Source organism: Pterocles gutturalis, unplaced genomic scaffold (genome assembly GCF_000699245.1).
Source record: "Pterocles gutturalis isolate BGI_N339 unplaced genomic scaffold, ASM69924v1 scaffold37971, whole genome shotgun sequence".
NCBI lineage: Eukaryota > Metazoa > Chordata > Aves > Pterocliformes > Pteroclidae > Pterocles > Pterocles gutturalis.
Genome location: NW_010101913.1, coordinates 214 through 72,302, shown reverse-complemented (window position 1 = coordinate 72,302; position 72,089 = coordinate 214). Strand labels below are relative to the sequence as shown.

General features: G+C 38.2%; 2 protein-coding genes across 2 annotated transcripts in view; both read right to left on the bottom strand.

Annotated features, from left to right (window-relative positions):
- FBLN5 (fibulin 5) overlaps nt 1–23,671 on the bottom strand; it is a gene marked incomplete at its 3' end in the record, with an annotated part of 40,528 nt that extends 16,857 nt beyond the window's left edge. The window contains exons 1-4 of the mRNA XM_010084864.1: nt 23,225–23,671; nt 21,024–21,078; nt 18,514–18,565; nt 17,116–17,358 (exon numbers count right to left, since the gene is read on the bottom strand). Coding sequence (XP_010083166.1) covers nt 17,116–17,358; nt 18,514–18,565; nt 21,024–21,078; nt 23,225–23,241 — 367 coding nt within the window. The remainder of the gene's footprint in view (nt 1–17,115; nt 17,359–18,513; nt 18,566–21,023; nt 21,079–23,224) is intronic.
- A 16,662-nt stretch (nt 23,672–40,333) lies between these two features.
- On the bottom strand, nt 40,334–69,956 carry TRIP11 (thyroid hormone receptor interactor 11; the record flags this gene model as incomplete). The annotated part of the gene is made up of 19 exons (XM_010084853.1): nt 40,334–40,542; nt 42,648–42,795; nt 43,890–44,012; nt 44,613–44,727; nt 45,555–45,636; nt 51,518–51,617; nt 51,958–52,061; nt 52,391–52,554; nt 53,937–54,130; nt 54,354–54,494; nt 57,382–60,411; nt 61,475–61,681; nt 62,689–62,729; nt 63,391–63,738; nt 65,419–65,584; nt 66,299–66,367; nt 67,217–67,492; nt 68,647–68,757; nt 69,880–69,956. Coding segments are annotated over 19 exons (5,705 nt in total), but the record flags the coding sequence as incomplete, so codon positions are not given.
- Nucleotides 69,957–72,089: the final 2,133 nt, after the last annotated feature.

The window sequence follows — 72,089 nt, the reverse complement described above, 5'->3', positions numbered from 1 at the left end:
GTTGATTGCTAAACAAGGATAAAGTGTTTTTTCACATAGATGGTCAGCCTGGAAGTGGATAATAAGAAGTGCGAGGCATGAATCTGTAATGCTGCTCCTTCTGCCTGGTATGAAAATTGCTCAACATGTGTCACAGGTTTTAGTTCTCGTGCCAGCTATCTGAGTCTTTCCTTAGCTAGCACACTTTTAACATGGCTCAAAGATGATAAACAACAGCTAAGCTGTGAAAGGACTTTGCTCTCTGAGCACAGTTCTAGTTCTGTTTTTGTGATGGAGATTTATAGGACAGCTGTGCAGGTAAGTCTATAGCAAGGGGACAAAAGGGGCACCAGCCTTTTCACCTTCTGCTCAGAACAGATCTGTACATGGTTCATACACTTGGCATCACCTGCACGACCACAGCTCCTCACTCCCACAAATTCCCAGGGCTTCCTGTTCATACAAGATTACACACGGTTGTATGGACTATTCCCAGTGTCCCATGAGCGCTTATGCACAAATGCGTGTTAATTCTGGGATCAGAAATGAGACAAAGTACTGATTTCAACTGAGGGCTTCACTTAAACATGGAAACTTCATGGACTGGATCATATGATGATCCTTGATGTATTTTCCAACCTTAAGATTCTATGACTCTATGATAACTGTACTCTCTGGATTCATGATTTCCTGTTGCAGATGTACACAACTTATGAAATCCGTGGTCAGTGCATGTGATTTGGGAATCTCAGGTATTTCTCTGGTGCGCTTACGCTATTCCAGTAGGTGTGGTACAGCAGAACAAGAGTGACCCAAGTGCCCTGCTGGAGTGGGGTAGAGATGTGTTAGCACCCCACTGATGACACTGAACCTGCTGAATTAGGAAGTACCAAGTGTTTGCTGCTCAGCGCAGGAAACATGGCTTTCATCTGGATAAATGGAGTGTTACTGTTGTACTACCCATTTCTCAAAATTACCTATTTTGTATGATCATATGCTACATGGAGATCTGCTGGTAGGGTGGTGAGAGGAGCCAGCGAGCAATAACTGAGAACACTCCCAGCTGCTGGGTGGTTGTATAAGTAACACTGTCTGTTGCAATGGAAATTAAAAAGATGTGCAATCAGAGGCAGGAAATGCACACTAAGAAATTAAAACATACTTCTAGCAAAAAGTCCTTCCAGTCTTCCCTTTGCTGCATGGTATGAAATAGTCTCATGTAAGAACTTCTAGAGAAGGCTTGTAAAATTTCACAGAAGAGGAGTAGAACCATTAACATTGAAAAAGTGAATTTTCTATGGCTGAATCATATGTTTCCTCTGCAATTCTATGGGATAGTTTAAAAAGACCCTTTAAGAAGGAATATATTAAAAATATAGGAATTTAAAGCACTATCTATAAAGCTTTTAAACATGTCCATGAAATCCTTTTGGCTTCTCCTCCAACAAGCTCTTTCAAAGACTTTTCTGTTAGGGTACAGACCACGAGAGAACTAAAGGAAGAGAACTGCTATTCCCACTTTTTCTCCCCAGGGAGCTTTGAGAAATCACTAGCACAAATAGTCCAGCCAGCTGGTTTAGCCAACTGGTGGTCAGTTTACATTTCCTCTAATAAGTGAACTTCTTGACTGTACATTTTAACTGAGTCATTAAGAGCTCCTTTTCCAAGTGTTTTGGCAGGCTAAGGAGGTCTGAGACTGTGAATAGACCACAATAACTAGTAAAAAAGAGAACAGCCCTACTTCTAATATGGCAGAAGAAATTGATCCAAATGGATCCAGAAATTAAAGCCACAATGAAAACAAAGGAATTAAAATATCCACCTGCAGGATATAGCAAAATCTTTTATTGGAAGGGTTGCTTCTTCTATTAAAATTCAGCCACTTCAGACATGCAACATGACAAAAGCTTTAACCGTTGCTCTAGAATGTTGTGCAAACAACGGTGGGAGTGAGGTACTGGAGACCCGAAACTACAAGAGAGATTCGAAGTGTGCAATATGTACATACCCCTAAAGAGAATTCTGTATGGATGCTCTAGTTGGTCTCACAGGATACCTTGAAATATTTAATGTACATTAAAAAAGAGGACCCCATGCATGTATATAAACAAGAACTCTTCATTATGGGGAACTGGATAGTAATTTGAAATTCATCACTAACTAATGTCTCACAAAGCCTCAGCAATCATCACCAAAATCTCATTCAGGAATGGGCTGGATTCAAAGCTGCTTGGCTTGAACATATAAGGAGGCTCCAGCTGGAGGTGGCATGGCTATAGTTTGCCTCGCGTCACTTGAACTGACTGAGTCAAATATACATGCAATGGAAACTACAGCACTTTGTCTTCCTCCAGGAATCCAACATTTTATACCATGAACCTAGCTGATAAAACCAGGGAAAAGAGCCTGGCTGCACCATCAGTGCTTGCAGAACGTGTGTCTGGATAGTGTGACAATTCTATATTTTCTTTAGAGGCTCTGTGGAGCAGTTATATGTGACTCACACTCACATCACTTGTCTGCCTAGGGGCAGCCACAAGCTCTGCATGCAGTGGGAGTTAGAAGTCCTTCTTAGGAAGGGAGAGCTTCAGATCTCTGCCCGTGGCAGCAACCCTTGCCAGCTGCTCTAGGAGCTGTTGTGATTGACTACGAAGGGAGTGTTATGCTTGGCACTAAGGGCATTGGGGAGCTTATCAGGATAGAAAATTGTTTTTCATATTTCATCTGAGTTCCAATTCTGTCCATGGGTCTGCATGCTTTATAACAATTTCAAAAGCGCCACAAAGCCAATGTAATTCTTGTATACATGTTAGGGCCTTTTGGGCTCTTTTGTAAGCAAAGAACGGGTAGTGGACAAAAGCCAGGGGAGAAGAAAAATCTTTGAGAATTATCCTCTGCAAATACTGGCTTCCAGGCTCAGACAGCTGTGTCCTCATTACTGTTAATAGCAAAGAGCTATGCATGTTGGGCAGCATTCCCCTTTGAGTGTATACATAGCAAGCCATCTATTTATTTATTTCTGTGGTGGTGATCATTGGAAAATGCCTATAATCCCTGCTCAAATAACTGGCTTTAACTCAGATTTGGCATTCGTTCTTTTATAATGATTGAGCCACATTTGCTTGCAATGTTCCAAAAATTGCTGCCAGCCAACTGGGTTGCAAACCTTCCTGGATAAATGAAAACTGTGTGGATACGGGAGGTTTACTTTTTTCCAATTAGTATGTGATGTGGATGTCTACTGGCAATTCTCCTGCTCTCCTTACTCTCAGTTCATGGCTCAAATGGATTTTTACCTTTCTTCCGCTCTCTCTCTCTGTTTTAAAACCCATGCAGTTACCTTTAATGCATAAATTAAGACAGAAACTTCCAAGATCTGTGAAATCCTGAGATAACAAGCCCTCAAAGCAGATGTGCTGAGACTTTAGAGGCAGAAAGTTGACTGTTGTTTAGCCCCAAGAACTGCCAGTTTTGAGCAGGACCATGACAGGTTCTAGATGGTTGTGAAACTCCCAGGCAGGACAAGATGCGAGGCTGAAACTGCAGAAAAGAAAATTTCTGATGAAAGTTACCTAACACTTTTAGGAGTCCTGGCCCCTGCCTGTAAATCAATAAATCAATTGAGATAAGGGCAGATCTTCCCTTGTACTCATTCTGGTGTAAACCAAGATGTGTTGATCTGGATGGCCTTGACTGAATTTGCACTCTATGAAACTCAAGATTCACTTCACTGAAAAGCTGAGAATAAAATCTTTCACTTCTGATTATTGCTTCTACTTCACTGTATCAGCTTCCATCCAAAGATCTTACAGCACTTTAAAATCAATGCTAAAACTCGAAGTCTATGTGACAAAGAGAATATCACTTTCATTTTATGAGAGTCTTAGATAAATTAAAGGCTAGGACCAGTATCAGACACAGGCTCCTGCACTTCAAGCACTGCAGTCTCAGAACCATTGCACAAGACTTGTTGGAGCTGACCTCTGGAAATCCTCAAGTCCAAGCTTGCACTTAAAGCAGGGGCAATTCAGTCAGGTTGCTCAAGGCCTTCTCCAGCTGAGGTCTGAATTTCTCTAAGGATACAACTTTTAGCCACAGACTTTACGACTTTCTGTTCCAATGTTTGACCACCTTTGCAATGATAATATTCCTCCTTACATCTAACAAGAATTTCCCATGTTGCAACTTTTGCCTGTTCCTGTCCACGTGCCCCTCTGAGATGAACCTGGCTTCGTCGTCCCTACACACTCACATTAGACAGTTGAAGACAGCAAGTAATACAATTCTTTCCCCAGCCTCATCTTCTTAAGGCAGAGTAAACCCACTTCTCCCAACCCCTCCTTGTATGTTATGTGCTCCCACCCTCTAACCACCATGGTGGTCCTTTGCTGGATACCCCTCAGTATGCCCATGTCTTTCTTGTACCAGGGAACCAGTATGACTGGGAGAACTGGGTGCTTGTGAAGGCAACGGGAATCCGCTGCACACTGAACTCTCTCCTGGAGGTAGTTAAGAGAAAATATTTAGGATACTGGTATATACAGATTAGTTGTAAACCTTGTTAGCAGTGCGATTCATCACAGCAGCAATATTTTGTGAATCTCTGCTTAATTTACCAGGGACTGTTGATGTGGGAGAACTGTTTAATTGGATGCTGTACAAACACAGTTAGAACCAAGACTGCCTTGCTCACATGTTCAGATCTGCACATTTTTGTCCCCAAAGCTTCAAGATGAGTCTACCTTCTTTGCACCAGAATTCAGAAATTGCTGACTAGCGCTAAGGGCTGAACACATGTCCAGTCATATTACCAATGTCACAGGCAGTCCCACCAGCTCTCACAGTACCCATGAAAGCTCAGAAAGACACATGTTCACTTTGAGCATTCCCAAGCCAAATGGTTCAGTTCCAAGTAGCCTGGCCTGAAAAAACATGTTCTGTTTAGGTAATTAAAAAAAAAGAAGTAAATAAATAAACAAAAAAGGCAATGTTCCCAACCAGCAGGAACATTTAATGTCTGTGGTTATTCCTGGAGCAAATTCCCAGTCTTACTGTCCAGAAGGCACATCTCAGTGAAATTTCCATCATATGGGCCTGCTCGACTGAAAGCTAAATTACATTTTTTCCTTTGTCATAGTACTTTCCTTTCTTAGCCCCTTATTACCACAAGGTCTCTGGTCATACTCAGTCATGCAAGAGAGCAGGCACATTTTAGAAGGAACCATTTTCAGCACAGACGCATGCCCAGCAAATCTTTAGCATGATTAGCTTTTTACCATTTGCAGTCTTTCTAATCATCTCCAGTCAAATAGTGCAGACAGTGCTTAATTCAGCATTTCACATCCCTCTCCAGGTCAGAGGGAATGAACCAGGGATGGATCATGTATTTCTGAAATGGTTTAATGTCCCAAGCTTCTAGATGTTGGCTTGAAATTTTGGTGGGGCAGAGTGTGATGGTATTTTGTATCTTGTTCTGATATACATCCCTTATCAGCTTCAGAATGCACATGACCTGCTGGGCCATTAATGGCTATACTGCAAATTGTCAGCTGATGATTACATTTAGAGGTGTTCTTTAGTCCATGTAGGACACATCTATGCCACAGTTCTTTGGGGTCAAATCTACACTCAGGTTTTCAAAGTTGCCTGTGGAACTTTGAGATAAAACTTCAATTTTAAAAAATTAAAATCATAGGCAGTGTTGGAAGTCTTATGTGTAACCCTGTAAAAAAAGTCTAATTTATAAAAAACCTCTTATGCCACTTTTCATCTATGATGAGTTAAACCTCTTGAAAATGTCAATGAGCCGAATTGACATGTTGCAAGCCACCAAAAAAAAAAAAAAAATCACTGATTTCACTGAGACTTTTGCCCCAAAATGCAAAATACTACCTGAATAACATCATACAGGTTTTACAAAGCCATTATCTTCAGATAGCACTGTTTTAGTGGCAATGAACACCTCCTTCCTAAAGCTGGCATGCTACAGTCTTCTGGGATGACTGCATGAAACCAACCGATAGCTGTCAATGCACAGTTCTGGGCTATGCCTTCACAAAGTCAGGCCTGGTTTTAATGAAAATAATTTCAATCTGCTTCTGAATTAAAGCTCCAGATGCAGTGGTTAGTGATTTGCTGGCAACAAGTGTTGTATATATTGTTGCAATCTGCCTTTGAAACACCCGCGCATGATCCAAGACTGCTCTGGCCTATGCCTGGTTTGGGATTCCCCGCAGGAGTTAGGATAGCAGGAAATTAGCAGCGTGCTATAGCTTTCAGACCACATCTCCTCTCCCTGGCCTGGTTCCTGCTCCCGGAGTAAGGAATGGCAGTCTGGCAAACTGACTCCAAGATTCCTCCTTCGGAAAGGGAAGCTACCTCAGCTTTGCATTGCTCCACCATAGTGACAACAACTGTTACTGAATGGGTGGAAGCTCTTACCCATGCTATGAGCTTTACCCTACAGAGTTAGATAAAGCAAACAGTTTTCTTTTATGCCTCTGTGCACACTGGAAGCTGGAGATATATCAAAGGATTCAAAGGTACAGCAACTTTAAGATACCTAATAACATCTAACCCACCCCCAACTTGTGCAAGACTCTTTTCTGCTAATAATTGTTCCAGGCAGTTTTTAAATGCTTCTGCTGATACATTTTGTACTATTCCTCCACTACAATATACTTAGTGTATTCTTGTATAACCCGATACACTGCAGTGTCATAAAGAGCTTTACTATATTCAGTCTAAAAGTAATTTTCCTTAATTTCAGCAAATTATACCCTATTCAGGAATAATAATTCTTTTGTACCACCCACCATACACAACTTCTGCTTCTCTGACATTTACAGTTGCAATTTCTGTCATCTTACCCTAAGGTTTACAATATACTTAACTCTTTTAATCAAAGTCAGCCTCAATAATGGCCCCAATTTACTGTTGCTCTATACTGAGATTTCCATGAACTTATCTGAACTTATCTGGTAGCAAAGTACTTACACTTAATGTCAGTAGGTTGGATCCATTCTCAGCAGAACATATTGAAGGACTATTCCTTCTCTGCTCTGAGATGAGAAGTCTTAGTAACACTGCCAGAAACTGTGCCATGCTGCACTGCTCTTGACATCACTGCCTTCTGCTGCTCATCTTCCATTAGATGGCCATGTGTTAGGTTATCTTTTCATCTATTGCTGGGTTTCCAGTCAGTTAGTTTCCTGACCAGAACTGTAGCTTTTCTAGGCATCTGCATATTCCTGTTCGTAAAATCTTTCCATTCAGTATCACCTATAGATATGCTGGGGTTGTACCACAAGACCAGTTAATGCCTTTGATCCAACCAGCAATTTACTTGCTCACCAGCTAATGCTTCATTTACTCAGGGGGCTGGCTGGAAAACAAGAATTTTACTTGACCAAAAAAAAGAAAATGGAAACAAGCTCAAAATATTAGAACAAAGCAGACATTAAAATTATTTATTTTTGTGGAAAAACAAAACAAAACAAAACCCAAACCAAACAACAAAGTTTTAGTGCCAGACCAAGCAGTAGATCACAGATTCATTCAGACCCTGCAAGTTTATGATGCACTCCTCTCCCCTTCCTCCTGGGCTCTGCCTCTTTAGCTGAAGCACTTATTGTATTATCAGTATCTGAATGCCTCGTGAACGCAGATTTACTCTCACTGTAGAGGCATGTCATTGATGTAGAGCTGAGCCATAGAAAAGCTAAGGAAATTTTCCGGAAGGACTTGTGAGTTTGTATATACAACCTTGCATGTTCCCAAATGAAGACACCATACACACCCTGACTTTCAGAAAGTGCTGATTGCCTCTGCCTGAAACCCTCAAGGATTTCCAGCTGGTTGCTCATATATTGAGATTCCTCAGATAAGTAGTCAATTCTGAAACAAAACTGAGCAAAGAGGTCTGAGGTCATACTGGCAGCCTGTGGCAAAGACTGCAGGCCAGATCAACAGGCATTTACATGCTAAACTTCCACTGAGGATGAAGGGCAGTGAGAGCAAGGGACTTAACCAAGCTTTGGGGGCCTCGTCCTTTATCTCAGATGTCCTGTCACCTGTGCTACTGCCCTATCATCTGCACCACCCTTCACACACTGCAGTGTAGCCTTACACCACAGTGCACCCGCAAGCATGAGTTATGGTTGAAAAGAACTAAAAGCAGAGACGATTTTGCTGGTCTTAAAACTGAGGATGGACTTCAGCACATCTTGTCATCCCCAACGGGCAGCATGTCCCAGCCAAGAGGCAGAACACTGCAACTACTCCCCTGGACTGGGCTGGTGATGTGTAACTCCCATTCATCTTCTGGTAGCTTTATTTTCTTTGAAAAATTATCTCATCTCATTGAAGTACTAGAAGGGGAAGCCAGTCAATTGGCAGATGAAGAGCATGTTAAACTTCACACAATGTCAGGCAGCTCTTCTCTTTCTGTATGGCAGCTCTGTCATGGGTCTGGTGTCTTAGGGACAAGACAAAGGAACAATGCCAGCACATTACCTCTGCCTACGGAGTCTGGCAAAGCATATGGTCCATCTGGCTGATTTATATTGGCAAAGGAGCCAATTCATATTTTCTATATATTTTGGCTTAACATCTTGATTGTGACATATAACCATGGCCAATTTCAGGCTGGAACCAAGCAAAAAGAAACAGAGTTGACCCAAAATATATAAGGGAGAGGCCAAGAAAAACGGTGACTTTTAAGTCATTGAGAACACTGCCATCTCTAGGCACTGTGCGTGCTGCAGATATGTGCAAAAATTAACACAGGCCTGAGCAGAGTGCTGGTAATATGAAGGGCGCTGAACATAAATAAACCTTCCAGGTAAGGAGGGACACTCTATCACATACTGAACTCTGCACATTATGCCACAGGGAGGTAGGGAAGGCATCACTCATCCAACCAAAGTCCCTGAGGGTCCCAGCAGAAAGCTGGGCATGGACTGTTATCCACAGCCAAAACAGACACCCACAGGAAGATGAGAGAACAAGCTACAGAGCTGGTGGACTGAGGAAGGGTACTCATGAAGTCTGTCAATCTTCCAGCACCATTAAGTGACTTAATTTTCTTTTAAGCCCTCTAATTGTCTGGTTGGCAGGACTGCCTTGCATGACAGCAATCCCACACAGGAAAGCTCACAAAATCTGCTCCATAGCAGGCAGAGCTAATCGGTACATAGTGGCTTTAACTGATCTGGCACCGCTGAAATCCCTGGAAGTAAGACATAATAAAGGCAGGGTGGCCACAAAGACGCTGTTAGCAGTGAGTTTAAGGAATCATTCGGAGATTAACAGCAGGGGTGAGAGCCCTGCCCTGGCCAGCACATGCCTGAGGATATGGCAGGCTGGGCATGATTACTGCTCCTCTGAAGTGAGTCAGATGTAACCTCCTGCCAACTAGCTCTTGGTGACAACTGAAGTCTATGTATTATCTGGCTCAGAGCCCAGTGACCAATAACTCTGAATTCAGAGACCAGGCTTAACGAAGGCCATTAAACCAACCAAAACCTAGACATATCAGTTAAACCTCCTTCCCTTGCATACCCTTTCCCTCTGCAGTCTACGAAGCGCAAGGGAGTTGGGATTCCTGGGTTCTTGCCACCTTGTATACCAAAGTATCACACAATTCCAAGAAAGAGGGAAAACTGAAACACATAATGGAATAGAGAGGTCACAGTCTAGAGAGATTTTAACCTTCCTGTGTCTGAACTGTGGCCGGCACATCTAACAAGCCATGGACATAGTCTTTTCTGTGCTTATGCCCCTTCTCTGCATACAAACCAGTTGTATTTTGTAACGTGACACATTGGCATTCAGATGTCCCTCTACATATGCCACTGTGCTTCTTTCCTGGCTCCCAGCCTCAGAACAGAAGAAACCAGAAATTTTTTAGTCACCCTTGATAAGCAGATGAAGATGCTTCCACAGACAGAATCACTTTAGCTCAAGCTAAAGGTGAAAGCAAATTCAAACACTCCTGGTTGCCACAGTGTTTAAACATAAGGTGATCTTCTGACCAGCTATCTATTCGTCTCTCACAACATCTAGGAAATCCTTATCATGGTATCAGGAGTCTGTCAGGGGGAAAACATGGTACCAAATTCCCTGACCATAAGCTGCTTATGGTCAGTGGCTTGGGCTCAAGACAAATTAACTTAAACCTAATAAATTCACTGCAAGAATTTCTGCTCCAACATCCTAAAATAAGAGGTCTAAGAGTTTTCAGTCTTCAGTTGACTATCCAGCTATCTATCCAGTATGCTGTAGTTCAGTCAAGTTCAGTTGTGGCTATACTGTAGTTGTGTTTATTTTATTTTCCCTTCTCACATCATCACACATCAATACAGTCAGTCAGTGATGCTGGAAAGGCACTGACATGCAGAATGAGGGGTGTGCACTAACTGTTACACTTTGCCATACCTAGGAGTCTGCTATTTTTCATTTCAGTACAGAGAGATGCCAGATTTCTTAATAACATGCCAGCCTTCTTGGCTGGCATGTTATATTTCTTGGTTCAATTTTACTCATTTCTTTGTGAGTAGTAGAAGCTTCACAAATAAATGAAGCACTTGCCTGTGCTTTAACCACCAGACCATATTCCTCCCACGCTGCACTTAGCAGGGAGTGAAAGGAATAACCCAAGCCACAGAAGGCTGAATTTACCCTGCTACACACAAATATGTACAGCAACCTTTACTATCGAGCCAACTCCTCCACCACAAATGGATTCACTTTGGTAAAAAGCATCCTCGTTCTCCTTGGTAAATTCTGCTGGGGGAGGATATGTTTATTGATGGTCAAACTTCTGTAGGAATGACCCTACTGATGGACCCTACCATAGCTAAAGCTTGCCTTTCCTCAGCCCTGGTCCATCTTCTGTGCTGGTGCAGTTGTTTCCTGAGGGAGGAAAGAGCTTTGAATGTTTTCAGATGTACCTTTTTACCCATCAATTTTTTTTATGGTCAGCTCATGATTACCTTTATGAAGATTGCTGGGGTTGTGAATAGATTGGTCCATCAGATCAGAAGCACTGAGGCTGGACCCAGAAGAATTATAGTTATATTTGTCTGGACCTGTACAATGTGGGTTGATCCAGTGGGACAGGTCTTCCTTAGGTATGTCTGTAGTCTATGATATTAATGATCCTTCTTTCATTAGTCCCCTGGCATATGGTCTTCTGTCTTAAGGTACATAGTTTATATTTTCCACATTTTTATTTCACCTGGCTTGTCTAGTTTAATTTCATTACGTAATCAAGGGTCAATCACTATGAATTGTGCTAAAACATGAAATGAGCACAGCATAAGTAGATGGTGACTGAAAAATTCCAGGATAAAATAACCACTGAAAGTTTTCATAGAACAGGTATTCCTGAAGTAAATGGGAGATCCTGATAAAGTTCTAGGGCTTCACCTCTTCTCTGATCTATGCAGAAACATAGACAAAAGTGCCCAGTGGTTTCCAACCAGTTTAGGGCACTACGGAATTAAATTCCACATGTCTCACTTCGAGCTTCACTGTTGGAGGATTATTAAACTGGGCCTTTTTTCTCCTGTTTACATATTTTTACAAGATACTTGTCAGGGAGTTATCTCAGCAGCTATCATCTACTTGTGAAATTATCCTTGGTACAGTCCTGAAAATGAATTATTATTTCAGTTTACATAGAATGACCTGAAGCCCCAAAATACCCAGCATGTTTATGTATGGCAAAGTCAGAAACTGAAGGCAAAATCTTCCAACCCAAGCCTTAGCCACCTACTATAGCTTCTTACTGAGATACTTGAGAAGCAACCTTTCTGTTGCTACAGCAGCATGAGGTCCAAATTTATATTTCCCCATACAAAACACATCAGGAAAACCTTACCAATAAATGCTACACATCTTGGCCCTTAATTTAATCAGGAGTTGTCATCAATTACATGTCCTTTCAGGAGGCTCCCCTCAACCTCTTGCAAATCCTATTCTCATACAATCTTTATTTTTTTCCTAGTTAATTTGGACATGATGGCAGTGCTGCCCTAACAAGGACCATGCATAGCCTTCAGGAACTGGCCCTCTGGAATAGCAAAAGAGATTGTCTCACAGACCAAAAGGAAAAAGGAAAAACACAGAGCCGAACCACGGGCATAATCTCCTTGATGCATTTCCTTCCTGTTCTTCTTCCTGTGTCCATATGCCCAGAGAGGTCACCAGAAAAGTCACTATTAGGAGGCAGCCTGCCTTAGTGGTCAAGCCATCGGATAGGAATTCTGGGTTCTATCCCCAGCACAGCCATGGGTCTGCTTCAAGACCTGTGTACCTCCTTTCAGTATGCTGTATCTTCATTTCCCTCCCCTCTCCCCAGGCACTCACATCTGGTTCCTTAATTTTGCTTCAAAACCCATCTAGGCATAGGCTGTTCTTAATGAGTTCGCGCACAGGGCAGGTCAGTACAATTGCAGGCTTGGATGTGGGCTTTAGGTATGCTTGCAGTATAAATGGTAATTATCTAAAACCCATCTGTGCAAGGGTAATGTTTTGAAGGAAGGAGCTTCACTCCATGAATGTAGGACTGGAGACCTGTAGGTGGGGAATGTAGGAGGTCCTGGCAGTCTTTGAGAAATTAGGAAAGCTGAAGCAATGACTGCTCCACAGATGAGATCTTGAAGAACAATTCTTTCTTATGCTTGGAAAGAGCATCTTTCCATTTACCTCTGTTTTTGTGCTTCTTCCTTTTAGCTTTAGTTTTAAAAATAAAAATTATGCTTTTTTTTCCCCCTTTTATTAACTCCTCTCGCCTCCTCCCTTCTTTCTGTCTCTAGGTCGTACTCATCTTGCCTTGTGCTTACCTTTCCTAGCATCTACTTCTCTGTCTTTGCAGTCTGCTTTCTCCAATACCTCCAATTCAACCCTCTTAGATGCCTCCCCAGCCTCATCATCTCCTCACGTTGCTCATGTGCATTAGTAGGAGAGAAAGCAAAAATAAGAGCCCACCGATTACAGTTCTTTCTACAATGCCCAGAAGGATCTGTGTTTGAGGCATGTTTTAAAGATCATTGTAAATCAGGAAACAGCAAGGTGGAGTGAAGGGAAATGGGAAAGTGCTCTCAGCTTATGAATGTGTAATGCAAGAACACGGGCCCTTGCTCCAGTTTAATCTTGCCAACAGTTACTAGACCAAGTTCCTTGAACAAAAAGTCATTATTATGACTAACCATTCTGTATTTATAGAGAAGTAGCATTAGAAGACAAACAGTTCAAGCAGCGCTTTTGCACTAGATATTCTTTGCTTTTTCCTGGATGTGGTCTTTTATTCCAGCATTAATTGTGGTTATAAATCATTCCCAACCTGCTTTGGAATGAATTTACACAGACTTCGTGCTGTTGAAAACACACTACATTTACACGAACAAGATAAAAAGCATTCAGCAGCTCCAGGGATAAAAATACCATGTATCAGGAATCAAACCCACAGAAGATTTAAAAAGTAATTATCATTTAAATATTTCTCTGCCTGTTGCTGCTAATGGCTACAGCTACAGCTACTTCTACATCATGCAGAGGACACTGGAGTGGGCAAAATGGTCACCGACAGGTGTCTTTGAGAGGCGCTGGTGCCAGGAAAGGTTTTGTTTTCACAAAGGACGAGATCAAACATGGGCACCTAACCCCTGTCTGTGACCATCCAGGCCAGAAAGGATGAGGGCAAAAAAGGTTGAAAGGGAGAAGAACAGCTTGTAGTGCTTCTTTTTGTGTGCTGGAATATATCAGCCCCGTGAGGGGAATGTTATGTGAACGACCCAGGGTGTGCACTCCTCCGAGAGCCGGGGAATGTGGAGCCTGGGCAGGCAGGCCAGGTGCCAGGCCCGGGCAGAGCGACCCTCTCACAGCCTTCCTGCCTCTGTCAGCTCTAGCCAAGGGGGGAATAATAATTAAAGAAAAAAAGAGCTTGTTAAATCTCATACATCTTTCAGATCAAATTTTTATCCTGTTTCACTGTTTTTTTCCTGTTTCACTAAGTCTCTTGAACAAGCTCAGCGCTTCACAGTTGAGGCTGCAAATCTCCCAGGGAAGGTTCCTGTGTTTAATAAGCTGTTTTGACTGGAATTCAAAGTGAAAGTAAAGATTTCTGTTGGCTTAGCAATAGAAAATGTGGCCCAGACCTGTAACCCCATATCTGACTAGACAAAAATGTGTACTCTGTTAGGAACTGGAGATTTCTCTGAAACATTAGCATAAGAATTGCTCTGGTTCCCCCAAAGTTAACAGCAAAAAGTCTCATCATCTCTAATGGAAATACCTGCGACTAATTTTATTTGGAAAGAAGGTGCTGGAAGGTGGTGCCAGATCACCAACATAACAAACCTGTAAGTTATATAGTGGCTCAGCTACTGGGCAAGATACTCCCAATTTACTCTTTTTAACCATTCCACCACAAAGTTAACTCTTGAAGTGCTTTGTATCTGAAGAGCTTGCTGAAAGCTGACAAGCAGGGAAACACAGAGCAACTGAAATACCATTAACATGAGCAATGCTTATAATTAGCTTATAATAGGATGGAGCCATGATTCGTGTGATTCAGACTTTCTTGAATGACCTGAGTAAAATTTTGATCACTCCTGAGGACCCTGTCAAGGTTCCCTGGTGTCTTGTCTCCCAGGCCTTCAAGCATGAAACTGCCCATCACCTTGTTAACTGCACCAGGGGTCCTGGAAACAGCGGATCAGGCCTTTCTACCAGCACTGCAGTGAGACATGTACTCATACCACTTCCCTTGGTGTCCACACTTTCCATCCTAGGGCACACAGATACAAAAGCAAATACTGCATCAAGACAATGAATGTCTCCAGAGGATATCACTAAATGAAAAATGAAATCTAAACCCAGCAGAGACACCTGTGCTCTGACAGGTCTTGTTCTCTTTAAGTTTTGTTTTTCTTCCTTTAACACAAATATAATCCATCATCTGCCCAAATTCAAACCTGATGTAGACTTTCAAAAACTGCTCCCAGCTAACTGTGGTACTCAAATGGCAGTCTGTCTTTTCCTGTCTATTTGTGTTAATGTCTCTATTCACCAAACTTTACCTCACAAATAAATTCCCATATTTGAAAGTTAGAGTGATAGAAGCAAACAGCCCTGACTGAAGAAAGCATTAGGCCTCACATTTCTGCCAGCATAGATAGGAACATATACACGTTTTGGGGGCTGGAAAGTCCACTGTAAAAGTTTCCAAAATCTTCCTGGCTTGGTTAGTATGGTTTGCACGCAGCAGGCCAGACACAGTAAAATAGAGAGGTTTCATCTCCCCTTTGATTTCAGCACTTATTTTCCACTAACTGCCCTGTTTCCTGATTCATCTACATAAAAGTCAGCAAAATTAAAACACTCCTGGGAATTTACAAATTAGTAGATAAAATAACTGAGGTTGATCAGGTTGCTAAGATGAGAAGGACCAGTTGCAATTTTCAAAGGACTGGATTGTGTACGTGCTTATTTCTAATGCAAACTCATCAGTTATCCTGGGATTTCAAAACTAAACATTGAAAAAACCTTTTTTTTTTTTTTCTTTTCATTTTCCTGTAAATATTACTGCTGGCACCGGTCAGAAAATATGTTTTTCCCACTTTGGAACATAATGACGGCAATGATTCAAATACAGAAAAATGTGCCCCAAAGTAGCTGAATTTAAATCTAGACTCTCACAGCTCCTGTGAAGCACCATGGTCTCCTCACTAGGGAAGCAAACAAAGCACATCATCTGAAACCAAGTCCTGCCAGAAATTTCAGACAATAGAGCAGAATCAGCCCAAAAGACAAGTCAGTTTTATCTTTTGTGTTGTTCTGCAGCAGCATTCAGAGAAGAAATGTTCTGAGTTAAATGCAGTTCCTTAGTTTAAAGACAGGGAAAATTTTCTATTTAAAGATCATATCTTCTATGGTTTGAGCTTTTTTTCTTGGCAAAGACCAGTCCTATTTCACAAGAGATTTTGATAAAAGCCTTCAGACAATTAGATACATGTAATAACAGATAAAAACCTCACTTTCTCATTAGGACAATTGAGACACAGAAGTAAGCAGTGGTTATAGACCAACTTTCTGGTAGATCTGTGGGCTACATCTCCAGCACCTCAGCTGCACCCTCAGCAGCCAACATTGATCGGTTTGATTCTGATCTCTTAATTACAAGTTTGCCATCAAAATAAATATTTTGGCCAGTGGAATTTACTTTTGTTTAGTTCAGAAATTTTCCTGACATTCCTTCATAACATGACATTATCAAAAGCAAGCAAACCAAAGGCATATAATTTAAATCTCACATAATCTGAGCAACACAGGAGCAGCTTATATCTAAGTTAAACACAGTATAAAATGGAATAAGTAGAATTGTAATCTAGCAAAATATGCAAAAGTAGAAAAACTACGAACACAAGAAATTTTTCATAGAGTTATTTGGTTTTTGTATTGGAGATTGGGGAATATCAAGGTGCTAAGCAATGTCAATGCTCTTCTGGAGCAGCAATTCTTTCCCCGTCTGTTTGGGCAGTGCTTCAAAGGGAGTTCCAGTCTCAGATGAAGTCTGTAGTCCTTAAAGCAACAGTAGTGCTAACGGTTGTGTACTGCCCTCTGGATAAGAAGCGTATGTGCTCCACAGGGCTCATAGCTTAAGTGAAGAATGCAAAGAATGGAAGGAAACAACTCTTACTTATACCATTTACAGGAGGAACACGAAGGTCCAGAAACCTGAACAAGGACACATAAGGCCAAGAACTGAAGCAAGGCTTCCTCGGTCCCCATCTAACCCTTCAAACGGAGGGCCAACCTTTCTCTCGAGGACAGAATCATAAGCATAGAAGGCATGCCTTTGATGCACTGACAAATCACCTGCCATCAGATGGTCGTTTATCTCATAAAAACGTTCCTTCCCTCATACAAGTGGATTTCCTGGTTAAATCATAGGACTAGATCATATCTTAGCTTGCATTGAATATGTATGCATGAAACATACAGTTTACGTCCTTTAAAAAATGAACATTAAAATACTGGGCTTGAGTGATTCAATAACTAAAGGACAATTGCAGGACAATTGTTTCTGCAATGTCAGAAAAATACAGAATAAAGATTTTTACTACTTACCAGCACACTGATTATTTTCATCCAACTGGTAACCAAATCGACACATCAGAGGTCTTGTAACAGTAGGGTAGTTGGGAACAGGGCCTGGTGCTGGGGGCGGTGGATAAATATTTGAATAAGGATTCAGGTATGGTGATCTATACACTGGGTTTGTTCGGGGTACGCATAAATAGCCACCATTCTGGTTGACACAGACCATATCTCCTCTGCAGGCCTCAGGAATAGTCCGACATTCATCAATATCTGGAAGGAAATTGCAAAAGTTAAATGAGTGATTGCTTCTTAAAGGGACCTATCCAAAAAATAGTTAACATACTTTTCTCAAGAATTTGCTAAAAAATTTTATACTCTCTTTGAACAGAAAAGCTAATCCTTCCTTGTGGAGCCTCCCTTTGAAGTTAGATCATACTAAAACACGAAACATCCCATATATTCAACATATCCTGTGTTCTACTTGTTTTACTTCACTATTAGAGGGTAGAGGGGGAGGGGAAAGCCTACTTTGTTATTCCATAAATGTTCAGTTTAAACACTGATTTACACATGGCTACAGCATGCTACTGCCTGTTCCTGCTAGTAGGTCTGTCCAAACCACAACATGCAGATCAGGATTTCAAACACTGGTGGTTTGGTTTGCCCAGCTGTGAAACTTGGATCCCAATTTGGAACTCCTGAGCTCCCTCCCACAGAAAAGGTTAGAGGTGTTCAGACCTGGGGATGTGGTTCAGGCCTCTTTCTTGCTCTGATTGAGATTATTGCTGAACTAAATTTAGAAAGATAGAAATGGTTTAGCCAAACTGAGCATTTGCTTGGGTCTCAGGGCACAGAAGTAGTAGGCTGCTATGACAGGGTAAGCAATCTGTTGCTTGTTTTTCCTTTACTGTTTGGGTGACTTTAACGCATGCATGCTGTCCTGGAGACGGAATGCCATTGATAAAAAGATGTTACAGGGCAAAGTGCATGTTTCTCTATATTGCCTCAACAATTTACTTGGTGTTTCAACCCTGAGCAGTGGTAGACTTTATCCGAGCCTCCAGTTAGAGGCTGCCAACAAAGATAGTAAATACTGAGTCTGGAGGAGAAACAGGAGGGTAAACAACCCTTCTCATTTGGCAACTAGACTGAGCTACCAAACTCATCTCAATACATCACAGATGTTTGAGAAGCACTGACAGCCAACTAGTACCTCAACAATGTTCGGTATATACTTGTGCTATGTAAATACACACAGGTATTTATATATATATACACATATATATTTTTGTATATACATATACACAAACATATTTGTCACACAGCAAGAACTTTTCAACTAAAACATACTAACAGCAGCACAATGATAACTCAATAAAGTCAGGATTTCTGAACCCCAATATATTGATTTAATTAAAGTCCTACCTAAGCATTGCCCAGAGGCACGGTCCAGGTCAAACCCATTAGTGCATTGTTGCTAAAATGAGAAAACAAAGGACACTCAGTGACTGTGAAATGAGAGGGCTGCAGAGTCAAATGCTCATCTGGATTATTATGCTTAGTACAATTGTTCAGCACTATACGCTACACCAACATAAAGTCCCTTCCCCAAAGGACAGTCAGCGAGGCATGAACTGAGGCCTCGGCACATGTGCCAGCCCCTTAACTCAGAAAGTAGTTCCCTGCAGGTGGTGACCATGTTGGGCTGCTCCTCTCCCTAAGGAAACCAACATATCCTGTGCAATGGGCTCCAAATCAGTCGTTAACACAGAAGCTACATTCTTATTTTTTGGGGTCTTGTTTTTCCCAGAACAGGGGTGGTCAGTTGAAAGGTATGAGCTAACTTCTCTAACAGGTTTAAAAAAATCAAATATAGACCATTCATTACATGCATCTCAACATGTTCCTCAGCTGACTGAACTGAAGCCACAGTTAAAACACAACAAGCTTAATAAAAGGCTTTTTGTTTACACCAAACCTTTTGATTTTTAGAGGATGAGTCTTTACATGACACATGTTCTAGGCATGCGAGGTTACCTGAAGCCTTGCTCCTTCCTGTCCTGTGATGCTGGCCTTTATCAGAGCTGCAACCTTGTGTCTTCAACACCTCACCAGTGACCCTCAGCATTTCTAAACCAGTGAGAGCCCTGGTGATGTGTCAAAGCCCATTAAAATTACTCCCTGCTCTCCCTAGTTTTTGACTGGGCCTCCATGTATTTAGCAATGGACCACGCAGTTGACACAGGCACAGGATCCTGCCAGTAAATAGGTTATATGAACAAATGTAAGCAAGAGATATCCAGAAAACAGGAACCACTGAAGTAACCAGAGGGCAGAGGGGTGGAATGTGTTCAAGATTCTTCCTTTTTTGTTGTTGTCAAATGATAGAAACACTTATTTTGTGACTTTGAGGAATAAATTAGTGGAATAAAGTACTTGGTTCATGCTTGGAAAAGTAGTAAGTTGTAGATGGGAGACAAGGTGTGAGATGGATAAGTCAGTGGAAGCGGGCCATTGCAGGGACTAGGTAGGGGACATGAAGTGAAACACATGCACTGCCACTGGGCTGCACCTGCCATTTGCACACATGAACACACAAAACCACTACTAGAAGTGTCAAACAGCTATGAAGGAATCCTGCCTTCATTATTTTTGGCATTCTGAGATTGTTTGGTATCATGTTGTGGAAAGACAAGGTATTCTGATGGGAAAATGCATAATCGGTCTCATGTTTTAAAGAACATATGTACTCTACCTTTTGTTCTCTTTTCTGTGCTGTGGTATATACACTGCACTTAGGTTAGCAGGAAATGTCAAAATAGCTTTTAACAAAATTATTTTCTTTTGAACACTAAGCGATGATTCAGAAGCACTGAAACTACGATAGAACTGGTTTCAACAACTTTCTAGAACTTTATTCTAGAAAAGATTCCAGTATTGTTGAAATGCCCAGTTTCAATATCTTCAGAAGGAATTTTCTGCTGTCTCCTTGGTTTCAAGTTGCTTTTTGCTTAGACTTCAAAATCAATTTGTGGTACAAAATGTTTTTATAAAAATAGCAATAGAAACAATATTTTTTAAATTAGAAAAACAAACCCATAAAGATATCTCAAAAACTCTCCAGGGGCATTAAAAGCATTTTGCATACAGATCCAATGTTCACAAAAATATCAATAGGCATGTTGTGCAGGAAATTTTCAATGTAATAGAAAAAAACAACTACATTTCAGAGCCTTTTGCCAAAGGTAGTTAGAAACACAGCTCTGGACACTGAGTATGTCTGGATTATCAACTAGGAATCCTAATGTAACATGCCTTTGGGAACTGTTTTTCCTAATTTAAAGTACACTTGGAGCCCAAGGACACAAAGAACTAAGGCTTCTGCTATTTCAAGAACTGGACTGCTTTATTTCCATCCACCCTCAAAAGCCCTTCCTCTTGAACAAAATGGTTTGGGGCATAAATTAAAATGAAAACTAGGATGCAGTCATTCAGGATCACAGTCCAAAATGAAACAGTCTTAAGACAGGATCCGGCTATACACAGAGAATACCTGTTTATATGAATAACTTTTCTAACCATGGGTGTTCCCCACCACAGAACTGAACTGTTCCTGCTCTCCTGGGATGGCTTTTCTTATTTCCTTTTCCAGAAGTGTTCAGTCCAGAGGCAGAATCAGGTTTTCAGTGAGGTCCAGGTTTCTACAGGGATATTTTGCTGAGCTGGCAAGGATGAGTCAATAAGCTCAGTCCATGTTCAACTCCAGAATCCTGCTGGCTCCAGATTCTCCCCTCTAAACCCTTAGACCACACAGCTTCCTTTTCATGTAAACCCCAGACCGCAGAGCTTCCAATTCACCTGCTAGCCAGTTAAGTCTCATGCCATATAGCTCTTCGGTACAAAACAGCACATAGATCTCTGCGTGCACCTCTCACCTGTGCTTTTCCAAGGCTTGAAAGGCAGACGGCCAGTGTGAAAGCAGTCAGTATCCTGTAATGTGCATAGAAAATAGGCTGAAAACCTTCTGATATCCAGGCTCATTATACAGAATTAAATACATATGGACAAATTAATTTCTAGTGACACTTCAGCATATTCCACAGAGATTTGCTAACATGAATTTGGCCACTGGAAGAGGGAGTAATAAAACTGTGGGCCAGATTCAGACCTCAAAGTCACTAATTTTACTATGGTTTTATGCCACTGTGATAAGAATCAGACTGAACATGTCTATTAACTAATCTATTTTTTATGTTACCTCATGCAGCAGCTGCTTAGTGAACAAGTGCGTGATATTCAATAAAGTATTTTTGCCCCTCTCTGACACCTTTCTTTTGAGAATATCAAAGTTTTTCTTGCACATTATGCACATTTTACAGATCGGTACACCAGAGCACAGGCCCTGCCTAAGCTCCCAGTGCAACACATTGGCAGGGCAGCAGACATGTCATGCAGGAGGTCCTGAATCCACGCCAGTTGCTCTAACCGCTAAACCGCATTTCATCCTCAAGAGACTATATTGGAGATTAATCCATTTTTTTAGGGCCAGATTCTGTCCCTTTACTCAATCTTGAGTAATACATTGCTCTTCAAGTAGACACACTGTGCCAAGTCATCAGCTACCAGAAGCTGCTATCTTCAATGGAGTCTTCCCCAGTTATATCATCTTGGCACCTGGAGGGTCCTACTGGGTCTCTTCATTGCAACTGAAAGAAGAGGCACCTTTACTAACAGAGCTCTATGGCTGTATTTGGAACTCCTTACCTGGAGCACGAAAATTCTGTCCAACTAAGCTCCCACCCCCAAGTACTTACTAACAGACAGAAAACCAGGAAAAGACAGTAAGAATTTTTTTTTTCTATCTACTATGGATTTCAGTGCTTTGCTGCTACCTTATATAAAATTTCTTCTCAATACAATTAGACCCACATCTTGCTTATCTTGGATTCTAGTTTTGAATGGCAATTGTATACAATATGTTCCTACAAAACCAGTACAGGAAGCAAGGGATATTTTAGGTAGCCTTAGTTCTGCTACCCAAGCAAGCTGCCAACTTTCTTTCTTAGAGCTGTCTCTGATTTCCAGTGCAAACTGAGCTGCTGAAAAAGACCTACAAATGCATCAAACAAAACCACACACAAACGTGACCAACACATTTGAACAAATTTGTTTTAAATGAGGAGACAGGCTCAAGCTCTGAAAAGTAAATATAAACCCTAAAATGGTTGTTCAAAGTGCTGCAGAGATAGATCGTGCTTGTTGGCAGCTTTTGAGTAACAAGGAAAGGCAAATTCTGCACAGAGTTTTCCTTAGATGCAAAGCATTCAAAATACAACGTTATCCATTTAGGCTTGCTCTTCATTTATTTATTTCTCAAATTGTTCTGAAGAGATTTTAAAGCTCGCACTGGTATAAACACTGCGTACTCACTTTGCATACAGCAAGAACAGCACTAGAAGGAAATACAACAGGTTACAGCTGGACGTTAACACCTAGCAACTGGGCTACACTCTACGTTATTGCAGAGCAGTGCACGCTAACAAAATCCCCTATAAAACTCGTCAGACAAAACACATACTTTTCTAGATAGCCTTGAGTTTCTGTTGCTATAAGATGATATATTCTTTCCTCCTGGTGGGGGGGTGACCTTACTGCCTCATACGTGTTCTGCCTGCAGCCACCATCTCAATTTGCTCGTTACTTTAGCTCTCAAATCCCCTCAAGAATTATTAACAGACGTGCAGCACAACCTCTCAACACTATATTCAGCTGGTCACAGTAGCTTGCCTGGCAGGCACAATATTTTAAACTAGTAATTAACTTCTGCAATAGTAACTAATTAGCTTCAAATCAATCACTGTAGCCAGTGGGATCGTTTGCTGTCACAATTCAGCACTCCTGCGGATGGCAGGGTTCCTAAAGCGCAGAGTATAAGCACAGATCAAGAAGGAACTTGTCAGAGACAGCACAGCTTTAATAACAGACAGATCGTCTTTCCCCACCTCTGATCATTGAGATCCCGTCTCTTTGCAAATGGCTTTAGCAAGTGGATTGGCATACCGAATCCCTGCCACAGATATTTTCCACAAGTAGGTTTCCCTTCAGTAAGTAAAGAAGTTTCATGCATACCACTTACCTTTTTAATCCTTGCATGTCCAAAACTGTTGCGGAAAGGTGGAAAAAAACCAGAGTCTGTGCTGATGAATAACTAGAAAGATTTTCCAAACATTACCCTCTGCTAGCACTTCAGTTCCTCAGTCATTTATAGTCCAAAGAATGAAAGAGCAAGTAATGGAGAAGATCGGGAGCCGTCTGTACCTCCTCAGACACTGGAGAGAATACAGAGAAAGCACCTGGTTTTGCTTAGTTCTCTTCTGTAATTCAGCATTAAACCAATTGGAGGAGGAATGTTAAAAATGAACACTTCATTTTCTAAGTATGTTAAACAATGCAAATGGGGGCCTCAGCCTGGGACAGCTGGTTTAGATTACAAAGCTCACCAACTGGCTAGACTCCTCACAACAACCTCGAGGAGCCTGCCAGGATAAAACACTAACAGCTTGAAGGAAAGCCTCTCCCGCTGCAAACTTCACAGTTAAATGTGCCTCAGAGCAGAGAGCACCGTTATTGGACAGAAACCCTTATCAAGGGACTAGAGAAGGGAAGGGTTTGTTTTCCTTGCTCTGAGAACAAAAAAAAAAAAAAAAAAAATCAGGCTTTTTGGAGGCCCTCTAGACAGTGTCTCGGACGATGAATATGCAACACTCGCTGCTCCGTGCCAATGGCGTACTGATGAAAGGTCTGACCCTCTGGGAGGTGAATAACTTGAATTCATGATGATCGCAGCAACAGGAACTATATTGCTTGGGGATTATTTGAAAACAGGAATAAACAAATTAAACCTTCAGAGGAAAACAAATGACCTGTCTACAAACACTGTCCCTTCTGACACTGACGCCACGCTTAAGGGAGCGGTTTGTGAAATGAAATGTTTCTCATGAAAGACAGATCTTGCAGATCTCCAGTTATGACTGAAGAGGAAGGAAATAAAATACTTTTTCAGGTGTTTAGCAACTTTGCCACAGGCAGAGCTTTAGGAGGTCAAGCATAACGTTTATGAGATGTGAGAGGTAAGCAGTCAGATGCTGCAAAGATTATGCTAGATCCAGAGATGAACACTGAAATTAAACACAGACATAGACATAAAACTGAATTTCTTTCGAGCCTTTTATCTGAGGAATCCCTTTATTCCTAAGGAACATGAAATGTCCAACAAGATAAAATCTATCATATATCTCTCTGTAACACATTGAGAAACAGAGAAACAGAGTTGTTATAACAGATATTCATGAATCTGGCCTCTAAGCATGGATACTCAGCTTGAGATACAACGATTGAGCTGTTTCAGGGTGCTGAGCACCCACAAGTCACTCTGGTGCCAATGGGAAGTACAAGAGCTCTGTACCTCACTAAGTGGCTGTAACTGTCCAAATTACTTTTCAGAAATTACAGCACCAGATGCTCTGTGCCATTTCTGATAGTTTGTCTCTCAGTGACTTGCTTACATCACTTGCATTGCATGTAAAATCAAAAACTCTCCTAGAATTATTCAAACAGTGTCAATACATTTGCAGGTAAACAAGAACCAATCAACTTATTTTAGACAGATTTCCCAAAAGCTTAACAAAAACTCACATAAGGGACTTCTGAAGAAGCTTGCTGGGCATGTTGTGAGAAGAAAGTTCCATCATGGGTCAGAAAAAAGACAAGAGAATGAAAGCAAAGACTGGGCAAATTTTCATTGTGGCAAAAGGATAACTGTGAGTATTCTTATTACTCCGTAAGTCCAGTGTTTCTCAATACACTTAACAATCTAGAGAGCTAACGGGTCTAAAAGTGCTTACTGCATGTTAGGTGTGTGAAGATCTGCTGAAACTATGAGAAACAGCTCTACAGCAAAGCAGGTGCCCTGAGCATCCATTTGTGGGAGTGAAGAGCTTGCTTCATATACTTGTTGATACTTCACTTGCTCATCCACTGAATTTTTCTCACCATCACATGGCAAAGCCATTGCACACATGCCAGAATCACCGTATGAGCACGGCACCAGTCTGCTCCCAAAGAATTGCCTCAGACTAAAGAGTTCTGATTCATCAGCCAACTGGCAGGGCTGCTCCAGCGCTGGAGACGGGATGTGAATCCAGACCTGAGCACCTAAGGAGCTCCCTTAAGAAGGAATACTGTAAAAATGTTTTGATTTTTCCTGTCTCCATCTGACAGCTGGAGTGGATAAAAAACAGAGTATAAGAACTGTACCAAACCACAACTTGGGCTAGTTTACAATGTGGTGACTTTTTTTTTCCTAAATAAAAGGATTTGATATTATGGCTGAGTAGAATTTCTGCAGTACCTTTCTGTAACTACTACTAGTGACATAATAATGAGATGCACAACTTCTCCCAACTCTCTTTGATACAAAGAATTGCAGAAAAGATGTTTGTGGTACACAAAACCTCTTTTGATCACCCTATAAAAACCGTGGACAATTCAGCATATCTTTCAACACCATCTGCTGAGACCTTCACCATCTATGCTTAGGATGGTGGCTAAACTTCAGGTCTAGCAGCACTCTCACTTCAGTGGTCTCAGATATCCTCCCATGTTATAAAATCCACCAGTTTATTTAGATTACCTTGACATTTTCTTTGTCTCGATGAGGAGGTGCAGAACAGTCCACGGTACGAAATGGGGCTCTGTCAGGTAACTGCGGATGTTCTTACAAGTTTGCTTTGTGGATAGCTAGGGTTGAAACCATAGCTCTAATTATGTTTGAACCTTGGATTTCAAAAATTGTGTAATATATAATCATAAGGGGCACAAGCTATGTTGTGTAAACTCAACTCTACTCTCCTTGGACAAGATGACTGAATGTATGAATTACACCACGCTCCTGCAGATAATGCACAACCCTGCGTTAGCAGGGACTCTCAGCACCAGAGAACATAATCTAACGGCTTCTGAATGCTAAAACAAAAGCTGCATTTAGGCCAGGGAACTCAACAAGAGTTAACTACACTCAGCACTTCTGAAAAAAAAGTCTGCTTCACGAAAACAAGTCCTCATCTATTAACTTTTACAACACTTCATCTCCTTTTTTTAATTCTGTCTGAAATGATACTTACACTTCTCCAGAACTATATCTGCCAAACACTCTTCTCAGATGCTCCTGTCATTTTTTAAAGTTCCCCCTCTCTGAACATTCTCAAGGACATTGTCAAACTGTGGGAGCAGAGTCAAATCACACAGATCTCTATGGTAAGAGGTGCGCGAGCCCAGAGACATTGAAAGTGGCAAGTCTCAGACATCTTTTACACAGCCACACAGACCTGAATTCATTAAAGGGCTTTGCCAATAACTGACATTTTAAGGGCCTACGTCCAGGCTTTAGATGCTTAAAACATCAGGTTTGCTCCTACTAAACCTTATGGAACAACGTTTTCTACCAGCAAAACTGGTAAAACACTTAGAGCACGCTGCTGGGCATTTGGAGGAACAATTGCATTTTGACAGCACCTCAGCTCCGTGAGATTCACAAGCAGGCTTTCGGCTGACTGTGGAGATTGATCTAAGTGTTCTTGGAGATTGCCAAATAAGCAAGGTTTTGATATCGTCACACACGGATATAACACATGACAGGCAGTGATTTGAACTACATACATCTTGTCCTACCGCCACATGATTAGCACTAAGCATATGGGTTTGGAAACTTGGTCTCAAACCCTAATTCTGCCTGAAAAAGGGTAAGGCTTGTTTCTTCCACCTCCAAGGAGAGAATCCCAATTGCAGACTCTTGGTGTCTGGGGAGGGTTCCCTTTCCTTTTTCAATGAGGGACCACCTTACGCTGTCAGCTGAGGTCTGCTTCATTCAGTGTCTGAATTGTAAAATTGCCATCTCATAACATGGGCAACACAACAACCTGTTCCAGAGGGCTCTGGCCAGTCTCAAAAGCACAGTCCCACATCTTTTCCTCTCTTAGCCAAACATGGCATAAGCAAGAATTCACAGTGAAAATTAATGTGATACGTAATTTTAAACATATCACTAGTGCTAACTAAAATGTACTGTGAACGTAGAGTCTCTGAGATGCCCTGTTGTGTCAATTTGCAGGTCACGGTGCTGTTGTTAGGAAGAAGAAATTGTAACAGCGCCTGTTGTGCTGCTGTCTCTTGGGGCTCAGTTGTCTCAGGATGGCACGGTTACCATCTCTGTGAGATACCCATGGAAAAAAGAGCCACTACAGCATCCCTTCCTTCCCTCCTGTATGGGGATGCCACCCATCTGTCTGAAGCATGCATTCCTTTGGGCTGACAATACCGCTGGCAATATCACTACTTCCCAAAAACAATAAGCCCCTTTAACATTGCAGTAGATGTTCTCATAGTACCCTACCAGACAGACCACATAATTTAAAGTTTTTGTTTTACCTTATCTAACTCTACATCTTATAGATGTAACCATCATTACAGGTCTGTGGTCATTTTGATACTGGTTTCTAACAGCACTTTTTCCTTTAGGAAAAAAGCAATGAGTGGAAAATTCAGGCACCGCTGGATCCGTTCTGAAATGTAACAACCCTAAACATGGGCTGGCATCTGATTCCACTTCATTGCTTTATCCCAGTAAATGAGGGATAGTAGGATCTAACAGGTACATGCTGAAACCCAAACAGCTTAAACCTATGCCCAGTGAACTGTATCTGCTGTAAGACAAAACTGTTCCAGGTATAGTTCCTTTGGTGAGATGAAGTTTGATGTTCATGATTGCCTGTTTAGCTGTAGTGTTTTCTACCGAGGCAAAAAAGAGTAATATTCTTGGAAGAATGCTTCAGTATGGTTCAGGGTTTTTTCCCCCAACAGAAGTAAGGTAAGCAAACAAACTAAAAGCTTTTTTAACTTTCTCAGGAAAAATACAAAGTCTTTCACAGCATTTTTGGTGCATGTGACAACTCTCAGCAGGTCCCTTCATATTACTATTAATTTGCAATAGCATACAGCATTCTTCTTGATTTTTGGAATCCTTAAATGACTGGCATTCCTTCTTTTAAAACTATTTCCCTGTAAAAAGTGTATAGAACATCTTCCTATAACTAAAGACAAAAGATCTCCTTGAGAATTCACACCTCCCCCTGAGCTGTTGTGCGCATTCAGGATCATGATGCCCTGGTCCCTGTTGATAATTTTTCCTTCTTTTTTTTTTTTTTTTTTTTTTTTCTGTTGAATCTCATCCTTGAGCATAGCTCTGGTAACTGCAATTCATATTTTGCCTGAAACTAGATGGACAATTTAGTTTGTTTTTGTTTATTTTATAAGATCAACATGTACAAGAGCTAGGTTGTGGTCTTTTCTCCTCTGCATTTTTGTCAAATGGTCTAGACAGTGTGGTTGCAAACAATGCTCTTTGATCTTGTGACAAGATGTTTACCAGCCCCCTTTAATAACAAGCAAAAATCCTGTATGGCCAGTTTCAGCTAAGAATGACCTTCCATAAATAAAGACCTAAAACTCTTAATACTTCTGGACCAGGACTAAAGTCTGTTTCACTGTTTGAGCAAGCCAACATTCTGTCTTTGCAAGTGCCTGGAACACACAAACCATTGGTCTCCAATTATGACCAGTCAGTTAGAAGTATGTACTAAAACCTCCATTAGAAATACTCAGGACTGATCTATTTTATACTTAAATGCCTTAAGACTGTAGTGTCTTTTGCAGTTTCTCAAGTTCTTTACTGGCTTGTGCTCCACACCGTGCGCACTGGGCACAGCTGGCACAACAGCATCAGGCTGCACGACAGAGCAGCTGACTGGAGACAGATGCTCACCCTTCCAAGTTAACCTGGCAGCATTCCCTGTCTGCTGGGGCATGTCTGCCAGTAAAACATCAGCTTCACCTGTGCTTCCCCCTCTCCCAGGTATTTCATTTCCATATGAAATTTAAATTTTGGGTAGATTTTTTTTTTTCTAGATTTAGTTGAGCATCCTTCCTCCTTTTTTTTTTTAAATTTTTTTAAAATATTTCTTTTAGTCTGCTTAGGCAATTCCCTTTGTTTTTATCCAGAGCAAAAGATTACCCTTTGTAGCATCAAGCAGATTCTGCATTTTCCATTAAAACACTTCAGGTTCTGAGCAAACCCAAACAAGTCTGTGGAAATGCCATCTCTCAACAGGGATGTTTGAAAGTTCACAAGTATGCGCACTATTTTGGTAAGGGCACCTGCCAGAACCCTGCTGATGAATCCAGAGTAGAAAAATATTTGACATAGCTCTCTCTTCCAGAGCTTCTCTCTTTCCAAGTGGTGGAAAACATTCCCTTTTTAAACCTGTTTCACTCTTATAGATGTAAATATAAGCAAAGACTTCTGGTTTCTTTTCCAATAAAACACTTGGCAAAGATGCCCACATTTTAAAATCTTTCCTTATCTTATGATTTCCGGGGTCATATGTTAGACAAATATAGGAGTGGCAGAAAGTTTCTGTATGAGGAAAGGGATAATTTTGACTGTTTTGTACTTACTCAACTGCTTGCCTAACCCCAGAAGACATTTATGAGCTTTTCTTCAATTTAAAAACTACTACACTTAATTCAATACTCCCATAGCAGAGATGACACCATTTCACAATTTACCTGTTTACTTTGGGGGTTCTGTAAGTCAACCATGCTGTCTGGAAATAAATTGTCTATGAAACTGGCTGATAAAAACTGTGCATTGTCTGTTTGTTTTCAGACTCATCATTTACTGCTCTGCAGCAATGAGGGCTGCTATAAGGAAGCGATTTGGAACGCTATAAGTGGCAATGCCACCGAGGAGGGGATGTGCTCCTGTTTGCTAGTTGAGCTGTATGCATGCTGCAGTGCTTACAGTCTTACAAAAGGATACAGTTTACAGCACAGATTGTTTATTTTTTTAATCTGCTGGCCTTTGCTTTGACTTGGGCTGGTTATCCCAGCACAAGGAGCTGAGCAGTACTGGGAGTTCCCCCGCAAAAGCAGCCCAGCTGTTCCCAGGGGCTCCAGTCTGTTCGAGTGCTGTGGGGGACCAGAACCTCAAGCAGCCCTGTGAAAAGCTGGTGGAACTGGACCCTTCCCCAACAGAGGCCTTTGTACTGCTAACAGAGCCCATAGCTGGAGCCTGATAAAGCAATCAGCTCCCCATTTGTCCACTGTTTCAGAGCAAAATTCAAGAAGCTGAAGTTGTGCCAGATGAAGAAAAACAAAAACTCTGTCAGGTTAAAAGCAAAAAAAAACCCCCAAAAAACAAAAAATAAAACAAAAACAAACCCCAGAAAAGCAGGCCAAGAAAGTTTGAGAAACAAATCATAAGAGGCATAAAAGCTAATAATAAATTCTTTTTCAGACACACCAAGAGCAGGAAAACTGCCAAACAGTCTGCAAAGCCAACAGATGAACAAGGTATAAAAATAGTGCTTAGAAAAGATAAAATCACAGTAGAAAGTTAAGCGATTCTTCTTCCTCTGCATCTGCTAGAGAAACTTCAAGATGTTCCTATAGTGGAATTTAGAAAAAAAAAAAAAGTAGTAAAAAAGAAAAAAAGATCATATCTGAGAGGATCTGCCTAAAATTGGAAGTGCCAGCAGAAGAGGTGTAGGGCAAATCAAGAAAATGAAGAATAACAATTCATCAGAAGTCACTTGACATTTAGAAATTAAGTGTTGTAACTGAATTAAATGTGAAGGTATGTAACAGCTGAATTGTCGTAAGTGGAACCCCTCACAAAATTGCCTCAGTACTAGGAGAACAGAAGGTATCAAATAAGACACTGTATTTAATAGGTTTCCCTATAATGCTTAATAAAAAACAGAACAGTAAAACCCCTATATCAGGCAAATCATTAGCACAGCACAGGAGACTTCATGTTTAACTTTTAGGCATAGATTTTCTTGGAGATTACCCTTAACAACTACATCTCATAAAACTAGCTCTAATTCATGGTATATGGATTTCTTTTTACATTTACGGTTACTCCACACAACTGAAACCGGCTCCACGCAAATCCTAACTGGCACCTGTAAACAGCAAACTGGAAATTTTCCCAGCAAAAGGTTGGGAGTTTGAGTATAATAGTTGCCATTTCTTTTTAAGTTTAGGACTTCATGTACAGCCTTTGTAGCCACCTTTGGCAGCCCAAGTAAGCAACCGTGGCATGGGCACTGAAGTCGAGTTAGGTGTGGCTAAGACTCCTGGGGTCTTGGCACTGGAACATTCTCTTGGGAGGGCTGCTGAGATACATTTAGAAGATTGGGGAAGGGGGAAAGAGGGAAGAACCCAAGAAAGTAAGTACAACTGCTTTTTGAAGTGGAACTTCTCAGCACCAAGCCCACCTCCTCTCCTCCGCACTCTGTTTTCAGCAGCAGTTGCAGATGCATCAGTACCAGGAGCAGCTGTGGAGCTCCGTGCCAAGCACAACATCAAGACCACATCCCTGTGACAGAGTACATGTAACCCTCTACCTGGGAGTTACAGGCTCAATTCAGTCTCAGCTGGTTATACCTCCAGAACTGGAAGGCTGGCCCTTCAGGTTTTGATCAATTCCCATCTTAGTTCCTAATGGCAATCTTTTATTTCATGTAACCAGATTTACTAGTCACATTTTTCCAGGGCAGTGCAGGCTTCAGGTTGTCTGCAAAGCATCCGACTATTAAAAGTACCAGTACAAGGAAGCTGGAGCCAGTGGTGGAGTTCAGGAGAAGAACATCACAGCCAGAGAGCTGAGGGCCTCCTGAATTCCAAGTCCAAGGAGGCAGGTTCTGGGCAGCCCACTGGAGGCGTCATTCTGTCAATAGCCCAGTAAAGGCAGAGGTACCATCCACAAGGCCTTTCCCTGCCGGTGACGCTCTGCAGGTCCTTGGTCCGGAGTACTCCGCAGACAAGTGTGCTATTCAGAGTCTGGGTCTGGGTCCAGACAGATCTGTCAAGGCTAGGTATGACTCATTCATTTTCTTTAGAATCCTGTACTCCTCAAATTTTTGTAGTTTCATAATAAACCTCCTCTAAGTTAGCTGAAAACTGTTCAACACATCTGCTCCCACTCCTATTGTCAAAAATAAGGCAGCCTTCTGTTTGCCTTCATTTTTACTGGCACCCGCTACTTGAGCACCAGAGCAAAGTGCAGTCTAAATATTTTCCAATTCTATTTCCAGAAAAAGTTTCAGTTTTAATAACTATTTTTTGGTGCTCCAGTCTACCATTCAAGCCCCTTTCTTTACTATATTTTTACTCTTGGTACAATTTTGTGTTGGATCCACGGTACGGTATGTAAACTAAAACATACAGATGAATTGGAAACATCTCAGTGATTTGCTTGTAATTCTGAAAACACCCTTTTATTACAAACAAAAGCTTCACTCAAGTACTTTGGTACATTACAGCAATAGAGAAAACTGCTGCAGGAGACAGGGAAACATTTTCACATAAAGGATAATTTTACAACCAACATTTTGTGCGGTTGGCTCCCCCTACTACTAGCTGAATGCTGAATCCTTCCTATTTCCCTTCCTAGACACAGTTTCTCAGACACCTGCACCTGAAGGTGTTCAGGATCGCTCTCACGGTCATTACTAATTCTCCTGAGAACTTATGTTTGCTCTCTTGTCTATTATACATGTTCCCATTGAGAAACTAACATTCGTATCCAACGCACCTTATTTGCTCAGAACTGATATTACCTCTTGCTGTTGTTCTTTTTACATCCAGTCGTCACTTTGTTGCTTAAGCTAAATATACTTTTATTGATAGTACAGTACTTACACTTCAGGAAGCACATGAATTCAAGGTACCTACGTTGTAAGAATCAGGGTACCTTTATTTAGTTGCCTACATCCAGTTTCCTCTGCCAAAATTCACAGGGGCTTCTGCAGCATTGCTCCCCCAGACTGTCTCTCTGGGCAGCATCCAAAGGTCAAATTCTCAAAACCTTATCATGCACTTAGATCCCTACTCCCTAATTTACAAAAGTTTATATTTGAAGCATTATAAAACTCTTGGCTTCCGGTTCTCAGAGGGTTGTGTTTAGCAGTGCTTCCCATTCAAGAGAGTCAGGAGCTACCCCTGGTCTACTTTTACCAGGTCGGGGTGAATCATCTGACTTTGCTCACCTTTTACAGGAAGCTGCTGAGCAATAACATACACACCATTTTGGGTGTTACGTGCTCCTTTTCCCTGACTCCTTGGGATATTAAATATTCCATCAACAAACATTAGAGATGAAGTGGCTGTGCTACAGTGATGGACAATAGTTACTCTTTCATAATGACATAACAGAAATACTACCTAGCTGCCTCAAATCTGTAAAACCTCTTTGGTCTGTGCCCCAAACCTGGCCATGCTGCAATTCAATCCATCTTGAAATTCAACAGGGGAAACACAGGCAGCATCTGACGCTGCAAATGAAAACCTTAGTGTTAACCACACAAAAGTACTGCCAGGATTCCCCTTACCTTGATGACACTGATATTCAAACAGTATCCAGAGTTAGGTTTCCATTAAGAGAGACAGAACAACATCCTAGGTTGATGGGTACAGTAAAGGAGCGTGGATGCTAGAGAACCTATTCCATCTTCTCATCCTCTTGCAGGAAGTGCACAGTGCCTGCTTTTTTCGGGAGACTAGGTTAAAGTTTAACTCGCATAATAAGCATACAGGACCTAAGACACATGCAATAAATCTACTCAAATGCATGCCCCGTATGAACATCATAGCTGGGTTTCACTATTGTGCATTAGCATGTCTTCAGTCAGGTTGTCCCACTTGTTTGCCAGTTTGTCTTGTTTTCAAACCTTCATGAAACGTGTTAACTCCTCTGTTGCCACCGACTCTGCGTGTACTTGCCTGTTAGAGAATTTGGGAATATATTCCCCATATGTTCTTTCGGAGCAGGGGGTTTAAGTCCCAAGACAGGCAGGGTCTTGCCAAAGCAAAACTAGACTTTATTTAACTAGGCTACAACAGATGATTGAGGACTCCTGCGCGCACACAGGCTTCCTTCCCGCATCTCTTCAAACTGACTGTGCATCAGAACCATGACCTAAGATTGTACAGGGCTTAGCATTGTAGCAAAAAAAAAAAAAAGGTGTTTACACTAATTTCTAGATAATTCAAAGGCAAGAGGTTTATACTCCTATTTGACAGCATACTGAGCGTTTGAGGCAGACTAGCTATGTGCAGTATGATCTAAAGTCACTTAAGAAAAGCCACTTAAGAAAATGGCAAGTTGTCTCTCCCAGTATAGATCAAAACACAAGGATCCAACAGATCCTTTCTCTACAATCTCAGATAAGGAAAAAAAGTTCAGGCCACAGCTCCTATTGTTGAGTAAGAAGCTGTAGCTCCTATTGTTAAGAAGCTGCAGCCATCTTTTCCTTTCTTTATTGATTTGGGGCAAAATTCCAGCAAAATGGAACACTGCTACAGAGCTTTGTGCAGCTGCTACCATTGGTGACCAGAAACTGCCTACTGAAAATGCGATTATCTGGGCTGCTGCCAGTTTCTGGGGCTCAGCTCAGTTAGCGTGTGGCCAAATGGTTTTGAAGGCATACCCTTAGCTGTAAAGTCTCCTCTTTTGTGTATTCTGCAAAGTTCCTCCGAGCTTGAGAAGATGTTGAGTTTGACCTTTTTTTAAATGTGGCAAAGCTCCAATCCCCACCAACAGACACCGTATCTTTAAAATAGGAATTACTCTTTCATCTTAAAAGCATAACGAACAGTTTTGAATTTGTCAGGGTAATCAATGTTAAATTTGAATAACATGTAAGTGTATTAAATTTATCAGATTATTCTCGCTTCACTCAGAAGAAGTCTTCTGGGACCATGCTGCTACACTCATGTTTTTCTTGACTGCTATATTTTTCTAGTCCACCTAATAAATGACAAATATGGCAAGAGAGAGTCATCTGTGATGTCCCCTCCCCTTTCTTTACCTTGAACTTTTGACTTGATGTGAATCTGTATCTCTCAGCAACTTGAGATGTCACTCCATTAGCAGCTGTCAACTCCACAACTACACAGGTGACCTAGCAGCATCCACGCTCAGCTTCTGCAACCCCAAGAGCCATGCCAGCTGTGGTACTACGACATTCCCAAGAATTTATAGTTATAGGAGGAACTCTATGAATAGTGTACATTCACGCTGGAAGAAAATATTGCTGTATATTATGTATATATTATTTCAATAGGAATGATACAGAATTGGCAGAAGCAGACTTAAAAGAAGGGGCACGCACTTTCTGGGTGTAACATACCCCATAGCTGGAACTATGGGTAGCAAGGCAGCTGCATCATGTTTCTGCAAAGGGGGAAACGTTTGTGTATGATTCCCAATGGGAACAATTAAAAAAAAAAACCCAAACAACCCAAAGCGTAAAAGATCTCAAATCAAAATGGCTACACAGAGAAAAAGGGGTGTTTGCAGTCTGCTTAAGAGGCCTGGGAAATGTTTTTGGTGTTACTGTGGAAATTCCCAGTAATGCTTATTAGCTGACCATCACACACCAAAGGAGGTTAACCTTTTCAAAGGCATTTTGGCACAGACTGCCAGAAATCTGAGTGCAAGCAATACTAGTTTTAAAATCCAACCTGTGAGAAGCTGTTTAATGGCTACCTTAACACAAGAGCAGAGAAAGATTAATTCACTATCAGTGCTCAAGGACGATACACATCTGTGAACAATTAAAAAGAAATTAGATTTAACCATCAATGCCAAAAGCTCAATAAGGTGGCACAGAATGACCCCAAATTACTTAATATGGACACTTACTGAATGATAAATGCCCCTTTTCATATATGAAAAAAATTAAGTTATCTTCCAATTGTTATTTCCTATAAGCAAAATAAGCCTTTAATCACTTGATACCATTTTCTTCCTTTTGGCAAAATGTTTGAGAGTCTTAGCAGCACGGCTCAACTCCTAATTTGGAATAAATTTGTCCGAATTAGTCTTTCAACAGATCTAACACAACCAGCAAACGACAGGCACGTTTCTTGCACACTTATGCTGTTAACAGGCTTTAACAACTACTTGCTACAAAATGTATTTCAGAGTTAGATAGGTGATGCTTTCAGATACTGAAATTTCGAGTGCCATACTCTTCTATACGCTTGAGACAAACACAATAGTCCACGACTCGGTGTTGCTACGGCTGTAAACAACACACCACTTACAAATTATTTTTTCCTTTAAAGAAAATGCCAGCACCTGTCTATTCCTTTCTTTTTTATTGAAGACTGGTTTCCATATTTAAGCTCTGCGCGGCTGCAAATAATGTCAGCAGCATATAATGGCACAACACAACAGAACAAAAATTGTAGGCTGGTAAGTCTTATGTATTATTTTCTAAGAAAGCTCATTAGAAACTTTCTACCTGAAAGACAACTACTCAGGGCAACAAACTATTAAATTTACTGTAAGGGGAAAAAAAGACCCAAAATAAAACAAATACATACAATGTTTCCAATTCCTCCAGCCTTACTGCTACCACTGCCATATGTGTATATATACATACATGTATTTTATGTATTTTTTTTAAACATTGACAAAAGTATATTGACACTAAGACTACTTTGGTTTGAATGTCTAGATAAATCAAAGACTCCGCTCTGTTTGAAAGAACACATAATGTTGTTATCCCTGCTACTTCCACAGTATACTGATGTCTCTCCATATTAAACAAACATTTATATTTTTTTGTTCAAGTAGGTGACAAAAAAAGAATTTATTCTAGCTAAATGTACTCCCAAACTGGGAGTGTTTGGGAGGACACAACATAAGTTTACAAGTATGTCCGATTAAATTAGTTGAGAAAATTATTGAACTTTTATGACAACGTGGCAACAAAAGTTCATCAAAACACACAGTAAGAGGACATCAAGGATTAAAATTGCGAAGCTTTCATGAGGTATGTGATAACGTGAAATACTTACAAGGCAAGCATCTTCCGTTCTGCCTCTTCTGCTTTATCACTCAGTCACTGCTATATATATATGTTCCAGGTAGCCTGCCTTATTGGTGGCTATTTATGCAAAACGGGTCAAGAACATGAATAAGAAGCAACAATAAAATGCAGGCTGGGAACTGACTTTTGGTAAAAAAAATTCTTTCTACACCAGTCGCTATAATGTGACAAATTATATATTTGTGACTAACTAGTTTAATGCATGACAGTTTAATTAAAAAAAAGCCAAAAACAACCAGTGCTTTCTTTTACAGTAACAAATAGAAAGATCAACCAGTTACTTCCTTCTCTTTGCACAGAATGCAGGATGAGCAAAGAACAGCCAAAAATGAGAGCCTAAAGAAGAGAACAGAAAATCGTAACCCTTGTTTTTCCCTCTTATATCAGGTTTCCAAAATTCATTCCTTACTAGAATTCTGTTACCTTACCACTAAAGAGAACAGACAGCTTGTTAGACCAAAACTAAGAGAATCATACTCTTTTTTTTTTTTTTTTTTTTTGCCTTGCAAAAGCAAGGTGAAAGAGAAAAATTAAGTTAAATGAAGAACAAAAATTTTCAACTACTGCACCTGCTCATAAATTCTACAGAGAATTTTTTTCCCCCTGCTGCTGTGTGAAATACCCAAACAATTATCAGGACAGACTACGAGTCACATACTTACATGTGGGAAACTGGGAAGGTAAATATATAGGAAGCAGTTATCAAGCACAAAGTAAACACAGAAGAAAAATTAGAGGAAAAAATATATCCACTAATCTTTCAATAAAAACAAATCTTGAAGGTTTATAATAGTCTGTGAAGCAGTCTAAGAAAGAAGAGAGAAACAAGGCAATGAAGTTGTTCTACACTTTTTAGTGGGAAAGTACTGCCTGGAACACAGAGTATATTTGATTTCTAACAAAGGAACAGAACCCACCAATGTGGTTGTAGAATAAGCCCTGGAACAGAAGCCTCTAAGCCACAGGGATTTTCTCCACAGTTCAACAGACCTCCTAGGACTTAAGGACTGAAGTCTCTTATATCCCTCCTGAACAGGATTTTTTTCTCTCCAAAGTAGCTTAACAAGCAACTCTGAAGTTCTTCAATACTTTTGCTTGGTTTTAAATTTCCTTCCTCAAACTCAGAACTTGCTGTATAGATGGAGCTGATTTACAGCATGCAGAAACAAATCTCTTACCATGTTTCATTTATTGGCATTTGTAAAGCTTCCTGGAAGGGAAATATGTACATATTAAGTTCTCTGCAATTAAAGAAAAAAATTGCAGAAAAAAGTTAGGATCTGCTCAGTACTCAGAACATAGTGAGCAGCATGAGTCCATTTGTAATTTATAATATATGTCACATAATTTTTAAAAACTAAACATTTCCTTCTGCTTTGGCTCAGCAAAAGGCAATTTTATTCTGAAACAGCTATATATCCTTAAATACATATAACTACAAGAACAAGAGAGACTGCACAGAAGCCATGTGATTTCAGTTTTCTTTATATTCGTTATAGAAAAAAAAAGGTACCTAGTCCAGTCCAGTTTAAATGAAGATGTACATTTGAAGTACCAAACGGAACTGTTCTCAGCTGAGCTAATTTCAAATTCTCATTACATTTATTACATAATGCAGCACGTACTTTGGTATACTATAAGTGGCTGCTATCCTTTCAGAAATCAAACTGCCAAATTAATTACCTTTATAATGGAGTAAAAAAATTTAAAATAAAAATTCAATATTCAAAATTTGCATAAATCTTCCATGAAACCTTAACATACTGGAGAAAATGGACTCAAGCAGTTCTTAAGGTAAATACAGTAATTAAAAAAACTTTGATAGATTTCAAGGCAACAAAAGAAATTCTCTATTTGACCTCTGTATAAATAAATGCAAAGATTTCTTGCATTATTTTGGTTGATTCTGTACAAGTTGCAGTAACTAATTTATTTAAATATAACTCTTACAACAATTTAAATCAGGATCTTAATGAAAATGAGATGCAAAGGTTGACAGTTCTAATATAGAACTTGCACAACAGTTATCTTAACACGGACTAAACAGGGAATGGCATATAAAAAGATTTAGAAATAAAACATCTTCAGTTTAAAATGTGTAATCTCAGATTCACTATGAAGATGACTTTTACAAGATGACTTTTATCCTTTAGTATGCAACTTCATTCCTTATCTGCCAAACAAAGTGTACAAGTTATCACAGCAAAATTTACAGAATAATTGACTTTGGCCTTGGTCTTACAAAGACCTATTTACACATTTGAGATAAGTAAACATCTTCTTCCCTTTAAATTCTATACATGGGTTCAAGCTTTAAACCTGTGTTTGGATCTACAAAATCCTGCAAGATAAAAGTTTTTCAAATATACATCTTAGACCATTAGAGTACAGTGTCTTTATATATGTGAACCTAACTTTTGCTAGCTACCCGCTCTTCATCACGTGCACACCTCTAGAAAATGAAGCACTCACTCTGACAGTTAACTCCTTGGTGCTGACAGGTTTGACTAGTGAAAGCAGCTATTAGATGGGGGGCCAGGAAGCACAGAATCAAATAATTGTGCAAAAAGAGATTAATATGCCTCAAATTGTCCCTAAATGTGTCCAATCCTGTAAATAAGAGATACATGTCCTAATACACTGAGTAAATGTCATAAATCATGTGTGGGAAGACTGTAGCTGCTCAATAATCACACTCCCATATGCTCACTGTCTTATTCTTTGGAGTTTCTGTCATTAATTGAACTTCTCAAATACGATCAATTTTGACTGGGGAATTTTTTTCTAATTCTTTTTTTTTTTTTTAATTCTGGTTCTTGAAGGCCCATTGCCAATGGCAGACTGTTTTAATGGAAAAACATATCTCAACACCAAAGAGTTAATACTGTCTGTGCATAACAGAAACAATTCAAAAGTGCAACTACAGTTTAAAAATCCTTCTACTTGTCTTGTCACAATCTAGCAACAAGATAGATTTTTCCCCCCCCCTCAGTTTAAGGTTTAACCCACACTCAAAATAAATGCTTGCTATAAAGAAGGCAGTTATTAATGCCACTATTAGATTTTCCAAAGCACTAGTTAGATCATAATTAAAAGAAAAGCAAGATACAATTGCAAACAAGTACATGACTTTTTACAGAAGGCCTCATTATGGTAAATTATATACAGCATAGTGTTCTCATTTTCCATAAAGTGCTACTATCATCATATTGATACAAGATCATCTATTGTTTTAGGAGGTCTTTCAGTACAGCACCAGCACTGGCATCAGGGGACACTGGCAGTGGTGTAAAAGTAGGCAACGCATCAGAAATAGGTTTCATAAGCAGATGTCCAGAACTACTAGCAGGTGTTATGAGAGGCACTGCTGCAGATCGAGGTGCTAAAAATGGGTTTGCATCTGGTCTTCTACTTGTTCCCAAGACTGCAGTATCTGAAATGTTAAAAAAAACAAACCAAAACCCAACAACAAAAACACTTTGTTAGGAAGCATTCATAAGTCTACCCAATTTTACAGCATTTGTTCACAAACAAGTTCTAAAATTGCCTATTACTGTTGCAACATTAAAATCCTGCCTTTCTGCCATGGAGTGTAGATGCTCCTTCATTCTCTTTGCCTTCTCTCATTTTGGATCTCATCCGCTACTGCTTCTTTTGCTGAACAATTCCTTTGTCTACACTTCAGGCCACCAGCTACAAGACTGACTTCAAGATTCCCAGGACCTGCCAACCACATTGTGCTTGTTTGCAGCTGAGATTCAGCAATAGCTCAGGCTACCCCCAAAATCTATACACCTGAGACAGGCAACATGAACACCCTTTGCAAAGGTTCACTTCACACATGTCATGTCAGACATGAAATATCTGTCACAACAACCCCAACACTATGAAAAGGGGTAAGCACTCTTGCACATGCTTTATGATGCAGCACACAGGTGGGTTTCCCACCCCACGGTGTACTGGCACAGCTTTCCCAGGGTCAGCCCCAAGAAAACCCCTATAAATAAGCACCACAGTGTGTCACAATTTAGTCTTGAGACAAAATTTAATGTTTGCTCATTAGTCATATTTTAACAAAATTTTAGTTTTAATAAAGTATTAATAAACTGGGTTTTTTTTTCAATCTAACAATCAACTTGCCCCTCCTCACCTTCTCCCAGCAAGTCCTCACTCAGCTCCAGATGTAACCTGTTCTCAAGGTTCCTACACCAGATGCAGAGCAGAAAACTAACGGACATTCCCATATCATACTAATTGTTTGGATGGGTGATTTTATTCAGGTTTTTTTTTGTTTTAAAAAAGTCTTTCATCATGTAAACATCCTAACTCTCATAAATGCATTTCTGTGGATATTATACTGACATCTGTGTCCAGCACTTAAAATCTCCTGCCATATGGTTTATTTCTAGGAACAAAAAACCTAAAGCACCAAAACAATTAAAGGGGTATCTAAAATGGGTGTTTAGTTTTACAAGCCAGCAATTTAGCTCCTGAATGGACAAAAGGAACCAATAATTTTGTTCTTCCAGACAAGGAAATTGGTTTTTTGCCAATTAAAATAGGTACTTTACCTATTATATTACTGTTATACTACATGGGAGAAGAGTAAAAAGAAAAGTAAACTTTTTTTTTTAAGTAAACCTAAATTAATACTGTTTTCACAGATAAATTAGTATTTTACAGTAGGCATTTATACTTTGTAACATCCAACTACTTTAAGCTAATTGAAAGAGGGGTTTTTAGCATATCTCTCTCTCTCTCTCTGTAGAGCTATATAATACATGGGATTTTAGGTTTGGGTTTTTTTTGAGGTTACAGTTAAAAGTTTTAACTAAAACAATTTTCTGCAAATCAGTAGGACTGTATTAAGGTGAAGTCTTAAATGCACATAAAAAGTCTAGTACTAATTGGACCAGTTAAACTGAAGATTTGGATCTTATATTACTTAGACAAAAGTGGATTAATTTCAACATGCATAATAAGAGCATAACTGTTCTGTGCCTTCAAAAAATCAAAAGTTAACACTCATGCACATCATACAGAGATCTCAAATCTGGCCATATACTTAACCGATTTTATTTCGGTCCTCTCGGAGCAACCAGTTTCTACGCATCAGACAGGCACTAGAAGGTTGGTATTACTTGCATTCTTCACTCAGTGAGACCCAAGCTGATCACCAGGGATGCTGAAAATCAGGACTGGGTTCACCGATACCATATGGAGTTGTCTGCACAGCATCTGATTGGTTCTAACAGGTGCTGTTAAAGCCTTTCCATATCAAAGGAAATCTGGTCTCTCTAATTTTCTGTACAGAGATTTTAGGAAGTGACATATAGAGACAGCGTAAGAAGGGGTGGGGAAAGGAGTAAAGAAAAAAAAAGGAAGAAATTGGGGGAGGGGGAAGGGGGGCGGGACAGGGGGAGAAGAATTTAAATTTATAGTTCCCAAGTGACGAAGCACATTGAAATCCCCTTGAAAATTCTACATTTAGTTATTTATGGTTCTGTGTAAAGATTCAAATTTTGCTTCAAGTGTTACCTTGCATTTGATTGTTGGATGGAGTACTGCTAGTTTTACCAGTTCCTGCTGCTCCTAAAGGTTTCATATCATGAACAGAGAGCTTAGGTGGAGGGAGGCCTGGGCAAGATTCTGTTTCAAGGAATTTCACAAACAATTCTGAAAAAGACTACAAGAGGCTACTAGTTATTATTTTTTACTGATGTTCTGTTGAAAAGTATGTAAGTTAAAAATACATACAATATATGAAATGAAAAGCTGTCAACAGCCTCCAAAGAATTTTGTACTGATACTTAGTACTTGCTACTAAGCAGTCCTTAATGAGTAACAATTAAATTTTATTTTATAAATACACAGTTTTTTGTTGTCTCAATAAGTGATATTTATGCGAAGTTGATGAACTCTGAAGATAATACACATACTTCCACCACTAGTGGAGTGTCAGTAACATCACAAGACAAAATTTTGCTTAGTAAAGCCTATACTATACCCACAAAAGCATTAACTTTCCTCTTTTACATCCACAGTTAATCAGACCGAAATCCTCTGGTGGCCTAAGTGGCTGCATTATTTTAGTGGGCAAAAAAAAATCCCTACACTTCCAAGATAATCTACAGGAATAAATTCTCAACATGCTTTTACGAGCAAAAAAACAAAGTTAATCCAAAAAGCCCAATCCCTCAGTGCTCTATCCTCGAGTGCATTATTTACTGGCCTGCAAAATGGGAAGTTCCATAGATTAACTGCTGCACCATGCTATGAGAACTGTTGCTTTACAGTATTTGAAAGACTAAAACATGAGCTTTAGATGCTGTACAAAAGAGGCATTAGCTGCAGCAGGCAAGAAAGCTTTTCAAATGAAATTTAAAGGACATATGGGAACACAGCCATCAAAATACTATGTCATGGTCTATACTGTTGAGTATTGCAGAACTCCAGACTCCAAAATGTATTTATCTTACAAACTGACAGTGCTGGAGGTTAAAGTCCGTACTGTAAGATGTCAGTGACCCCAGGAACCAGTGGAACAGTAATTGGATTTCTTTATTAGCCCAACACTTAGTATTGTATAAGTTTCATCAATGCCTACATATTATTTAATGCAGAAAAAAACCTTATGCCAAAGCAGTCGCAGAAAACAAACAAATAATGCAGGATATGGTAGTATCAGTAAATAAAGCTCAACATACTGATAAACCAAACATCAGCATTAATATGCAACTGCATCATTTTTTGCATGGAGAATGCACAATTAATTCTTACACTGTTAAATATGTTCTGATGACTTGGCCTCAAAGGTGTACTAGGGACGCTCTTTGACCCAGCTCCTCCACCAAGCCAGCCAGTCACCCATCTCGTAACTCCTCTTTGGTCTTCACATAACAACTAGAAAGTATAAAAAAAAAGTTAGGAAACAAAAATAGAGCAGCGGATAAAAGAAAGACACTGCAACATTATGCTCATTATATAAATTCACCATAAATATATTTCTATAGTATAAATTTATATATATATAGTTTGATAGAAAATAAATTGATATATTTCTATAACTAGAAATATATTTATATATTTATTCTCTGCCTTCCAAAGACTGTCAGTCTAAAAACCTGTCTCTTTCTTTAAAAATACAAGCCTTGCATTCTTAACAGTACCTAGTAGTACATATAGAACTGGCTTACTTTTCTGTAACTGACATATTACAGCTATTATACACAACAGCACAAAGTTAAATCTCTTCCTTTCTGCTGTAGCACTCCTCAGCAAAATTGGATCCATTTTATTAAAATAATGTTATCAAAAGATTCCATTAAGATCAGCATGTCCTGCACAGGAAAAATGAATTCAGATGAAAGAACAAAAAAAACCAAACCATACCTTCCCCACACGAACAGCAGTGACTGTCACATTTAGTTTAGCAGCAAGTAATCCTATTTTCAGTTAAGGATACTGCAAATAAAAAGGGAAGTCTAGTTTTCTGCAAATTACCTGATCGAGTTCTTCCTTTTTTATTCCCAAGATACTTCCCATTAACCTTAACACTTCAGGACGTTTATTTTTTGGAGTATGAAAATGCCCAACAAAGAGATTTCTCATGAGGAGCCTGCAGAACAGAAGAAGCTCGTTATACAACCTGCTCCGATGTCACATTTGATACTGTAATATTGATGTATTTATTCCTCATACTCTTGCCTAATTTACAATAATCCAAATAAACAAATCTAATACAAGGAACTAAAAGGGTATCTCACCAGTTTCCTTCCCCCATAAGTTACAGTATTTCTTATACAGTAAGTGTCAATTTGGACAGTATTAGAAATATTGTATGCAGTAAGGTGAAAAGTAATAAAACGAGCAAGTTTTGATGTAAGTACTAGAATCAGGGAAAATGTTTATTCTAAGATTCTCCTTGATTCAAGAGAGCATTTAAACAAATACTAATGTGCAGCCCCAAATCAAATCAAGACGTAAGGAAGGGGACAGGGGAACCCATTTGCCTATCCCTGTTTCAGTTGTAACAGGTAAAGAGAAGAAAAAAAAAAAAAAAAAAGACCAAGGAGAACAGATTTATACAACATCCAGGTGATACTAGCTACATGAAAGGGCTTGCTGTTCATACCTTAAGACATTATAACAGATGTTCATTACGAACTTCTATCTCCATTTGCGGAGCTCATGCTATTGAAGTGTGGTTCTACTTAAGAAACACTTAAGTAATCCAAATTTACATACACAATGGTTTTACTAATCAAAATTACTATTTACAACCACCAAGCAATGGAAAAATGTCAAAATAATCGAAGTATAATTACAAGATCACATACAGAAGCCCAGTTCTGCACTACTCTTGCAACTGTGTTAGTAATTTATCTGTACATTATGAGGAATAAAAACCAAAAATGTATACCAAGTCTCTCATTAAAGACTTACTTGTCTACTTTTCCTTCTGTGCTGTTCACAAGATTCATTAGTTTGTTTTGTACATCTTCTAACATCTCTCTTCTGATCTCACCTGCAAAACATTATATCACAGCAAATAAACAAAAATTGAACCTTTGTTGCAAAACTTAATACTACATACATTTTGAAATAAAAAATATGCTAATATTGTTATGGTGCTTTTTGTTTAAACAAAACACCTTAAAAAACCCCTTTTTTTAAAAAAACGTGTCCGCTTAATAAGTAATTATTATTTGAAATCATAAGCTAAAATTTCCAGAATGATACTCAATGCTAAAGTACAGGAACACACAGAAAATAGATCAGCTTAAGAAGGTCTGATAAACTGCTCTTTTCCACCTAGATAGAACAGGACTGGAAAGAAACTCTTGATCAAGGTCTATAGTCCTGTGGCAATCTTTTTAATCATCTGACCAAATTACATGTCTTTTGATCTCAGCACTTAACCTGAATTATTTCCTAAATCCAGCCATTCTGCATACTCTAATATCAGGTTGCTAAAGCCTTGAAGTACTAAGGGCTTCTCCAGTCTCCCAGAATTACGGGCTAGCAGAGCAACATCAGTAACTTGTTATGAGTTTGTCTCTTCTGTTATGACCTTCCACACCCCTATTAACTGATGCAAGCTCTTGGAACAGCACACTGGGACACATTAACACATCCTAGAACCACTGCTGCGATTCACAATTCCATGTACTGGCAAGAAAGGTTCTGCAGAGATTTATGCAAGATTCCCCATACTTCTGGGAATACAAACATTGTTAAAAATGGCAGAGAATAAATTCCACAGGCACCATAACACAAAGAAAAAACTGAGAAGAAAATGGCAAACACTTTCAGTCAGGCATCATATTATTGTAATACGGACAATACTGTAAGTTAATTAATAAGAGGTTGTCTAGGAGTGTGCTGGAAGTCACTACACAGATTTTCTGCCTTTTTTTTTGCACACTGACTCCAACTTCTGTAATGTCTGCAATGAAATCAGTTCATCTAAGATATCACAACGCTGATAATGACATTCTTGGCCTACACAAAGGACCCTATTTTTCCTCTCCACAAGCCTGAAACAGAAACTATTAGAAGAGTAAGAGGGAGTTTAGATTCTACATTCACTAGTGCTATAACTTTTCAGCTTTCTGAAACTCCTGACCTTAATCAACGATTCGTCTACTATCTACACTCTTGAGCCTCACGACATCAGAGTGTTTAATGAGGGAGATACAAATGTAGTAGCCCATTTCATTAGAAGGAGCCATGGCATGATATTGTTATATTTGCTCTTGCCCAAAAAATTCACAGCACCACTTTCTCTACAATTCCACTAATACAAATTACTTGTTAACTCAAATACAGAATACACCCAATTACCCCAACCATTCTGTGTCAGTAACTCAGGCTTCCTCGGACCTCCCACTAAACTCACAAAAATAAAGCTCACAATAAAGAAAAAAACTCTCCTAAAAGTTTTACTTGTCATAAATATTTTCCAACATTCTGATTGTAAGGAAACAAAGCCCCAAGTTTTCTCTTTATAAAAACTCAGATACACTAGAAACTGGATAAAAGTTTCTGACGTTCAGGTCTACACAAGTTTGTACAAAACACACAGAGTAAAAAGTGCTACAAAAATTCATCTCCCTTCAATCCCCAAACACAAGACTTAAGAACACCGTCAGTAAAATGTTCTCAGACAAGAAAATAAATAATTACCAGGTACAAACAGTTCTTAGAAGATCTCTTAGAAGATAAACTAAAAATGGCTTTACCTCAAGACAGCAAAAATACAATTTTTCACCAAGCTGCAAGATACTGCCTTTGAAGTTACTTTTTCCCTAATAAAAGTACAAGTAAGTCTTAAACATACACAAGGCTTGACCAATATATTTTAACATGGACTGCACTTATGAAGACCAACTCTATCCTACAGGATGAGCTTTTTCTCCTCTCCCTCTATAAGAGTGAATCCTTTCCTTCAAATCCTATGGAAAAACTGCCACTCAACCTCATTTCCCTACCATCTTAACACTTCTTGGGCTCATGCTAGTTAAAAGTACTTCACCTAAAAAGCAAAACAAAACCCACAAAAGATACGCTTTTCTTGTATCAGTCTCGTAGTTACTCTCTAAAAAGCCTCAACCTCTTAGTAAGAAAAGTGACTTCTAAATTTTTATGCTCTCCAAATCATCTCAGATGCATGAAAAACATTCCACTCTAGTTTCCACATGACTTTCAATCTTTAATAAATGCTTGTCACAACTATGTTGACACAACATGGTTCTCAATTAATGCCAATAACTCCATGAGAACCCTCACAGAGTTTTCGTATACATACATCAAAGAGCTAGACTGTGAAATGGATACAACCTAATGTGTCCTTTCAAATACTCCACATCTTTATATAAACATTTTACTTCATAAATATGAGTTTTAAAGAGTACAGAGTAGAACAAACTAACTAGTGTTATGCTGAGAAAGTTCTTAGTCAAGGAACAGAAGGATTAAACTCCTTATTCAAAACTTATTAAAACCCAAACAAAATTATATATATTATACAACAATATATCTTGTAACAACTACATCCATATGCACCAAAACCCATTCCAATAATGTGACTCTTCAACACTTCTCTCTCAAAACACCAAGGTGAGGCACAGGAGAATTAATTCATGGTTTCAAGGTTTAAACTTACTTAAGATTATGCTACATTGTAAATGTGGTTAAACAGGTCCCCAAGACTTGAAGGAAAATATTTGCAATATAATTATGGAATGACAACAGTTGTAGGAGCATACATGGAAGCTGAGTTGTTATTTGGGTCTCCACAGAGTAAAAGGGAATTAAAAAAAAGTTAAACTACTAACACCACAAAAAGAAACAAACAGCACCTGAAAACAAGTTTCAAGTAAATCTCATGCTGTTGCTATTGCTCTACAAAGCAAAACAATCCTGAGTTTCCTTGTCAATTTAATTTAAATGAAATGTTACTGTTGTTTTCTATTTTCTCCTGACAAAAAGATTTTATATCAAAGAGGACTAACTTTTAAGGACAGCTACACAGCTATATTCCATCCACAGTGACTATGCAACTTTGTCATTAAACATATTTTTTAAATGGAATGTTTCCTTCTGAACTAGAATCTCACAGTTGAGAAGGACTTAAACACGTACTTCGTGTGCATGAAAAGACTGAACAACAAAAAAGACCGGAGCCAAAATTCAGCATGGACTGCTGTAAACCAGACATTTACAACAGTCTCCAATAATTTGTTAACCATTTATGGCAATCCAGAAAACTGCATCTGGTACATCTTATACTTTTCCATTAAAACCACTTCTCCTGCCAAAAAAATCCATAAAGAAATCCTTCAAAAGATTTGGCCAAGAAAACTGTGTCTGGGAATGTATTTGGCCAATTTTCAATACGACATTGTATGTTTTCTTGTGTAAATAGAGAAAACGGAGTGGTCTCTTTTTTTTTTTTCCCCCAATAAAAATTATGATTTATTCTACAACAAAATTAAAGTGCGGTTTCCTTTATGTAACAATCCCTTTTCAATTTTTTTAACAAGTAAATCGCTTGCCAGTGTAACATAGCTTGATAAAACACTGAGATTCCGTTTTCTCTCAAATCCCTCCTGCTTTCATAGGCAAAGGGTTGCAGTCAAAAGTAACCAGTAATGAAAAGCTCCCCGTTTAAAAGTGCCATATTTGCCTATGCCTGAGTTAATTTCAATCCAGAGTGCTTGGAAACTTTTTCTGTGAATGTCTTTAGTGAGACTGATATACAGATGAGTCCATTCAAATCAAATCAGTATTTAGTTGCATATGTATGTAGCAGCTTGAAATTTAATTTAGCTTGTAAAATTCATATGTGAACTCAGGGAGCACTCCTATGACGCCTGCCTGGACGCCAAATTGCACTTAGACACAACTAAATATAAGCACACATTCAGTTATATAGTAGAAAAGCTGTAACTTTTTTTATAGAGTTCTTTCTGAGATTGTGGAGACTTTCAAATGACTTTTGACACCAACCATCTGATTGTAAGCAAGTATGATTTAAGAAAATACAATTTTTTTCAAAAGATAAATTGTAATTTAAAAATGAATAGCAATAATTAGTTGTATATGTCCAGAGCAAGAGTTACCACTGCATCCAGCAGAGATGATGTTCCATGTCTTCCCCCAGTAAGCCTTAAAGGCATTCACACAAAAACTTTCCACAGATACAGGGATAAAAACCCAGAAAGTAAGAGCTGTTAAGTAACGACAGAGAGTAAGCAAACCTCTGCTCTTCAAGCTGCCTTTTTAGAGCCACTTCAAGGACCAATCACAAGTTTTCCTCTGATTTTAGATTTATCCCATGTGCTCAGTAAAAGCTGACCATTACAGAGGATGCTGCACTAATAGCAAAATATGGTGACCCACAGAAATAGAGAGGAAAAGAGAAAGTAGGACTCTGTTGGGAAAATGGAGGAAGAAAAGACAGGCGAAGACAATAAAAAAAGCCTAATATCCCCTCAGCAGTCAGTACTGTTAGTAAGCTCACCCATATCAGAACTGTCATACAACAAGACACAGAAATAACTTTCCCTCTTGGTTCAATGAAACATTGCAGGCAAAACTACAAATCAGGGCTGAGACGTGAGTACAGAAATCCACCAAAATTATTATTAGTCCTAAGTCCTGCTTTAGCTAATGCTGCAACTCCTTTCTCACGAAAACTAAAATTAATGCAGTAATGAAAAAAAAGTGACCTTATGTTACTCATATGATTTTTTTTGTCACCTCCAACTGAGACTGAACTTACAAATCTTACTGATGTTTGATATTCAAATACATTGCACAGAAAACACCCTGATTTCTTCCATTTCATTTGATTAAATAGCCTAAGGCCATAAAACAGAAATACATTGAAATGATAACAGTTTTTACTAAAAGGTTATTCTGCCTTTTTACACTTTCCTAGTTTTAACACTAAACGTGCTTGTGAAAGAGAAGCCTATGCATCTCTTACCGAATCCATGTTTCAATGATGTCAGAAAGAAGAAAAATAAAACAAAAGCACACCGCAAAACATTCACAGAATCACAAAAATCAAGCAAACATTTATGTTGGAAGAGACCTCTAGATCATCTAGTCCAAATCTTCTGCTCAAGAAGGCTCATCTACAGCAGGCTGTCCTGGACTATGGCCAGTTGGGTTTTGAGTATCTCCATGGATAGACACTCCACATCACTGGGCAACCTATTCCAATGGCTGACCACCCCCACCATAAACATTCTTCCCTTTCAAAATTGTTTCTTCTGGAAAATTCCTCTACCATCTAGCCAAGTTTTGTCTTCAAATCCAAAGTAATGACTTTCATCAAATATAAGAGTACTTAATCTGAGAAGAATATAAAAAGCATCTAAATATGAGCAATAAGGAAGCTTATTTGAAGTGAGATCTAAAAATACAATCTAAAGATGTGTCCAAGACCTTCCACATAATCTCGAGACACTCTCACACCTGTGCAAGAGCTGCTCCCTCTAGATCTCTTACCAACAGCACACCCTTTCTCTCTACCTCACTGTATTCCTCTGTCTATGTCAAATATGGTAGGTAGTTACTCTGGAAAACCTGACAACACCTGATATTTCACAAACTTTTTCAAAACACAGTTACAGAGCTAAATCAAAGGCTTTGGTATCTTTGGGGAGAAAAAAAACCAAAACCAACTACTACACAGCTTTCTTTTGAGAAAGATCCCTAAGAGAATGTAAACATACATTTTCAAGTTTGCTTTATAAACACGGATGTCCTCAAAAGACAGCACAGAATTAGTCTTTTCCTCATAGGAGATGAATTTTGGTAAGTTTCTAGGAATTGTCTCATCAGCTGCTTGGAACGCTGTAAGCAGGGATTAAAAAAAAAAAAAAAGTAGTTACCTTCTTTCTTAAGCTCTTCAATCTGCTCCTCTTTGATGTCAAGCTGCTCAGTAAGTCTTGATGCTGCATCCAGTGCAGCATTTGCCTCTCCTAAACTTTCCTGAATAGAGGACAGGAAAGGGACAAAAAGAGAAGCAAGAGTGTTCACTACCACCATTATGCTAATACAATACAGATCAAACATAACAGATGCAGAGACTTCAACCACTTGTTCTTTAGAGTAACTGGATTGTAAATATCCCCAGAAATGGGATGGTCAGCAGAGGAATGCTACTTTGCTGACCTCTGTTAGTGGCCCCCTCTCTTCCAAGTAAGAAAGAATAATTACATAACTTGATGTATTCTTAGACAGCAATACTTAACACAGCAGTTAAAACAAAAAAAATCAGTCAAGAATTTGCATTTAGTTTCGTAGGGTTCAATTTCATTATTCAGCCCACCTGCAGTGATACAACTTTTTCTTCTAAGTTTTCTGCTTTTTTCCTCCATTCTGCAGTCTGTTTCTGGTGTTTCTCCAGTTCTGCTGAATACATAGATTTTTCTTCTAGAGGGTTAAAAATACAAAACAAGACAAAAAATCTTGATTCTCAACATAACTCTTTTTTGGGATGCACAATTAAAAAGCCTCAGCGTTATCATATCTGGTCTTCATGAGGTAGGGGTAGAATCGAAATTTCACAAATGGGATATTGACCATCAGTTTTCACTGGGACAGAAGTCTTTTTATAAGTTTTAAAAAAACCAACAGTTTCTGCAATTCAAGCTATCAAAAAGGAAACCAGGTAACTAATATTTAAAAAGCTCCAAAATATGGTAACTATCCCAGTTGAAAAACACTTGTTGCAATCTTTGCAATTTCGTGACAAAACTTACCCTGTTGGAATTGCTCTAGTACCATCTGCAGGTTGGTCAGCGACAATGCATACTGCTTCACCTGGTCCTGTGAGATGGTGAGCTGCATCACAGTTTCATCCCTCTGCTTGGAAACCAGGTTTAATTGCTCTTGCAAAGATTCAACTTGCAGATTAGCTTGATGACTTAATGAAAATAAAATAGATTATTTATGAAGACAAAACCAGAAGTCATCACAGAGAAAAGTAAATCCCAGCAAAAATAGCCTACCTTTAATTTTTCAGCTCAATTTATAAAAATGAAGGCATTTTTTTTCCTGATTCCTCTTACAGAAAAACCCAAAACCAAACAAACCAAAAAACAACCTAACAATAGATTTTAAATAAGTCTAGTAATAAAATTTTGGCAATTAAAAAACCCTGAACCTATTTCCATTTGAAGTGCGTTAGAAAACTAAAAAAAAAAATCTTTTTTGCTTGTTATTGTAACAGTATCTTTACTAAAATCCGTATCTTGCTAATTGTCTGCTTCAAATACTAAATGAATCAATAGGTCTTTCTACCAATTTTTACTTTTAAAGCCAGTCTCCAAGAACTTGGTGTATCTTGCTCCACACTTACCACCGAACATCCCATTTAACTTCCCATTATACAAAATTCTCTTGCCTCATCCCACTGTGGGAGGAGCGAATGAGTGACTGTGTGGTGCATGTTGCCAGCTGGGGTTAAACCATGACACTGATTTACTCCTATACCAGCCTTTTTAAATAAAGAGTGCATATCAGGGGGCAAATAGGGAGCATTTCTTAAAAGGTATTTGACACATTTGATGAAGAATTAAGAAACATTCTGATTAATAGTTTTTATATAACCTTCTCACAACTCTTCCACTTTCTCCACTATTTTTCATAAATTCCACTCAACTCAAATCTCTTTGATGAGAACACTAGGAGCAGAATCCATCTTTGGCACTTCAAGAAAAAAAGGAAAGACTGCAGCTACGTACTTATTTTTTGATCAAAATAACTGTTCATTTGGACAACCGTACTAAGATGAAAAAATAATTATTTTGCCCAAAGTAGCCAACATTCCTTTAAATAAAACTATATTAAAGCTGTCAAGATAGGAATTGAGTAGTTTTAATACTTGGGTTTTCATTGTTCTGGCTGAAAAAATGTGATTATGCCAAATAAATAAAAAACCACAATTGGCTAGAGCCAATTCGAACTGAATGAAGCCTTGCCTTAAAAGTTAAGTCCATCTTTTTTGATTTGACAGGTAGCTAAATTGATGGGTTGAGGGATTTTTGTTGTTTCTAGTTCTAAGCACTGTCAAAGATGTGACGTTTCAATAGTTGCTACTAAAAGGACAAATACCTTCTTAAGTTCTCAACAGTAGCCAAGTATATTTCAAATCACCTTCCTGATTTAGAGTAACAAAAGTTGCTATCTTTTTGTTTTCTCAAGTGTTTAGCATGTTATAGGATGGTAATTCAGCAAAATAAAGCCATCAGTACCAGCCTGTGATATTTACAGCCAATGCCACTGCTGTAAAAATTAAAAGACTACCTGGCGTTCTCCACTGCAGTAGATGAGGACGCAACTTTTTCTTCCAAAACCAAAACCTTCTTTCTTAGCTTGACCTCTCTGTCTTCTGCAGCTAAAGCTTCTCGCGTGTAGGAGTCCTCCATTTCTAAGAGGTGATTACGTAACCTCTCCAGCTCCTGATTTAAGCGCTGCTCTTTCTCACGTAAATGTTGTATCTGTGTAGAACACACCTTAAGTTGCTCATACAATCACCTTTCATAAAAATAATTTAAGCAAACATAAAACATGTCCATTGAAGTACACTGCACATGTATTGATTTTAAATGCTTTTTACAAGTTATTGCTACCAAAAATAATCCAGAAAATATTACAGACGCAATTTCTTTTTTTTTTTTTGTCTTTTGATTTCTTGCAACTATAAAATATTTGGCGGTGTACCTCACTCTGCAGCGCACTGCTCTCCATTTGCTTCTGTTTGAGTGCTACCATGACCTGGTCTCTCTCTTGCTGAAAAGTAACAGCCTTTTCCTGCATTGATTTAACTTCATTTAACAGTTGATTCAACTCTCCTGTCTTGCCCTGTTGAAGACACAAACAAGCATTTCAAATGTGGCAAATAGTTTTACCACAGGAGACAGTCTTTGCCCACAAGAGTGTAAACACTATACCGATTATAAGAAGAAAAATGGCAGGACACCTATGGCCCTACAGAATAGAAAAAACATTCAGGGAAAATACTATTTTGAAGTTATTTTGTTTACATGTTACATGACAAAGTTATTGCTAAAAGACACTATAGAGACGCATTGTCTTAATGGGCTGCTGTGCACAATCAGGTACCTACCTGTTTTCAGTATTACATACTGAGTGTCTCAGACACTCGTATACTTGAAAACTTTACTTTCCCCCCAAGTGTCTGGAATCTGTTCTCTGTGACACTTTTTTATCAGGCCATACACATGTAAAGCATCAACCTAGGTAGATCAACTTGTCTGAACTTAAGACGACTAAACACATGGAGAAATCTTTTAAAAAGAAACCACAAGATGACCTCACATCCAAAGTTTAGCCTTCAATGAACCACACCAATGTCCATCACATTTTCAGATGTCAAATTTCAACGAATATTGGTCCCACTTGAATGCAATTTACTACAATTTTATGTTAGCATATAAAGAAGTGTGAGTATGACAGTTACATGGAATTCATGTGTACACGTGAATGCCTTTTCAGTTGTTTGAAACTTTTCAATGTGCTCATTATCTTTTGTCTCTATGTTGTTTTGAAAGCCGTTACTTTTTTTGAATATGTTGGATAAAAGTGAACCACTTTGTTTTTATCACTAGTACTTATGAGCTTCAATTACTTGTTTTTATTAATCAAACTGAATATAGTAAAATTCTTTTTTCAGTAGAACCACAAACCTGCAGGCAAACTTTCTCTTTTTATGTCTTCTGACACGCACACAAAATACAGAACTGTTTGAATACTGTTTTTCCTAATTCTCCATGCCAAACACAAAGCATGTAACAGGAACTTCCCTGATTTGTGCAAAAAAAACCCCAAAAAACCAACTAACCAACCAAACAAAAAACCAGGCCAGACAAACGTTCCATGCTTGTGAAACTGAAAGTCTAAGCCACCAATAAGGGAATGTCTGCAAGTCAAAGACACACAACACTGAGAACCTAGACAGAAAGTGCAGACTTGCATGAGTTAGAATAAAAAAAAAAAAACCAAAACAGCAATAGTGAGAACTTGTAAAGTATTAGTATATTTTATATGGGCAAGTCTGATGAAAATAAAAAGTCCAATGGTAATTCAAAGCTATTTTCCCACAATGTAACTGTACTTTGAGACATTAAAAGTTTTCACTGTAATTCTAGAGTATTTCTTTAGAACAGGATAGGGAAACCTCTGCTATGAACAAACAGCTAAGCATCTGTCCAAAGTCAAACTTCTTAAAAAAAAAATCCTAGGTTTCCACATACATTATGTCAAAGTTGAGACCTCCAAATGATAAATTCCAAAAGACACATATTGTTAAATGTAATTAATATTTTGCTTTTCCAAATACACTACAGTTGCAGATTTAGTTGCTATTTTGAAAACGCTTCACAGATGTGAGGGTGGTGAGACACTTGAACAGGTTGCCCAGAGAAGTTGTGGATGCCCCATCCCTGGAGGTGTTCAAGGCCAGGCTGGATGAGGCTTTGAGCAACCTGGTCTAGTGGAAGGTGTCCCTGCCCATGGCAGGGGGGTTGGAACTAGACGATCTTTAAGGTCTCTTCCACCCCAAACCATTCTATGATTCTATGGAATTTTTTATTACACTTATAGCAGGAAGAAAAATAATGCTAAGTTACTTAGCAATGGTTTGCATAAAAACTACTCTCTGAAAATGAGCAATGGTCATAACTTTCAGAAGTGACAAGGGATGCTAAAGGTAACAGGGAGAATATAAACAGTGTGCACGGAGGGGGACAAATGTAATAGACAATTGAAGAACGGTGGCCAGAACCACCAAGACTAAGAGAATGGGGTCCTGGACAGTACAGAGGAAAGAAATAAAATTATCTGTTTGGAATTAATTACCAGAAAATACTGCCCACTAGGACATACTCACTTTCAGAGCCTAAAAAGCAAACCAAAAATAACTACATGCTGCAGTTCTGCTGTTAAGTATTTGTCAAAACTAGAGGAAGATTTTTGCACTGTACTTAATGCCTATTTCTCAAAGAGAAATGGCAATTCACACACTACTTTGTTAACTCCAACAGCAGCAGTTCATACAACATGCTGTTCACACGTGTATCAATGATGCCACATTATTCTTTGCTCTTAAAACTCTTCCTCAAATTACATATGCAATAACTAATAAGCCACTGCAACCTTTCTCCGAAGATACGCTTTGAAAAAAGTTTCAGTTTTCCATATGCCACATTGTAGAGACGAAACCACTAATTTAGCTTGTCCAATTTTTTTTTTTTTTTTGGAAGTGAAGTTTCTACAGACATAAAAGCAAGATACATAAATCCGTTCATCTCACAGTGATGTTGTGAAGCAATCACAACAGAATGACTAACACTAGAGAAAAGCACATTGGAAAATTAGTCCTACTGGACAACCCTGCAGAAGCTTGAGCACTATACAGTAAAAATAACACAGGGCACTTAATGAACAACAGGGTCAAAGCAAAATATTAAGCAGCCATTCAGTAAATGAGCAATTTCCAGGTAAATCAAAAATGTAGTTTACGGCTGCACAGTTAACAGATAACATTGTAAACTGCTCACCTGCTGACTTTTAATTTCTTAACTTTGCAGGGGGAGGATTTTTGTTGCAGTGTAATGCAGTAAGGAGTCACAAATGGATTCCAGGCAAACATTCAATGGCTACATATACACAGAAATGCATTACCACATGACTAATTTTAAAATATATTCATAAATATGAATGTACATACCTGTTCTTTTTCTTTCAACAGCTTCTCAAAAGCAAGAGCTTTTTCCCTCATTGAGTGAGACTCAAACTCTTTCTCTTTCAGCATCATTGAAAATTGCATATTAGTCTCCTGAAGTGCTCTGAATTCTGTTTCTTTTTCCCTACTCCCTGCAACTATTTTTTCATTTTCTTCTTTCAATTTTCGAACATCCATTTCTAAAATTAAATTTCTTTCTTTAAGATTAGTCACAGCTTGCTTCAAAAGCTCATTTTCATTTTCTTTGTTACTAAGATTTTCACTCACAGAAAGTAACTGATCACTTTTAGATTTAATTAATATGTCTTTTTCCCTAAGTGATTTCTGTAAGACATCATGTTTTTCTTTGATCTGTCTCATCTCTGACTCAGCCCCTTCTTGACTCTTTCTTTCAATCTCTGATGCTGTAGCCACAGAATCAGATAATCGTTGATTATTTTCTTGAAGAGTTCTAATAGTTGAATCTTTTTCTTGCAACTTTTTTTTCAGTTGTTCCAACTCCTTTTGAAAAAGTTTAGACTCATCACTGAGTACTTCAGGAGCACTGTATTGAATGTCTGAGGGCTGTGAAACGGTGGAAGCTGTTGCCATAGATGGTGTTACCAAATCAAGTTTACTTAGGAGGAGATCCTTGGTGTTATGAAGCTGTCCTATGCTGTGTTGAACTTGTGCTAATTCCTGACTAAAACTTTTCAGCTTTTTCTCATTCTGTTCGTAACTCTGGATCAAGCCATTATAATCTACCTGCAACTTTGAATTACTATCACTTTCAACTGAAATTTGTGCTTCAAGCTTGTGTAACTCTTCTTGGAGATGAACTGACTCATGCTGCATGTTCTGAACTGTGGTTATTACCTGTTGCTTCCACTCTTCCATCTTCTTTACTTGCTGTTTTAGTTTGTCACGTTCTTGTAGAAGTTTCTCAAACTGGTTGCTATTAACACCTCCTGACCCATTATCAGTACCTGTACTGGATGTCTGCAAGACAGTCAATAAGGTTTGGCATTTTTGACTTAGAGCATCTATTTCAATATCTTTTTCTCGAATGATACGGGATAAATTCTGAATAGTTTCTCTAGACATGTCTTGACTGCTGTTTTCAGATCTATTAGATAACTTTTGATTCTCTTCTTGTAACCTTAACAAAGCTGCCTCTTTAGTAGCAACCATATCCATAATATTACGATAGTCTGTTTTTAACTGACTGTTTTCTCTTGTCTTTTCACTTAGAACTGCTAGCACTTGTTCTCTTTCTATAATATAAGCTTGCAGCTGCTGCTGAAGACAAAGAACATCTTGCCTATAGGAGGCTGAGGAAACTCTAGCATTGAGAGCTTGTATTTCTAAATCCTTCTCTTGAATGATCCGAGTAAGTTTGCCAACTTCATCCTTAGATAACTGATCAATTTGCTGACTTAGAGAAACATTCTTTTCATTTAGAAGCTTGATCTCCATCTCCCTTTCTTTGATACCTTTTACCAGTCTTTCAATTTCAGCTTTAGATAAGTCATGTTTTTCACTTCCATTTTCTCCATTAAGAGCCTGAACTTTGGTTTCTTGTAAAAGATCTGAGGAATCAGTCTGAATAATCTGTCTCTCTTTGTGCAACTGAGTTTTAATTTGTTCAATTGTTTTCTGCAAATTTTTAATTTCCTCATCTTTCTCTAAAGAAAGTCTTTCATGTGCGACATTCATTTGTTCACACTGAAATTTAGACTCATCTATTTCCTTTCTTTGCTCCTGCAAAGACTGCTGAAGTTGTACTGTTGTTTGATTCTGGTCTTCTATTGTTTTTCTCAGAACTTCTATTTCTTCTTCAAGATTATTCTTTATCACTTTTAACTGTGTTACCTCACTTTCAAGTTCAATAATAATATCTAAAGTTTTAGGCTCAACCACAGGCACAGATCTACTTTGCTGATCCTTCAGGCGTTCAATTTCTTCTTTCAAATGATTATTTTCTTCCTTCATGACTGCAAGGCTTCTGTCTTTTTCCTCCAAGTTCTGTTTTAAGACATCCTGCTTTTTTGAAACGTTGATGTATTCCTCAAGTTCCTGCTTCACCTGTAAGGCTTGGTTTTTAAATTTTTCAATAAATATCTCTTTTTCTTTTATGAGTTCTGTCAACTGTTTTTGTCCTCCTAAGCTAGTAGTCAGCATCTCTTTTGTTTCTTGCTGATCAGTTTCCATCTGCTCAATGCTTCTTTTAAGTTCAGCAATCTTAAAATCTTTCTCTTGATTGAGTTTAACTAGGCGCTCATGTTCAAGCTGCAATGCAGTGGTATCCATACTACGTGCATTTGATAATTCCTCAATAGTTTGCTTATACTTATGTGCTTGTTCCAAAAGCCTCTTTTCTGTCTGGTTTAATTCACTCTCTAACTCTCTTTTTTCCATTTTCAAAGCCTCCACAACAGTGTCTTTTTCCAAGTAAACTTTATTTTTCTCAGAAATGGCATCACTTAACTCCTGTTTTAGTTCTTCAATGGCTGCTATCAGCTTTCCATTTTCTGTTCTGAGATCAGACAGAGATTTTTTTAAGTCTTCATTTAGTTGTTTATTTTCTGAAATGTCATTCTGCAACTTTGCAATTTCTACTTCTCTTTCTTTCAGCATCAGATCTTGACAAGTGTAGTTAGATTGCTGATTACTTTTTTCTGTTAACTTTCTCAAGGATACAGAAAGTTCCTCCTCTTTCTCTTTTAGTCTCTGCTGTAAATCTCCAATTTTTTTTTCATTATGCAAATTACAGTCTTGGGCTTTCATTAATTGTTCCTGAAGATCTTTAATATTATCTTGAAGATGCTGCTTGCTTATATGCAAATCATTAAGTGCAGATGAACATTGGCTTAGTTTTTCTTTCTGACTATCTAACTCCTTAATAGTTTCCATCTTCTCAATTTCTAATTTTGATACTTTCTTTCTTTCAACATCGATGTCAAATTTCAGCTGTTTGATGATACTATCAGTTTCTGTGTGTTGTTTTGACAGCTGCTCTTTCAGTGTAATCATATGCTGAAATGAACACAAATAAGAATTCATTAGAATCAGCCAAACTATGCATTTCATTCATTTTTATCCTCTGAAGAATAAAAAAAAAAATTGAGAGGAAACAAAAACATCTCCTAGTTGCCAATGTAAGTTGGCAAGTAGCAGCAACAAGTCAATGCTAAATTAAACAAAACCAAATATCAAATAGGGATAGATTACATTTCACTAAAAACAGGAACACCATCTCCCCCCAAAAAATCCTAACTACCTAAATCAAGGAACAAAAAGAGAACTGTCAGAACTTGTCAGAGCCACTGGAATGGGTACCAGCAAACACCTACCACTTAAGAACAGGGAGGCACCAAATTTAAAATAACAAATTACAGAAGTGAATGCATATTTGTATATTCTATTTTCAAATTCTTCTTTGAGCTTATTTTTAAACACACTTGCTGGGATTCATTTCATAGGAAAGCACTTTGAATGTTCAATTCCACTAAGTAAACCAATATTGAAAACACATGGTTTGCAACTGTATGTTTACAGGTCAAATACATCAGAACAGTGACAAAAAAGGTATAATTCTATTTTGATTACATATAATCAGTAGCTTTTTTGCTCCACAAATGCTCTTATCAGGACGAATTTGTAATAAAGTAACTTAATTACTCAACATAATTAAAAATAATAAAAGGAAAAGAAAAAAAGGTTTTAAAAATTATTCATGTTACACACACTGACAAAAGACAAGAGGTCAAAATATTATCAGGATAAAAACCATCAAAAGTCTTGCAAGGAAAAATCAAGCAGTATTTAACTGGACTTTGGAAAGTAACAACCCTTATGGATAGCTGACATTCCAAATTACTTCTTTGTCTGTAACAAGTAGGTTTCCTGCACTTTAGAATTTCACATTGAGATGGCAGATATGGAGAAATACTAGTGCCAATATTCTTCTTAAGCCTCAGAGGATAACTTAACATTTCCCTGCTATATATGTTCAAAGATCAACTTAAGATAAATGCACATGCACAAAAATGTAAACATTTATTTTAGCGTTTCAATAACTAGTTGCAATATTTATTACCTGAGTAGCTTCCTGATTCTGTTTGTCTAGTTCTTCCAACTCTGCTATTAATGTTTCTCTTTCAGCAATACTTTCATTTAATTCATCTTCTTTCTTTTCCAAATCTTGTCTTAATTGACTTAATTCTGAATTCTGATCCTCAGTACACACAGAAAGAATATCCTCATTTTTATGTTGTGCACTTGTCAGTTCCTTCTCAAGTCCCTCCTTAAGTTAAAAAAAATTTCTAAATATTAGACTTTATCTTGCTGAAATTTACAAACAGTTTAGATTTGAAATAGTTTCTTTTTTTTCCCCTCAGTAATTAAAAAAAAAGCATGCATTTTTATGCTAGAATATCTAAGCCGACATGACTATTATCCCAGATAAAAATTCTTCATTGTGAAGTATTTGTCCCTACCATTCATACACGCACCCACTTACTTGCTCATCACTAAGTTTAGTAGTGCAATTTACAAACTTCCGCACAAAAAGCCATGGGGTCTGACAAGCAAAGTTATATCCACCTCTGAGGTATCGATCCACAGCTGGGATAAACTATTTTATCTCCAAGAGCTACCCTGAACATGTAGTGTGAGTCAGGAAGTTTTAATCAAGGACACACAAATAACATCCTTATGAAACATGCCATGGGATCTCTTGAACGCAAACAGAACACAGAAGACTCCAGTTGATAAGTAATACTGGATAAAAAATAAACTAAGCCAAATCTCTCAAGCCTAAGTTTCTAAAGGATTAAGTCAATTGTGCCATTAGCTAAAGGTGTTTCACAGAAGCTGTATGTTCCACTGCTTAACTCCAGCAGTAAGATGGAATGTAGTATTATTAATGTACTACAGGGAAGAAGTGAGATACTTTAGAACTGATAACACTGTCAACACTGAAACATGCCAAAGCAGAGGAGGTGAAATATGACAAATTTTACAGAATGTACTACTAACACTTTAAATATATACGTTACAGCAGCCTAAGTAGCAATGGGATAGGTGGAACTCCACTAGCTTTCTTTAAGAGTATGCTGTGGAGTTTCACAAGTCAAAATTTATTGTTTCTACCAATTCCACATGCAATTATATAATTAATCTACAATTATTACAACGTTATTTATGCAGAAGTGTGAATGCTCAAAAAAAATGCAGTGCCAGAGTGTGTGCTTTCCATCAGTTACTATTATCATGAACTTTTTTGTTGGCTTAATTTAGAAATTGCTTTACCTGATTTAAACTTGAAAGTCTTGCTATTTCATTTTCTGCTTCTATAAAGGAAAACAAAAAAATGCATAATTTTACTACTTTCCAAACAACAAAACCAAATCATTCTCCCATCTTGCCCCAACAGAACTCTGCTACTCAGAAGAAAATAGTTTGACAGTATTTTGTGATGATAAGCAACAGTGCTGTAAAAAACTCAAATGTACAATCAAATACCACCACAAAGCAGAGCATTACTTTAACAACCGAGTCCACTTTAATAGGACTTTGGTACTACAGTATCAGTTATGCAACATTAAAAGACTTTCTACATACAGATATACCTCTTAAACAAACACGTTTCAGTATTTCTTCAAGGAGAAGACAATACCAACAGACTACCTTTACACACAAGTGTACTTTCACAATTTAAAGAAACAATTTCTATTGAGCTTTACTTAAAGAAAGAAAAGCCCACCAAAGAGTCATCAGATTTGATCACTTAGCTAATCAGAAACCCTTATGAAAATCAGGCTAGTTCTAATTATGCCTGCTTAGCCTTACCTCAATGGACAATCCTTTACTAAAGCAGCAACTTTTTAAAGGTACATATTCTCAATATTCGGTTCCAAATTCTTAAATTCTGAGTATTAAAGAAAAAAGTCAGTGAAGATATACTGAAAATATTAAAAAAAAAAAAAAAACAAAAACACATCATCTTTGTACCTAACAGTGCTTGCTGTAGTCTGACAACATCTTCTGGTAGTGATGTCTTTGACTGGAGCTTCTTCTCCTGTTCTTTCAGGAGAGCATCTTGTTCTGCAACAGAACTTTGAAGTGTACTAAATTCAGATTTAAGATTTTCATATTCTTGCATTATATGGACTTTTTCTACTTTTGCCAATTCTCGCTCTTTCTGAAGAATTTTGTTTTCTTCTTTGGCAGAAGACAATTTGTTATTTAATTTTCTTATTTCATCCTCTAGGTCCTTTACAACCTGAAGTTCTTTTACTTTTCCTCCTTCCAGACTCTGAGCATTTTTTTTCTTATCCATGGCATCAGCGCCCACACCATCTAAAAAGCAAAAAAGATTGTTTGAAATATTAACCAAAACCAGCACTGTAGATCTTTTGCTTAAAGGTCTCTTCTTCCACCTCTTCTCCTGACAGAAGGAGATAGTCTAAACCAAAACCAAGATCACCATCAACAGAAAACTTACTTAAATTGAATTAACATTTGAAGCAGTGCCATATACAGTACTGGGTTGATAAGCAGCTTTTCAAATACTGTCTCAAAATAATTTTAAAATATTAGAGTTGCAACACATACATTGTTCACAATTTAATTTAAAAATACTTGACCCCCATTTCTCTTGGTGGGGAGATGACATAACCTAATTTATTAAGATTTGGAATCCCTCAGTTTTCTAGGAGTAATTTATCAAACCCCGTCTAATTCAGCCTGACGCAAAATCCCTGTTTATAATTTAATTACTTACATTTCAAAGGTTTGCTGAATGGTTGTTATAGAGAACAATTTGCTACAAATTAGTACATCATTTGGTAAATGATGCACAAAGTTTTTCACCTAAAGATCTCTTTTTGCAGAATTGATGCTTTTATAGATCCACCACAGTGTCACGACATTCATAGCGCTTTACAATCGTCACAGTGTAATTTCCAGGTGAGTTAGAGTACACAACGTACAGGAAAAAAAGTGAAATGAAAGCATGCTGCTTGTGAATTCATTTCAGTGTAAGCTCAAACACTTTCTCCTACCCCAGACTGCATTATGTTGTCACACAGAAACAGCAAAATTAAAATATAAAATACTCTAATTCTTCAAAATATGTGACTAGTATTTATTTTACAGATAACTTGTAATGCAAAAGATATGCAATTCCTGTCTTTGACTTCATTATATTAGTCCTGTTGGTGTACATACGTGTAGTATATATAGTACGTGCAGTAAAAGACAGATTATATCTTAACAGGCATCTGATTTTACTGAATACATTCCCTACCAGTACTACCTTAGAAATCAAAAGGCTGTGAAAATACTTCATTTCCTTCCAAGAAGAAAATGGATCTCTCTTTACAAAAGGAGAGTATATGCTCTTTAGAAGCCCAAGTTTTAACAAGTAGTAAAATAAAGGTTTAAAGGCAAATTTTAAATATTTGTGCAAAGTCATCGCAAAGGGATACCTAACTGACATGACTATTTTTATGCAATATGAAATTCCTAAAAGAGGATGAAAAGCTCTTGTGAGAACTCCTGAGGTTGCCCTACCATCTAATCACACCACAGACTAAGGTGTGGTCCTTACGACAATTTTTGAGCTTTTGTCCAGTAACCCAACTGGCACATAGGGCTTTTCACCAAAATTATTTTTGTATTGAGATTTTTCTTATCTTCAACTTTGTATGTCTCATCCACACCTATATTCAGTGCAAGTTAAAAAACCAGGGAGCATAGAATTTGCAGCACAACATTCAATATATATAGAAAATGACCCTCTAGACTGATATATACCAGAAGATTTAATGCTATCATTCCAGTGTTCAAGCCAACCACAGTGAATATAAGATACTAGGACACGCACGCATCTTTAACATGAAGCTGAACTAAAGTTGAAACTCAAATTCCTACACATCATGTATTTTATATCTATTACACTGTTACATACATATTTGATGCTTTAACCAAAATTCACTATACATTAAATAAAAAAGAAAGTATGTGGTTAATAAAGACCTTGCTGTAGCTGACTCTCAAGTTCTTCAATTCGCTCTTCGTATTCCCTCAGCTCTTCTCGGTGTCGAAGACTTAACTCTACTAGCTTTTGTCTGTGTGCATCTTGCAATACTGAAAGTTCATGTTGATGTTCATCTATTTCTTGACTTAAATTCTGTTTGAGCTCCTAAAATATCATTAGAGAAACAGAATGGTAAAATACAGTACAGAAGCTTAAGAAAGAAAAAATACAAAAGAAAGAAAAATGTTTTCCCTAGTAAAATTAAAGGATTTATTAAAGGACTTCTCCCAGGAGAAGTCAAGTTTCTTGGCTTGTGTTGGTTTGGGGGTTTTTTTAAAAACATTTTAAAGGACATTCCTTTTAAAAATACGTTTACACAAACAGTATGCTCTACACAACAGCAAATATCAAATCAATGTAGAGAGATTGCCACTCTTTCATAGACAGCGGATACACTAGGACATATTTGTAGTAACTTTCAAGGATGACATGGATGTCTCTATTTCACATCTTCAATGAAAAAAGGCAAGATGTTTCTAAGAAGGGAGAAGAGATTATTTTATCTAAAATTCAGTATCATAAGTCATGAACAGCTTCTGAAAGTCATTTGCCTTCATAAATACTAATGTCACTCTTTCAAGCTTATGTACAACATTCATCAAATCATACAAATACCTTTCTCAGAATAAATGTTTTTAAATATAGCACAGCAACATTTCAGTCAGCAGCACAGTTACATGCCCAAATGCATTTTTAATAGAGAAAATATAAGTGCTAGTGTTGTAAACATTAACTACATTTACAAGTCATGTAACCACATGCAAAACCATTACAAATAAAGCATAAGAGAAGACTAGTTTGTCAAAGTTGTCATCTTACCTTAACAATATTTTGCAGTTTGCATATTTCACTTTGTTCAGCATAATTTGTCCCTTGCGCTTTGGAAGACTGAGAAAAGGAAAATCACATATCCATGTGAAAATGGTGATAAATATGTGCGTTTTTCACGTAAGTTCTTCCTCTACTGATACTCAAAAGCAGAAAACAACAAATCTAACATGAAGCAGAATTCAGATCTACAGCAATTTTGATCAAAAAAGGATATTTCGATGGAAACATTTTAATTTTACATGGATTTTAAAAAAATTATTATTACATGCAAATGTGTAAAAGTTTGGGTTGGGGGTGTTATCACACCTAATAAGACAACAGGGTTGCTTAATTTTACTTGAATATTTCCACACAGGAAAAGTATACCTCTGAAATCAGGCTATAGCTTGAAAAACAATGACTCACATCAACAACAGCTTCAAAGATTATATTCTTTCTTGCCTCAGCAGACCATGAATTACAACTAACACAATCAAGGACTGAGAGATGAGTAAGTAAAAACAGTATGCAAGAATCCAACTACCATTTTGAACAGTATTGTGCTGTCAATCAATATGACAGCCAGGAAGAAGAAAAGTATTTTTTGAAAGGCTGCACAAACATGAAACCCTGAAGTTGTTGTATTCCAGGTGAATGTTTATGAAACCCTTTTCCCAACTTGACAAATCATGCACAAAAGCATCACAAAAAAGCATTTTGAAGTCAGTCACTGCATGAGTCCCCCAGTCATGTGACAGCAAGAAAATGACTAAAAGATCATTGGGTTTCAGCTTTTCCATCAAATCATTTGCTCCTATAAGTTGTACAGCATGAACTTTCAGAAGACCCACTCCAAAACCACCCAATGCAATGAAAACACTAATTTGGAGGGGAGAGGGGAGGGTAAGATAGAGGGAAACCACTCACCAGTGCAGTCTGCTTCCAGTGGTCAACCTCAGATTCAAGCCTAGAGACTTCATTGGACAATCTGTTTATTTCTTGTTGTGACCAGATTATATCTCCAAGATCCATGTCATCTCCTTCAAAACCTGAGGAATGTCTGACCACTGGAACATAGGACGCTGATGTAGCAGTGGGTGGCAAAACACCAGTTCCTAACTGTGCTGACTGAGCAGCTGTCTGTACTTTCTGCAGTTGTTCCTGTAGTGCATTCTGTCTAGCTTTCAGATGACTGATTTCCACCTGAATATACAGAATATAATTAAGTGTTTCAATAAGAATATCAAAATACACTCTACTTTATCCCTTGTGGCCTTGTGAAACATGAACCAACCAAACAACCCCCCCCCCCCACCCCGTAAAAATTACTGATCACTTTCACTAAAAAGGAGAAAACTCCAAACACTCTCCTAATGGAGAAAAGCAGCCTTAGCTGATGTTTTACAAAGAATCTCACAAAATAACACATATTAAAAGCTTTAACAGTTTTCAGTTACATAAAACCTCAGTAAAAGTTTTTGCTGATCTTTCAGCAGAAAAGATACCTAAGTACTATAGCAAGATTCAGGCTAACAGGTTGTACAAAAAAATAAAATATTTAAAGAGGGTATTCAGATATGAAAATTAAGTAATATATGATGCTCCCTCATCATTTATGTTACATTTGATTTCTTTTACACTTAACAACTCAATGTACTGAAAGTTTACTTATTTACAATAAACTGAAAGTAGCTGCATGCAATTTTCTCATAACAACTCTGCTATTGTATTTATTAAGCAGGATTCTATACATATCAAAATTCTGCTTCCTCTTGTTCCCACATGAATTTACAAATAAAGCGGAAATGAAACTCCTTTTGAGTAATTCTAGGCATACTGGCAACTTTCTTCATTTAAAAGGCTATGAAATCTTATGTTACACAACAGGTTACAAAGTCGATGTTTCCATCACAAAGGGACACTTCTCAAATTATGAAAGCTAGTTCTCGTCCCTTCAATTGACACATTAAGACAAATAATTGTGATAGCCACAGAAAATGTAGCTGCTTCAAATGATAGTCTGCTCCTGTTGCCTTCCTTAAAGATAACTGAATCAGAAACACAAAGCGGTTTAAGTGTCCTTTCTCACAGTGATTCCAGAAACCAGGGAAATTTTGATATATGCATGACATTCCCGGAGTTTTCTCTTTTCTCACCTACCTCCTGGCAGCTATCCTTTTATTACATGATTCAATGAAATATATCTCTTAGTCACTCAGTGTCTACATTAACAAACCAAGAAACCATAACTGTGACCAACATCTCCCCTGAAAGAGCACAGATACTATAACAAAAAACTGAACAGCATAATACACAAGTTTATTGGACATATTCAAATATTTTACTCCATATCCTACCTCTTTCTGTTGAAGCTGATTTCGGTACTCTATAGATAACTGCTTTATTTGAAGCTCTGCTGCTTCATGCTTTTCTTCTAAATCGCTACAAACTTTTTTCAGTCTCTCATTCTAGCAAAAATGAAAAGTAACGTTGGTAAATTAGGAACAGGTCTTACAGAATTAGAAAAGAATAAATCTGACGAACAGTAGAGAAATCAACTAAATCGTAGAGATTTCTCATGTTATTTAACTCAAAACATAAAGTAAAAGCAACTTCCAAGTGCAGGCCCAAAATCATGTTCATGTCCAAGCTTTCCATTTTCATGTGATATGGACTTGAGCTCACTTTCAGAAAAAGGTTTGTGCTGACCAGAGGCAAATGCCAACAAGAAAAATTTAGGGCTGAATTACATCTTAGCATGATCCACAGGTGGAATTTAAGAACACCCACAGAGCACGAATCAGAGCTAATATCCATACAGTTCAGTATTCTCCCTCTGACATTGGCCAATAGCAGATGGCAAGTGTCTAGAAAAGAGACAAGCAGGAACAGTTACTTTCCCAAAATACTATCTTAACTTCTCAGTGCTCTTGAGAGTGGAAGACATATGTGAAAATTATTGGTTTACAGCCATAAATAAAGTCCCAAACCAGCAAGTCCTTTGTAAAAGTACACAAAGTCGCTTTCCACAAGGGCACAGAGGATTCGTAAACAGTTTTGGAAGAGTACAAGCATCCACAGCTATGTCAAAATGACCATACAGTAGGGCAACACAGAGAACTGCACCAGGGAACACTTACACTCTATACTTTGAAGCTTGCTGCAAAAGACATGCTGTCCAGCATAACCAGGCATTTTAGATCTGCTTTTGTGGTCATATATGAAACACTATAAACCAATTTTAACACTTTACCAGCTAAAATTACAAAAACTTAAAAGATTTTTGCATTTGCAAGCTTTTCAGAGCCAAGTCTACTGCTGCAGACCAAGTCCACATGACAGGTAAGAACCATCGCAGGATGCAGCAGTTAGCAAAAGATTAAAACTTCCACGACGAGGATACTCTTATCAACAAATGTGCCCCCCTAACTGTGATGGCAGTTTGTCACAAAAAAAAAGAGCCACATTCTAACACCACTGTCACCCCTGTTTCTAGATTTACCCATGGACAAAGAACTTCAGTGCAATATTTCACCTTTACAAATGTTATTTACTGCTTTTAATTACAGTGATGATCCAAAATGTCTTACTTCAAACTTCTGTGCTGCATTAATACTTTCTATTTCTCTGAGTCTAGAATTGGACACATGGAGTTCTGTTGCTGCATCTGAAAGAAAGTGAAAATTGAAAATGTTCACTTTTATTAAACTACTTTTTAACCTGTTAAGTAGACATCACTTAAGACCACAGTTGTTAATAAGTATCTTAGACTGCTTCAATGTTCATTCCTAGGTAAATATCAAAAGCTGCTTTAGAACACTGTCAGAATTATTTTTCAGACCAGGGAATCTTTCTGAAGCTAATTTAGTTCTCTCTTATCTAAGCTTTAAGTCAGACCACAAAACTGACATAAGAGTATGTATTTAAGCTTTAAAATAAGGGAAATAAAAAGCTTTTACTTGACTATTTAATGTTACTGAATCTGTTTTTCATTTAGGACTTTGCCCCTGACATGACAGTTGTGTTTCTCAGTAATCTCATGTCAAGTTTCAAGAAGTCTCAAGAATTAGTTCCATAAAATACACACAACAGTGACTAATTCTTCAGGAAAAAAAGAAAAAACGAAACCAATCAAACTCAACAACATCCACACAACAAAACACCAACCCTGCCCACCATGTAAAGGCACAAAACCCCTAAAAGACCCACTTTTATTTACAAAGGTGACACAATCTACCATACCAGTTTATCTAACACAAAAACCACACAATTCTGTCCCTGGATACTCTTCCTCTAATGATCAACTTTCCTCAAACAGGCTATGTTTACAGTTTCAATGGATACAAATACCACATTTCCTTTTACTAATGTGAAATCATCCTGAATTGACTATAAAGCATCCTTGATAATTTTTCAAAATTTAGAATAAATACAGTTTTCAAGGAAATACTCTATTTCATCATTTCCTATGTGCTGTTTAAAACTGACACAGCTCAAGTGCTGCAGAGGCAACTATTTACCCAAGAAACCTACTAAACCGAAGATGTTAAAGTCTACAATCCACAAACACCATCTTCAGCTCAGGTGGCAGTCAAAGCAGTGAATGTAAGAAATAACATTAAAAGAAATCAGGAAACATCAGAAAATTAGGAAATTTAAAAAAGGAATGTAAGGAACAGCTTAAAAAGTGTTCTTTAGGCCACACAGGATTTAAAGGTTTTTGCAGAAGAGTACTTAAGGGCCACTATATTTTTTACACCCTCAAAACTAGTAACCCATAAAAATGTACTACTCTGAAATTTCTAGGAAACAGAAGTTGTTCACAGCAGTATCTAACAGTCAAGTACACCTCAAGGTAACTACTGAACATCAACACATCTCTCTTGCACAAACTAAAGCACGGATGTGTGAACTGGAATCTCCACTTTATCTTTCAAAAAGGCAAAACAAACGCACTAGATAACTACAGTTTAGCAGCATAAAATAAGTTTCCAAACTAAACTAATAAGGATTTTGGAATTTAAAACAATTCTAAGCAAGTATTTCAGAAAACTGAAAAAAAAAAAACAAAAAAAAAAACAACTTTGCAGTTATCAGAAGAAATTTCTCTCTTCAAAGCATTTTACCTGGATACCAAAAAACCCCATCCATGCAAGTCCAGCAGTATCAGCTTGCCAACAAGATTTATACAATACCTGCACAATGCTTCACAGTTGTGAAGTTGCAAATAAAGTAGAATTGTTTAATTTCACATTTAAGAGTATTCACAAGTCTTAGCTGTTCTTTGTGGTTGCTAGTCTTAGCACTGTTTTGAGAATGCTCATTTTTTCCAGAAGTTATAGTTTCAAGATGGTAAACAAAACTAATAGTATTAACATACTGATATTACCATGTCATAGTTACTTTACCAGAAAAATCAAAAGTTTTAGTCAAGAATGCGTAACAAAAAGGCATTATTAAAAATATAAAGAAAATACTATAGCCTAGAATAAATTTACTACTACTTTATTGAATATCTTCCTCTGACATCTCAATTTTTTTTGTTTCAGCTATTTTAAATAGAAATCATCCTAGCTTCTAGTCTCTATAAAACAAGGGCCGCGTTTTCCTACTCGTCTGTAGAACGGCAGAACACTACCGGTTTCTCTAGGCCCAACTGAAATATACATAACAAAAACCAGCAGAAACACTGGACCTTCGCCTGTGTGTGACACGTCAGAGTTGGATCACACCAGTGGCAAAACACCCCTCTGTACTACTGCTGCGCTGGAGCTTTACGAAACCCCTCTGCAAGCAGCTA